Source organism: Lathyrus oleraceus, chromosome 5, assembly GCF_024323335.1.
Source record: "Lathyrus oleraceus cultivar Zhongwan6 chromosome 5, CAAS_Psat_ZW6_1.0, whole genome shotgun sequence".
NCBI classification, from domain to species: Eukaryota; Viridiplantae; Streptophyta; class Magnoliopsida; order Fabales; family Fabaceae; genus Lathyrus; species Lathyrus oleraceus.
In genome coordinates, this window is record NC_066583.1 from 141,929,863 (window position 1) to 142,001,951 (window position 72,089).

The following is a 72,089-nucleotide window of genomic DNA, read 5'->3' on the forward strand; positions in this document are numbered from 1 at the left end:
ATCTTCCTAATGTCAAAATCATAAGAGACACACACCCACATTTTCAATTCGAAAACTTCATCCATCCTCTTATCATTGAAGACCAACTTCGCAAGTGTGGTCTTCCCCAAACCACCAATTCCCACCATAGGAATCACAGACAGTCCTTTATCACCATCCTCACCGCCGCATTTCATCAAAAGCTCGATAATTTCTTCCTTTTCAGTACCCCTTCCTATAACATCTAAAGCATCAACATGAGAATAACTCATTTCTCTACTTTCCTCACTAACATTAACATCCATTCTCTCAAGTCCAAACAGATTCCGATCAGCAACTACCTTATTCAATCTATCTCTAACATCTTTGATTCGATGAGAAATTCTAAGACGAAAAAAAGGAGAAGAAAAGAAGTGTTTTACCTTCAACCTCTTGCTTCCAGAAGCTTGAACAAATTGGTTTCGCGACTCTTGACACTGAACTTCATCCAACACATCTTCGGCATCATAGAAGATGTTTTGAATTTGCTTCAACCATTCTTGTAGCCCGTGATTTTGGTCTTTCTTATTTTCAGCATCGAGTAGTACATATTTGACAATAGTCAAAGTGTCTTTGATCCCTTGTAGATCTCCAAACACGGCCCAAGCTTTTGAAACTTCTTCATGAGCATAAGAAGCAAGTTTTCCTAGGAGTGAATCTGCAACATCGAAGAGAAATGAGTCTGCCATGTTAACTAGGAAAGAGAAGAGATTGAATTGGGATGTCTGTTTGTTTGGGGTTGTTGACGAATAGGCCTTTTAACACATGTGTATAGGGAGGGGTAAAGAGGGAAATAAGGAGGAAAGAGGGAATAGTTTGTTTGTACTGATAGAAAAGAGGAAGAAAGTGTCTACTTATATTTTTAACACTTTTCTAACTTTCACTCTTATATTAGATGAAATATACCTGGTTCTTAACTTTATAAATGGTTCTTACTTAAAGTTATAAGACTCGTATGTTGTTTTTTTATTCAATAAAAAAGTGAGTATTAAAAGAGAGTGTTGGTAATATTTCTTAAGGCGAAGTGAGAGTGGAATTGAGAAGGAAAACAGTTAATTGTTTAGGTGATAGTGAGAGATTGGAGGAAGGGAGTGAGGAAACCAATGAGCACATCCAGGGGGAAATAAAGGGAAACCTCACGTGTGTTGTGAGGCATTCTAGTATTGAGATGGAAATTGGTGGCTAAGTAGTTAGAGTCATTCTTACTATCCATTCCATCTTAATACTATTTCCATAGTAAGAAGTCAGAATCATCTATATATATTTAGGTTATCTTTGGATTAATGAAACATAACGGAGCTCGGAGTAGAATAAAACGTGACGGAGCAGAACGGAGCGGAGTGGAGTGGAATATAGATCTCACTCTGTTGTTTTGTTATTTTATTAAAAATGCTTCATTCCATTTCATACATCCCAAATTGGATGAAACAAAAAATAGAGATTTGGATGGAATTGGATGGAATGGATTCCATCATGTTCCATTCCATTCCATCCATTATTTGCAAATCCAAACAATGAAATCTCATTAGTTACCACTCCACTCCATTTCATTTTATCTCATACCATCAATCCAAACATACCCTTACTCTATTACATCCCGCTATTACACTTATGTTATCTGTTATTAATGTTGTAGTCTATTAATTGGTATTCAGAGCACGATTTGGGTACGACTGATAGGGACGCGAATGGAACATATCAAAAGTTCAGAGAAGATGATGGAGAAGATTTGTCTGGAGAGTCAGCATTTGTTGGATGAGACAGTGGTGGAGTTGTGTGCATTGATTATGAAACAAAATAATATTCAGCGTAAGGATGATGATGGCGTTGTTCGTGAACGGCGACTAGATCGCAGAGAGAATGGGATGAGGCATTTGAAGGTTTTGTATTTTTCTGATGAAGATCCTTATGGGGGATTTATCGTATTGAGCGATATTTTGTGATTAACAACATTTTATAAAAGGAACATGTGCTTTCAACTTTGATTAGCTTTGAAGAAAAAGTACTTAATTAGAACAGAGTGTATTACATGGATGATATTGTGAAGAGTATTTTTGGGTCGTTTGCAAGATACAGGTGTAGATTTGTTTGAAACAAACTCATTTTGTTGTTGAATTCATTGAGTTTTTTGAACTGTTTTAGTTACTGATTGTTACCACAAGAAATCTATAAGGCATGTTGAAGGTGTAATCAATGAAAGTGCCTTATGAATGTAAGGTTTATACCACATCAAGGGGTGGAGATGTGCCTAAGATAAAGCAAGAGTTGAGAAAAACATAAGTCACTAAGAGACGAAACCGACATAAGAATCATGTTGGTCAAAAATCCATTATGTCGACTGAACTGAAGACTGGGACTTAAGGAACTTCTAGTTGTGTCAAACACATAGAAGACAGGGTCGACCTAAATCCCTGGGCGGGAAAAGTTTGAAATTGAAAATGACTAGCAGTTACAAGAAGATATAAGCGCCAGAATGGAGCAGTTTGCAGAACGTGTATAGAGCAGTTTGCAGATCGTGTGGTATGACGTCTGCTATTTTTTAGGAGTTTTTGGCTTGTAGGTAGTTTCTTTAGTTTAGTATAAATAGGATATCCCACGAGGGGCTCGGGGTGTTCACCTTGTACTAAAATCACTTGTAAAAAACTTCTCATTCCCAGCGCGAGGAAGCAAGAGTTTTTAAGAGTGCTATGTACGTGAATCACCACATTTATTTCAATGTAACTTCCTTACTTTTCAATTGTTTCCGTTGAACATTTTATTTTAATTTCATTTACTTTTGAGTTATCACTTTACGTTGTCGTCTACACTGTCGATACTGATTCTATTACGATAATAGAGTTCACCAAAAGCGTGTTCGTCGTGTACGTCTTTTGAATGTTGTAGTGTTGTCGGTCACGAGTCACCCATAGGCTATAGCATCATTTAAACCTTTCGTGTGGAAAAAACCTGCGCTTGTTCAATACTTTGTCAGGAGTCGTTCCTCACAAAGCTATTCTGTCGAATTGAATAAGCCACACTCGCACTAGCACATGTCTTAGGATCAACTGGTCGATTCTGCAAGTAACCCTTAGTTTTAAGGCCTAGGGAGGACCAGCGGTTGTTTACCAATTTCCACAGTAAACAAAATGGCACACCCGGTGGGACGGTGCTAGTGCAGTTACGAAATTGCATGAAACTTAGAAGTGGCAAACTATATAGTAAGCCACAAGAAACTACGAAAATGTCAAACTCCAATACAGATGAAGTGCCACAAGGGACTTTATCCACTACGAAAACAGTAATCTCACAGGTTGCAAATTTGCCGCCGATGACAAGTGCAACCTCAACGATGTCGACTACGGGTGCGGTTGGAGCATCAATTCCTTTACCTCCACCAGGAGGTTCAGGATCAACGATAACGACGTTCAGACCTTATGTGCCTCGCTTTGGCACCACAAACCCTCTTTATGGAATGCCGTATTCCTTAATGTCAGGATATCAGTCGACATCAAGTGCAGCATTGTTTTCAGACAACGCTCAAAATACTAATTCCTCCTTGCAAGGATCAGCGCAAGGGGAAAATGTTCAGAATAGGAATAATACTCAAAATAGAACCATGCCGCTGTCGAACACTTCAATAGCGGTGTTGAGGCAGCAAATGGATGATAGTAACCATGAGTTGGTTAATATGTTAACTAATCAAATGGGTACAGTTTTTAATCCTGTGATACAGGAATCTGCTAAAACAAATAGGCAGGTGGCGAATCAATTGACGCGCTTGTGTAATTTTCTGGGGGCACCGGCTCGACAGATGGCACAAGTGGTTAGACAAACCGTTCCTGTTCAGATGGAGATAGGGGCAGCAGAAGATGAGACAGTCCACGAGGAACAAATCCTTAGACCCCAGCAAAATCAAGGCGTTAAATCAAGAGTAGCAGGATGTAACCAAATGGTGTTGGTTAACCGACACCAAGACGCTGATCAAATTGTCGATCAACATCGACAAGAAGACTTAGCAGTAGAAAATAATTTGACAACTATTGTCGAAAGGATTATGGCTAGGAATGGTATGAGTGCCATATTGCAAAGGCCATTATATTCTTCCCCGTTGGCTGAGTTTATTCTCCAAACTGAGGCACCTAGAGGAATGAAAGTGCCTAAGTACACTAAGTTTGGGGGAGAATCTGGTGAGTCGACAATAGAGCATATCGCCAGATATCTAACAGAGTCAGGAGATTTAGCTCATAATGAGTGTTTGAGAGTAAAAAACTTTCCTTCCTCTTTGACTAAGGCTACCTTCACATGGTTCACTTCTTTGGCCCCAAGTTCGATTGATTCGTGGGCCAAGTTAGAAAAGAAGTTCCATGAACAATTTTACGAAGGACACTCCAAAATTAGTTTGGTAGAATTGTCTAGTATCAAGAGAAGGTTTGCTGAGAGCATCGACGATTATCTGAATCGATTCAGATCATTAAAGGCCAGGTGCTTTACCCAAGTACCAGAACATGAACTTGTTCAGATGGATGCTGGGGGGTTAGATTATTCCATTAGGAAGAAAATAGACCCAACTTTTGTGAAAAGTATGTCACAATTGGCTGATAGAGTTCGACATCTCGAACGGCTAAGGTTAGAAAAAGTTAGACACAATAAGGCTAAGAAAGAAAAAATAGCGGTTGTCGACTATGACACGACAGATCCAATATATGAGGCTGATTATACCTCATCGACCGAATTAGAAATTGACGTGTCTGAGTTAAAGCCAGGATCTGCCTATGAGTGTCGATCATTACTTCCTGCGCAAGGAAAAAATCCTGTCGAAAACAATCCAAAATTCCCTTCGAAAACTTATACTTTTGATGTGACAAAGTGTGAGGAAATTTTTTATTTGTTAGTTAAAGATGGCCAAATGGTGGTGCCACCTGGTACTAAAATACCACCATTAGAACAAAGATAGAAAAGAGGATTTTGTAAGTATCATAATTATCTTGGTCATAATACCTCTAATTGTTACCTTTTCAGGGATCTGGTTCAGAAAGCGATTCAAGAAGGCGGGCTAAAATTTGTTGGCCGCGGAATGAAGATCGACGCTGACCCTCTCCACCAGGAGGAAGCTCTATTCGTGGAGTCAGTCGAGATCAACATGGTCAAGATCACCGAATACGATGAGGCCGACATGTTGGAGCAAACTAGTGAAAGCCTAGATATCGACATAACTCAAGTTTACCCAAGGGCTGATGAAGACTTGGTAGATTTCTTGTATCACTGCAAGAATAAGGGTTCACAAGTTTGCCTGTCCCCTAGATGTGGTGTTGTCACCGACAAAATAGCTGTTGAAAATTTCCAGAAGCTACAATTGGGCAAAAGCAAAAGAAATGGGCTGAACAGAAAGTGCCAGAATGAAAGAGTCCCAAAGAAAGCTGTGGAAAGTGCTCAGGCGAGGCCTAGGAGCTTCGTACCGTCAGCAAGTGTTCCTAGAGGCACCTGGGTCAAGCCTCAGGGGAAACAAGAAACCCCACAAGGGGTTGCTGCTGCTAGAGGAGGTCTAGCAACTAACTATAGACGTGAGTTCAAATCTGAGAAAAGGACTCATGTCTCTGAAAATTATTTGGGGAAGAACCCCATGTCGAGGACTCAATGGCGACACTTTTAGAGGTGTAAGCAGGCCGAAAGAGAGGCTGCTAGAGGAATAGCTGGAAGAGGCATGGCCAGTGGGGCGAATGCTGGAAAGAAAGTTGTTGTGAAGGTCGACACAGCAGCAAAAGAAGGGATCATGGAGTATGTCCGCCGGCCAATTGAGAAATATTCTGATGAAGTTACTGATGACTTTAATTCAGAATCTGAAGCAAGTCTGGACATCTTAGTCAACGTGGTGTCAATTCTACCACAAGAATATAATTATGTGACTGAGGTGGATGAGTCGGTAGATGATGCCGACGCTGAAGAAATGGCTTTACATCAGCCAAGATGCTACTTTGTGTTGAATGATGGCTCTGCTAAGAGCCAAGAAGCAGTTTTTGAAAGGCCCACGATGACTATGAAAAATCATTTGAAACCATTGTTGATTAGGGACAAAGTGGAAGGTGTGATTATCAACAAAGTGTTGGTAGATTGTGGCGCCACGGTCAACATCATGCCACACCATATTCTGAGGAAGATTAGAAAGTATGATATTGACATTAGATCCAACAACGTGGTCTTGTCTGACTATGGGGGCAAGACAAAAAGCACCATGGGTGTGATCATGGTGAATATCACGGTTAGTTCAATAACTAGACCGACACTGTTTATGGTGATAGACGCCAAGCCAAGCTACAACTTACTATTCGGCAGAGAATGGCTCTATGGTGTCGGAGCCGTACCATCTTTAGCATATCAAAGATTGGTGATTTGGAGAGAAGATGGAGTGGTCGAAAATATCGAAGCTGACCAAGGGTACTTCATGGCTGACGTAAACAATGTCAGCAAGAAGGAATTCGAGAGAAAGCTGGCCAACATTTCTCCTCATTTTTCGGCTGAAGATGTGTACGCTAATCTGAGTGAAGCTTTTGTTTCTCTAACTATGCACGAGACCCATGGCTTCATTTGGAATGTGAAACGTTTAGATAATCCACCCTATACAGGTATCCGACCGACAGGCTGGGGGGATGTCACTGATGATGACTGAGCTAGAAGCTCTAAAAAGGATTTCGGCATACGTTGCCGAGAACAAAATAAAAGCGGCTCTAGAGGCTGAAGAGAACATGGTTGTCGAAGCCTATGTGTTAAAGAAAGAAGGTAATTTGGCTATTGAGCCAGAGCCTCCAGATAAGCCAGTGTTGGCTAAAGGAAACGTCAGCATGCAGCGTTTGGACTGTATTTATGATGATGAACCTTTAGGGTTTGAAAAAGACCCAAAGGCGCCAGAAAAGATGCGGCCAAAAGACCCCTTGGAAGAAGTCGACCTTGGCGAAAATGGCGACAAAAGGCCAACATACATTAGCGCTAACATCGACAAAGAGTTAAAATCTGAGGTAATATCTTTACTAAAAGAATTTAAAGATTGTTTTGCTTGGGATTATAATGAAATGCCTTGTTTAAGTAGGAATTTGGTCAAACTAAAACTGCCAATAAAAACTGGAAGAAAGCCAGTAAAGCAGACGCCTAGACGTTTCGCACCAGAGATCATGGCAAAGATAAAAGTTGAGGTAGAAAGGCTCCTCAAAAGCAGGTTTATACAAACTGCAAGGTATGTCGAATGGTTGGCCAATATTGTGCCAGTAATTAAGAAAAATGGGTCTTTAAGAGTATGTATTGACTTTAGAGATCTAAATGTTGCTACCCCCAAAGATGAGTATGCCATGCCCATAGCAGAAATGTTGGTCGATTCGGCCGCTGGCTTTGAATATTTAAGTATGTTAGATGATTATTCTGGATATAACCAAATTTTTATTGCAGAAGAAGATGTGTCAAAGACGGCGTTTCGATGCCCAGGAGCCTTGGGAACATATGAGTGGGTTGTCATGCCATTCGGCCTGAAAAATGCCGGAGTGACATATCAGAGGGTAATGAACTCAATGTTCCATGATTTTATTGAAGATTTCATGCAAGTATACATTGATGATATTGTGATAAAATCAAATGGTCGACTTACTCACGTCGAACATCTCCGAAAGGCCTTTTTAAGGATGAGGAAATATGGATTGAAAATGAATCCATTAAAGTGTGCTTTTTGTGTGCAGGCGGGTGATTTTCTTGGCTTTGTGGTGCATAAAAAAGGTATTGAAGTAAACCAAAGCAAAACAAAAGCCATTATGGACGTCAAGCCTTCGTCTGCAATGCTTGCTGGGTAAAATAAATTTTCTTAGAAGATTTATATCAAATTTAAGTGGCAAGACTAAAGCATTTTCACCACTCCTTTGACTGAAGAATGAGGACTTTAAGTGGCAGGAAGAGCACCAAGAGGCTTTCGACAAAATTAAAGAATATTTGACTAAGCCTCCAGTACTGGTCCCTCCTGTTAGGAATAGGCCAATGAGGTTGCATATTGCAGCCTTAGAATCGACTATAGGAAGTATGTTAGTCCAAGAGGATGAAAAATGTGTCGAAAGACCTGTGTATTACCTTAGTCGAATGCTGAATGATCCTGAAACTAGGTATAGTGATATAGAAAAACTATGTCTATGCCTGTATTTTTCTTGTATGAAACTAAAGCAATATATTAAGCCTGTTGATGTGTATGTGTCTTCTCACTTTGATATTATTAAGCACATGTTATCCAAACCAAATTTGCATAGTCGAATTGGTAAATGGGCTTTAGCGTTAAATGAGTATTCTCTGACGTACGTGCCTTTAAAAGCGATGAAAGGGCAAGTGGTGGCAGATTTCCTTGTCGACCATTCAATGGTCGAAATGGCTCAAAATTACGTAGACATAGTGCCATGGAGACTATACTTCGACGGTTCAAGGCATAAGAATGGATCTGGGATAGAGGGAGTCATAATTTCTCCAGATGGAATTCCAGCAGAGTTCAAATACAGAATTGAAGGAGTATGCACAAACAATGAAGCAGAATATGAATTGTTGGTTATAGGACTTGAACTTCTGCTAGAATTGGGGGAAAGGAATGTCGAAATTATGGGAGATTCTAAGTTAGTAATTAAGCAGGTATCAAAAGAATACAGGTGTGTTAAAGAAAATTTAATCATGTATTTTGTGGTTACCATCAGATTACTCAAGAGGTTTGAGTAAGTAAGCCTCCAGCACATACCAAGGAAAGAGAACCAGAGAGCAAAAAATTTGGCGCAGGAAGCCTCAGGGTACAAAGCGTCGAAAGACCAGGGTGAAGAAGAGGTCCAAGTGAGAGAGAAGGTACGAGCGACATTGTTATGACCATCAGATTTGTCGATTATAAAGTTGGGAGTTGTAGATAAATACCATTTTGAAATTCTAACCGTCGACAACGAGGGAGAAAGTGATTGGCGTAAACCGTTAGTCAATTATTTACGTAATCCTATAGGGTCGACAGATCGAAAGGTAAAATATAGGGCCCTCAGCTATGTCCTGGTGAATGATGAATTGTTCAAAAAGACGGTTGAAGGAGTCTTACTAAAATGCCTAGGAGAAAGTGAGGCATATGTGGTTGTGTCTAGTGTACATAGTGGAGCGTGTGGAGTGCATCAAGCAGGACTGAAGATGAAATGGCTTTTGATGCATGTCCTTTAATTCTTGTGAAAAAGAAGAATGGGAGTTGGAGGTTTTGCATAAACTATAGGCCTTTAAATAATGTAATGAATCCTAATAAGTTCCATATTCTAGTGATTTATGAGTTGTTAGATAAATTTTGGTGTGAAACTATATTTTTAAGTTGGATTTGAAATTTGGATATCACCAAATTAGGATGAATGAGTGTGACATTCATGAGACTGTATTTAGAACCCATGAGGGACATTATGAATACTCAATAATGCTTTTTGGGTTAACCAATGCCCAATCTACATTTCAAGCTCTTCTGAATCATATTTTCAAACCTTAGTTGAGGAAATTTGTCTTGGTTTTTTTATGACATATTGGTGTGTAGTAGCAATCGACAAAATCATCTTGATCACCTTAAGATTGTGTTGGAAGTACTCAGGGAACATGTTCTCAAGGTGAATTTCTAGAAATTTAGTTTCATTATGGCTCAATAAGAGTATTTGGGTCAGGTCATTTCTACAAAAGGAATAACACCAAATCTGGAAAAGGTCAAAGTTATGCAAGAGTGGCCCTTATCAAAAATTCTCAAAGGATTGTGGGGTTTCCTTGGTTGACTGATTATTATAAGAGATTTTCCAAAGATATGCAATTCTAGCTCGTCCCTTGGCACTAATGTTGAATAAAAAGTGTTTCCAATTGAGTGAGAAAGCACGTCAAGCCTTCGAAACATTGAAGAAGAAGATGTCGAAATTGCCCATGTTGAACATGCCTAATTTTCAAATTCCCTTTAAAATATAGTTTGATGGTTCCAAAACTAGTTTAAGAGAAGTCTTGATGCAATAGGGGAGGCCCTTAACGTTTCTAAGATAAGCATTATCTAATATAGGGAGGCTTAAATGTTTCTATGAACGTGAATTGGTGGAGATCATGTTGGTTGTGTAGAAATGGTGGCATTACTTTCTAGGAAGCCACTTCATAATAGAAACCTATCAATGAATTTTGAAATTCAATATAAGTGGGTGGATAAACTATTGGGGTATGACTTTGAGATTCAATATAAGGAAGGGAAAAAGAATAGAGTGATTGATACTCTTTCTCATGTTGTGGATATGATATTTATTTCCATGGTGAATAATGTAGATTGGAGTATTATTGTTGAGGGAATGACTCAAGATGAACAACTACATAAGTTGATCCAAGAATTGGCGGTAGATCCGAAATATCACCCTTCTTTTGAATTTAAAAATGATTGTTTTGGGTATAAGGGGATGGTGGTTTTGTCTCACAAGTCCACTAAAATACCCAGTGTTTTGGAAGAGTTTCATGCATCTTTGTGAGGAGTATATTTAGGGGGTCTGAGAACATTCAAGAGGATTGATAATGTATTTTTTGGAAGAATGAAATTTTGTTCTCAGAAGGACAGATGTTGGACCAGATGTTTAGGACAACGAGAATAACTGGTTTATGATAGATAACAGATTCTAGGGACAGATGTCATACGTGATGTCTGGGACATTGTATACCAGAATACTAACCAGATTAAAATACCAAGAGAAAATAGTTTAGCTTATACAAGATGATGAAGCAATAAAGCAATAAAGAACACAAGAGATTGGTAACCCAGTTCAGTGAAACCACACCTACATTTTGGGGGCACTCTATCCAAGAAAGGAAATTCACTACTTCAAATTATAACAGTTAGTCTTATAAGAACCCCAAACCCTATGAAGTGTTATGCCTCTCCCTAATCCTAGTGAACTTCTATTTAGCTCTCCCCCTAAATATGAGAATCCACTTACTTTTTTCAACCAGTAACCCCTAGTGATCAACCTCAATAACAAGTCTATTGATTGTTGAATTTACAACTCAACTAAGACAAACCAACAACTATGTCAATTTACTGAAACATAGAGAGGTGTACACAAACATGTTGAGTTTATAACTCAACTAATACAAACCAATAACTATGCCAATTTACTAAAGCATATTGCGGTGTACAACAAAGATTCAACATTAATCTTTATGGTGGCATTAATTTGGAATACAAGACTCAAAAAACCCTAGACACAAAGAACTTAATCTTGTGTACAAACCCCTTAGTAAAACATGAGAATTGAGTCTCCTTATTGTAACACCTCAAAATTTGCCCTCCTCTCTTGGGACTAGCTTAGCATATTGCATTTCATTTTTTAGGACATTAGTCATTGCATCTTTGCATATCATGTGGAAACAATGAGCAAGTCATCCTCCTAGGTCTTTATCAGAAGATGGAAAGGTTAAGAGATGCAAGCTTGAGGGTCTCATGAATTGATCACTGGCCATCTGAGGGTTTGTGCTTCAATAAGGGTTTCTTGGTTCCTCAAGGAGATTTATCATTATCTTGGTTGGAATGGTACATCATCATCATCATGATTCATTATGCCTGATCAGATTCCTTGGGATTAGGGTTTTGACCTCTGGTCAACCCTAATCAGTTGTATTATGCCAATCAGGGTCTTTCAAGGAGATGAGGTCTTCATGGGGATGGAGACCATCATATGATTTTATTGAGCTTGTAAAAGCTAGGGTTTCATTTTGGAGCCATTTCATCAAGAGATTGAGGTTCAAATTCATATGTGCATGACCAAGTCATCTGTCAACTGAAAAAGTCCACCAAAAGTCAACTGTTGGATTTGGAGGTGGGAAGTGGTTAGAAATACTTCATTCATGTTCAAACAAGCCTCATTTGACATTTCAAACATCAACATTGAAGAAAATAAAGTCAGGACAAAACTTTCCAAAAATAGAAAGTGACCTGTAATTTGAAACTGCCAAAAATGGAAAGGTTTTCAACTTAAGATTACATCATCAAGGAAGCTTCAAATGAAATTTTGTTGAACATGAAAGTTGTAGATCTTGTTCTCCCATTTCCAAAAAAGTCCAAGAGCATCACTTTCTCATGTGTGGTTGAAGAGATATGGATCAAAATTGGTCAAGTGAACATTGAACTTCAAAGGGACATAACTTTCAAACCATAAGTCCAAATCAAGTGGCTCTTTTTGCAACATTCTTGTTTTAACCTCTAGTTTCCAAAATTGGCATTACATGGTATGCATTCCATTCACATAAATATTTGAAAATTCAATTGATTTTTGGGGGGGAAAATGAAATTCAAAATGTGTGCATTATTTGAACATGGCATTACTTCCATTGGCTCTAAAACAGGTTTTTGAGTGAAAATAAGTGCAAATTCGTACTGTTCATCCATGAATTTTCATGCATAAGGGTGAAATTCCCAATTTTGCAAAACACCTCCAAACTTAATTAATTTTCATTAGCACTTGGTTTAACTTAATTAATCATGATTAGTGAAGCATATATAACACAAATCCTAACAGAATTCAACACATTTCCCAATTCTAGATCTAGAATTCTCAAAGTCTCTCAAAATTCTCTCTCATTTTTTCTTCAAATTTCTTCACATCTCATGCATTTTTCTTGATCAATTGATCATTTGGAATCATCATGGAGCAAGATTGAACTAAGATCCAAGTGAATTCGTGCAATTTGAAGCAGCTCAAGCTTAAAGTTCATCAATGGTGAAATCCGAATTCTGTTGAATCAAGACCAATTGGACCTCAAGCCTTCATCCAAACACTTGTACAAGCTTGCTAGGGGAAGATTAAAGCATTGCACAACCTGGAAAACGCGAAATTGCAAAGCTGCACTTCAAGAGGTCACTTTTTCGACCTCTTTAATTCATGAAATTGTTGATATATTCTTGTAGATCTCTTTGCTGTGATTAATCTGAGCTTTGAACCACTTAAATCCATGCATTATTCACTTAGATTCGATGATTTAAAGTTTGGATGATAAATCTTATTTTGCTCGATCCAATTGATTCATGATGTTAGATGCTTAACCATTGCTTGATTTGTGACCTACATTGAGAGATCTACATGTACATATGTTCAATTTTAAAAACTGGAAAAATTGTTATTGATGGATGATGATGATGCACTGTTCATACGCGTGTTGGTTGAGGAAGATGATTCAGGATTTTTGGCCACGGTTTGATTTCTGGAAAAAAAACTGTTGCCTTTGTTCACGTTAGGGTTTTAGCGCCGTTTGCATGGAACGCTCATGCATGCGTTCTGATTGGCTAGGCTTGGCGCGCCAATTCCACTTTTGAAAGCGCCCTGAGTTCGAATCCAGCCCAGGCCATATGCAAATGTTTCATTTCTTTTTTTTTCCTTTATCATATACATGCTTCTCTTACATGATTTTTAATTTTTCTTCAACTTCATAAATTCATAACAAATGGAAAATTGATCCAAAAAATGTGAGGATTTTTGCATTAGGTCACATTTTGTGTCTAGTATTTTATGGACATTTTTCCCTAAATTGTGCATGGCTGGAAAATATTTGGTGCTAGGGTTTGTGTACATGTATCATATCTTGACATTGCCTTGCTTCTTCATTTGTGAAATGCTCAATTTTAATCCAATGCTCATGAAATTTGACATGTTGAAACTAGACATCTTGCTGGACATTTTGGTGTTGAGTTTGAATTTTTATCAATTGCCATTTCTGTTTTATGATTTTTCTAAGTTAGGTGTGACAATGTGTGTCACACCTTGTGATGTTCAACTTGATTGATGGATTTACCATGCCAAATGAATTCCAAATGTCCTGATTTTTTGTATGATGCTTCTTATGGATGTTATGAATGCTCATGACTTTTTGTGGAATTTTTGGGTTGATTTCTGATTTGATTGAGATTTTTCTTTCTGGATGGTCATTTGTGCACTTTTGAATGGTCTTGAATTTCAATCATTTGTGAAATGCTTGTTCTTTATCCTATGAATGTGAAATTTTGCACATTGTTTCTAGACATGTTGAAGATTGTTTTGGCTTTGATTTGAGGTTTTTACCTTGTTCCAATTCTGTTTTAGGCTTGTGCTAAGTTGGTGTAACATTTGGTGTCATATTGGAGCTTGTTTTGATTGCCTTGCCTTATACAATTTAATTACCATGCCTAATCATGTCCAATTGCCCTAATTTTTTGTGTGATGATCATGTTGTATGTTCTGTTTATCCATGATTTTTCTTGAAATTAATTGAAGCATTTTTGAATTAATGTGCATTTGTTCATTCTGTTGTCACAATGTGGTTACAATGTGCATGCCTTGCCATATTTGGTTCATGAAATGAAATTGGTAATTGATATTGATGTGGGATCTTTTGGATGATGTTCTTGATGGATTGAAGTTGATTCATGTCAATTTTAATGTTCTGTTTTGAATTTTTTTCTCCCTCTTTGACCCTAGGCCTTGACCTAGTGGTTTGTCTCATGTTCGAGCTTTGATTTCAGGGTTACACATCCAAGTCCATAGTTGAGGATGCTTCTTCACTTGAGCATTGATGTTTGCTTGATTGGTTAACTTTGAGTTGTTTTGTAGGTTGATGCCAAGACATTTGTATTTGAGCTTGTGCCTTGCACATTGTGGCATTGCTTGCTTATTTGTCTGATTGATTGTGTGACTGTCTGTTTGACTTTTTGACTTGTATACTGACTGAGTTAGATTGTTTTCAGGTACATAAGTTGCTTAAGTTCTTTTGAACTTTCTTTTTCTGCTTGGTTGCTTAACCATTTGAGGTATAACTCACTGACTTCATGTAGTCTGGAAGACCTGTCCTGTTACTTGGGCAGGCACCTGTCTGAAGCCCTCCTTAAGAGGCAATGCTTGTGTTTGTTTATCTTTGTGCCAAGCAGGAAAAGTCATTTGATAAGGCAATTGGCATATAAAAGAGATGTGCAATCCATCTCCTGCTATTCAGTGTGTCATCCACTTTGCTCACACACCTTGTGTTGATGCATTGTGGATACTAACCCAAGATCTTTGTTGTGTAAGTCATATGTGGAGAAGAGTTCCAACTTTCTGAACTCCCGCACTTTCATTTGTCTGAAGCTCTCCCAGGCCAGGGATAAGAGCTGTGAGGTCTTACCCTCACTTCCCATTTCATCTGCTTCACCCTAACTCTCAATGTTAGGGTTAAGAGCTAACTACACCCGATTCCAGTTGGCTTGTGTTTCACAGCCTAACCTTGTGTGAGCCCACTTTGTTTGTATATAGTGTGTGCTAATTGTGTGTATGTTTGTTTGCTTTTCCTGTGCTGTTTAGGATAGCTTGCTGCCTGTGCAAGTTAGATAGAAACCTCAACCTAGGACCATTGTGGATTACATGATAACTATTAGGCTCGAGTTAGTCTCCCTTCTAGTTTGTCATTTCCCAGTCTCTGGTTAGGAGAAAGTTTCTCCCCTGTTAAGGGGAACTACGTCGCCCTGATCCTCATACCAGATGAGGTACGTAGGCAGGAGATCGTACGAGATCTCTCCGGGCACCCTTTTCCTTTTTTGCATGTGTTTGCTTGACAGCTTTCAGGTCCGAGTTCCAGACTCCCTGTTAGTTTGTTTGTTCAACTTCTTTGTTGCTTTTGACGACTCAGCGTCCTATTAACCCCTCTTGTGTGTTTGGAGACCGACATAAGTCCAGCGATTGGCAGTTGGTTTCCTGAGTGTGTTTGTTGGTTCGGAGTCTGATATAAGTCCAGCTATTGGCGTTCGGTCTCCATGTTTGCCTGTTTGTGTGGAGTCTGGCGTAAGCCCAGCAATTGGCAGTCGGTTTCCTGTGTGGGTTTTGTTTCGGCGTGCGTGAGCCGAACTACGGTAGCTCTGATTCTCATTCCAGATGAGATACGTAGGCATAGGATGCGATATCCTAGCGAGCCCTTTCCCCTCTTCTTTCATTTGTGTTTTATTCTAATGTGAGTGTGCATTCTTGTGAGCAGTGTTTAGCAACCTTTCTTCTTTCCTTTTGAGCGTGGATCCCGTCGAGTACGACGGATGCGTAGGGGTGCTAATACCTTCCCTTCGCATAACCGACTCCCAATCCCATCTCTCTCTGGTCGCGAGACCATGTCTTTTCCAGGTTTACTTCGAGCGTTTCCTTTCCCTCTTTTGGGATAAATAACGCACGGTGGCGGCTCTGTTTGTTTTGCTTTTTCCCGCCGGTTGTTTTTCGCGGATGCGACACTTATATAACAATATCTTTTGGGCTTTTTTTCCTTATGGATCTCTGACTTAAATTCATCCTGAATAATAGAGAATCTTGTTTGAATTGATTTCTCCATAAAAATTCCAAAAGATATGATTTGTTACATTCAAATTCAAATTTAAATCTCCATTTAAATTTGATTTGATCTTCAACAACCGCCAAACAAATCACACAAATATTGCTAAACAATCTACAACAAATCTGATTGAATCTCAATCAAAATTTTTGCTTCTAACAACATCCATCAAGGCCTGTTGACAAGGCCAGATGTCGTACTACACATATGTTGGAACATCTTGTTCCACATGTTGCACTAGATCATCCAAATTAAGTAATCTTGATTAAATAATCTTGATCCAAAATTGGAATAACATATGTCTGTGGTCAAATACTAGATGTTGCAGCACACATATTGGAACAGCGTGTTCCACATGTATCCTTTTTGCACTAGAAACAACTTGAACATACTCCATGTTGCTTTTCATAACGCAGTCAACCTAAAAGGAACATAATCTCCCTCTTTGGAAAATTTTGGCAAAACAAATCTTCAAGCCGAAATACAACTAAGTGTCAAGGGCATTCCATACTCATAACAAACATCAGCAACAACAGAAGAATATCCAACAGAGCATACATTTGCAGTAGCAGAAGTCAGTAGCATAGACAAAAAATTAAGAGATAGTTACACACACATGAGTTTGCAGGTTAGAGGTAGTTACACATACATGAGTCATGAGGTAGTTACAGACACATGAGAATACTACACATAAAGCTCCATAAACAATCAACATGCAATCATTCAAGATCGATTATTCATGCATGTAAACACAGTTAGTAGTCAGTAGTTTGAAGATCAAAAATTACTACTAACACACAGAGAAATCAACACACATTGTCACAATGTTGAGGGCCAAATGCCAAGCCAGTTGCTTTAGCATGTGTGCACATAGAAAGTAGATAATGTTCAGATCATACACTAATTAGTCCCAATCATGTCAGTTAGTACTAGATAGTAGTAAGTGTTGTATCCTAAATTTTGTCCATAAGTTTTTTCTTCAATTTGTTATTTTTAGTCCCTTGTGTCATCTCTCATTTTAAGTCAATAAAATCTTAGAATTGTGCCTAAAAGCTAAAGTGCAATTTCTATCCATTGCATTCCATAATCATGCCTCCACTATTCATTCATTTTAAGCATTCATTATCACATTATGCACCTATCATCACAAGTCAAGAGAAAAGTCAACAAAATGAAATCTTCCACTTAGGAAAAGTGCCAAAAATTGCATTTTTTAATTCCCATTCATTCATCCATGTATCATTCATACAAATTCAATATTAAGTCAACATTTAGTTCATTTAAAATCCAATTAATCTATTTTCATGCATTATATCCTTTTTATACAAAAGTCAAATCCAAATAAATAAAGTCAACAAATTCACAAAAGACAAAACTCCAATTCTCATCTATTTTTAATCACATTATTTCATTTATACATCATTTACTAATCATCGCCATGGCATACATCAAACAAAAGAACAAATAAAACAAAATTAGATCATAGGTTGAATTCATATTCATCATCATATATGTCCATTACACAAACACCATCATAGTGATCAAAGTACACCAAAAATGCAAAATTTAAATTACACTTGAAATAAATTTGAGTTCATTCCATTCACTCATGATCAAAATGGCCGTAGTATTACATCATTACATCACATGAGATTTACAGTTTTAATTACACGGTTTTTGCACATGGATGATGAAGCTAGCGGAAATATACCTGAGCGCATCGCACGCTCGAACATACAACAAAGTCGCCATCGAACTTTATTTATTCCAGAAGGAAAGGGAAAATATAGATAAAACTCGGGAGAAAGAGATATGTTGGGTAAGAAAGTCGGTTATGCAAGGGGAAGGTATTAGCACCCCAAACATCCATGGTACTCCATGGGAACCTTTTTGATTGTTCTCGCTCGAATAGGTATTATGTATAAAGATTACTCGCAAAAGAAGGGGAAAAGGAAAGAAATAGATAAAGTGTTCGGTGAGGATTGGGGCCCTCATGCCTATGTATCCTCATAGTGCAATGAGGAATTCAGAGCTCCGTAGTTCAAAGAACTAGTGACGGGATATGAAAAGAATTGTGATCAAAGTATGGTCTGAACCAAAGGATAGTGTTGTTTGAACTCCAACAAGGGGTGAGATACGAACCCAAAAGTAAAACTAGTATGAACCAATAAGTAAGGGCCTACAACATAGGATCATTGTATTGTAACAAACGGAAAAGAAAGAATTAAGTGTTTGGGTACAAGCCAGATGGGCCCCCTAATTTGAAAATTATCGACCCCTCACCTAAGGTCTTCAAACACGTGTTCCAGTGCTTCGTAAAGACTTTCCAAGATCAGTATGTTGAGGAAGACATTCACCCCTTCATGAAGGCGGATAGCCAGAGATATGTACATCTTGGTGATTTGAATCCCACGAGGGCAGAAGACGTAACGACACAACCAAAAGATCAAAAAGGTTATGTGTTCACGAGCATCGACAATATCACTAGAGCCCCAATGCTCTCCAATAAAGGTACTGTAAGCATGGTTTGAAAATTTAGAATCAATATCAGCAGAAAGCTCATAATCTTCCACACTGGGCCAAAGGCCAGCAATAGCAGCAAGGTCAAAAAAGGTAGGAGTAACCATCCCACAAGGTAGCTGGAAGGTGTTGGTAGAAATCTTCTAGAAACACATCGTTGCGAGCAACATGGAAGCGCTACATATGGGGCTTACCCTAGAGAGTTGAATAAGGTCATAGATCCCTTTTTCTTCCTACACGGGTCTCTTCTGCGACTCCACCCGGTCTAGCCAGGTAATATAAGCAGATTCAGCGGTTTCAGAAGGGGCAAAGAGCGGAATACTCGTCTTTGCAGAAATTAAAAGTCAAATAAGGAATCTTTGAAAGCCACGGGGCCCTAGTTTTCCTTCGGACAACTGGGAAAGAAGTCGTCAAAACACTTGAGCAATTTAGAGGCTTCAGTATAGGTCAAATGAAAGAAAAGATGGTACCTGCGGCTGAATATGGAACCAACAGATTTGCATACCAAGGACGTTTTTTAGTATCTTCCAGAAGTGGTTCCCGAACATACATCCAATCATTGTCTAGAATCAGCTCATCAAAAATAGAAGCAAATGGGGGGAGGTTGTGAATGAGATGTTTGGGTGCCATTTCTGGGGTCGAGTATGGTGATAAAGTTATAATGGAAGAATGATGGGTGGCAATGTATAGGGTTTCGTTTTCGTTGGCTTCAGAAATGAGAATAAGGAAAGAAAATGGATACTGGAAGAAGAAGAGGCTTAAATAGACAAAGAAATGGTGGTGAAAAGTTTCTCCTAGGAACGTGGACATATGGCATGTTCGGATCCAATGAGCAGCCTCGAAGCGGGGAAAATTATGATTAATAAAATTTAAAAATAAAATATTGAATCTCAATTTAGTGGCTAGTTAATAACCTTGGAATTCAGGGTAATGATGTACTAGCATTTGCACGTTTTAAATACATAAATTTTGGTAAGAAATTTAGTCATAATGACTGACAACAAGCATGATTGAGGTGACATGGCACATAATGTGAACAGTGATGCAGTAGTTACGAGTAATGCCATTTTTCCCCTCAGGTATGGGTCGACAATGACATATTTTTGGGAGCATCTGTTACACTTGGATTTTTAGCTACTAGAAAGTCAACAAAGAATGTCAATAAAAAGATGTTTGCTATGAGAAAACATGAATGAAGTGTCTTTAAAAGAGAATTAATGGTAAGTCGTCGACAGACCAGGGACGAAGGGTCGACCGAGTTGTCGACATAGAGAGACATGGTTGGGAGGACTCTCTAGGATAAATCCCTAAGACACAAATCGCTGGGAAATATGACGAAAATCTAGAAAAGAACATTCGACAGATACATGTTTAGAATCTTGATAAGGACAATCGACAGAAGCCCTCATTCCATCAAAAAGGACCAGTCGACTAAACAACACCGTATAAAAGACTTAGTAATTTTACAAGTCTTGGGTCCTTGATAGGCAGAATCAAAAACACGTTGGAGAAGTTATCATTGAAGGTTCGTGAAGAAGTGGAAGAAGTGGAAACTAGTTACAAAATGTGGGTTACGAGCAGATAGTGTCTTGGAAGACACATAAGCTCACTAGTGGGAACTTGAAGGGTTAAACGTGGAGCAAATGCAACAAATCTCCTAGTGGTCATAACTGTCGTCGATGATTACTTTGTAAATAGAATAAATAGCAGACTCATACATTGGATCATAGGTCACAAAATTTTATACATACTCTTCATACCACTGGAGTATCCGAGTCAAAGAGCAAAACAGTTGAGCGAGAAACATGTATGCGTCTGCGTTCACCCTTTTATCTTAGTCTTTTTTGTTTCCTTAAACAAAACATGTATTTTTTCCTTTGTTTTGTTTAATGTTTTTTAAGGTATTTTACCTTATCATTTATCACAACTTGGTTTCATTTAAAGTCTTTGCTACGCTACATTCAATTCATACGCACGTGTGTTCGCACAAATTATTTGCATAAATTTCTTTGCCAATTTTTCGAGTTAATCTCATAGACTTTCAAAATCGTGATTGTTTACCAAAAAAACTGGTAAACACAGACAAATTTGATAAAATATATAGCTAGGCAAAAATAATAACTCGTCGAATAATAATTTGAACGAGGCGAAAGTCGACGGATTACTCGTCGACGATAGGGGCAATGCGCTAGCGAAAGCAGGTGGTGCCCAATTTTATCTAATTTCTATAATTTATGCAAAGTTCTCGTAACAGGTGTAACAAGGATCATATGATTGTGTTAGAATACGAACTCTAACCTCGAGTCATGTTTGCCCCAATTTGAGATTTAAGTGATTTTTTCATTAGGTTGTTTTCATTTAATTGCTTTTTCTATTAAGTTGTTTTTCAAAATCTATACTTTTGATTTCTCTAGATATACATCGGGGTAGGACAATAATTCGGTACTTAAACCATTGGTATTTGTGGTTCAATATCTATTTTATTACATGCGACATCCATGCACTTGCGGCTACATCAGTAGATTTATCAAGTTAAACATGAGAGAAACTCTAAGTCTCCAAGGTATAAAGCCAGATTAGTGGTGAAAGATTTTCGTCAAAGAAAGGGTATTGATTTTAATGGTATTTTCTCACCTATTGTAAATATGTCATCAATCAGAATTGTGTTGAGTTTTGTTGCTACTCCTGATTTAGTGGTTGAGCAAATGGATGTGAAAATGAATTTTCCTTCATGGTAATTTGGAGGAAGAGATCTACATGAAACAACCCAATGGTTTTCACGTTAAAGGCAAAGAAGATCATGTGTGTAGATTGTGAAAGAGTTTACATGGGTTGAAGCAAGCTCCAAGGAAGTGGTACAAGAAGTTTTAGTATGTTATGTGTAATCAAAGATACCATAAGACTACTTCAGATCATTGTATATTTGTTATGAAATTGTACAACGATGACTTCATTTCCCTATTATTATATCTTGATGATATTCTTATTGTATGGGAAAATATTTCTAACATTAACATGTTAAAGAAGCAGTTGGGCGTGTCATTTGCCATGAAAGACATGGGAGCAGGTAAATAGATTATTGGTATTAGAATCATTTGTGACAGAAAGGAGAAGAAACTTTGAATATCAAAAGAATATTATATCGAAAGAGTGTTGCAAAGATTCCAAATGAAAAGTTCTAAGGCGGTAAGCAATCCTCTTGCTACTCATTTCAAGTTGAGTTCTAATCAAAGTTCTTCAAGTGAAGATGAAACGTTTGATATGAAACATGTTTTTATGTGTCTGTTGTAGGTAATTTGAAGTATGCAATGATGTGTACAATACTATATATAACACATGTTATTGGTACAGTCAATAGATTTTTGTCAAATCCAGGTAGAGAGCATTAGAATGCTGTAAAATAGATTTTAAGGTATCTTCACGGTACTACATGTGTGAGGCTTTTCTTTGGAGGAGATAAGCCTACTCTATAAGGGGGTACTCTGACTCTAATATGGTTGGAGATATTGATTTCATAAAGTCCATTTCGGGCTACATGATTAAATTTGCAGGGGGAGTTATGGCATGACAGTTCAAATTGCAAAAGTGTGGAATACTGTCAAATACAGAGGCATCGTTTATTGCCATTATTGAAGCATGCAAAGAGTTTCTATGGTTGAAGAATTTTTTGCATGAGTTTGGGTTTGTTCAAGATAAATATGTGTTATTTGATAAGAATCCGACTTTTTATAATAGGTCCAAACACATTGATGTGAGATATTATTGGATATGTGATATTTTGGATGCTAAGTTGTTTGAGTTAGCTAAAGTTCATACGAATGATAATTGCTTTGATATGATTTCCTCCACCTAGTTATGAGGGGAGATTAGTTGAGTTTGGACTCCCTTCTTATGTGGAGAAAGACTCAAATATATTAGTCCATTTGTGTCTTACTTATTTAAGTGGAGAGGTCAATTTAAGGTTGAGAGAGAGGGAGAGAAAAAAAGACACAAAAATCAGTTTCAAAAGAGAGAAAAGATTAGAGAAACTTATTCTTGTTTTTCTGCAACCATTTTAAGTAAATTTATGATTCCAAATTTGTTAACTGTTGGATCAAAATTTTATTTGGAGGGCAGGTTCGAAACAACTGCATATACGTTTTGACCGTTCGGATATGTAAAATGAAGTTTGAGCTGGTAGATATTGGCATCGTACTGAAGCTGCAAATTTAGATATTTTTCAAATTCTTTTTTTTTATTCGAAACTAGTTTGCTTTGTTATTTTTCTGTTGTTAGCATTAATTTATGAATCACTTTGAGACTCTCTTGTACACTTATTTGATTATAATTTAACTATTTCTTTAGTCTAGACGACACGTAGTTTTTTTACTCTCAAATTGAAGGTTTTTCACGTTAAAATATTGGTGTTCTCTAATTTCTTTATTCATTATATTTGATGTCATATATTTGTTGTTGACCCTCGTATATTTTTACAAATTTAAGGAATTTTATATCCACTGGCTAGTTATTAAATTTCCCCCATTTTATATTCATGTGAAAAAACTTCATAACTCTTAATAATATTGTTGTTAGATGTAGTGAAGAATTGAACAACCAATCTTATCACATTGACAAAGTTGTTAGAACTTGTATTGAAGAATTGAAAGCCAATAATGTCACATTGACAAAGTTGTTAGAACTTGTATTGAAGATTTGAAAGCCAATCATGTCACATTGACAAAGTTGTTAGAACTTGTTTTGGATTATGCAACACATGAACATGAAAAGGATGAAAATATCATCATAATAGTTACACAAATAAATTCTATAACGTTCATATCAATTATATGGATCTTGATTAGTGTGTAATAATAACCACTGAATATTTATAAATAGCACCCATATATCTTATAAGGCGCATGGTTCGGTTCCCATGTGATGTAAATAATATTATCAAGATTTGAGCCTAACAACACTAGGCCATTTCAGAAATAATTGTGAAGGATTTCTTCATTATGTGCTATCCTTTAATTCTGAAAAGAAATATTTAATAGATTATTAGATTCTGCAATTTATAGCAGACAAAGAACAAGGTCATCATGTAGTTGTAAAGTGATGCAGTAACTTACAGAACACCAATATATACTAATTTACCTAACAAACACATAATAAATGGATCTAATTGAATCTTCTCATGTCCTCTTTTTCATGTTCTTCATCTTGCACTGATCTCACCTGTTCATAATAAAAGGTGTTTGATTTCTCAATTCTCATCTTCTGTGTTGCCTTCTCCTTATTCATTCTCATGTGATAATTAAATTTAATCATGAATCCTGTATTGGAACTAGTTGAAGTTTCCCTCCATATATTTCTGGGAGCTGACTCTCATCAATCTCTTCTAACAACGTCGATTTCAGCTTCTTGTTCTCCACAAATACTATCTGCAAGATATTCATCACATGCACTATGCTCTTAGAACATACCAGTTTTCAGAAACATGTAGTGCTTAATTTACACATGAAATCACAATTTTGAAGTGTTACCTTCTTCTTGGTATTGTCATCAATGAAAGGGTAAACAAGTTTCCATACTTTCATAAACATGTAAGGAGCATGAACTATGAACAATTTTCCCAATCTCTCTGGATAATAATCCTGCAAAATGGTTAGAGCACTAAGGTATCCACGAAGGTCACTGTTGGCATATCCCCATCCCTTAATATCTGCAATAGAAAGAAACTTTTCTTCCCCTGCTGGAATCCTGTCACATTCATAATTCACCATGTTACAAACTCTACAATCATCATATTCAATTCAATCTTCTAAATGTAAACTAGGCATCACCATTACCTTGAACATAGTTTCTCAAGCGCAAAAACTACATACCCTACACAAACAAAAAGTAGCTGTCATTATTAAACGTAATCAAATGTGTCTGTCTGACACCAAACATAACCTTAGTCAGAGATGTCGGTGCTATAGATATTATTGTACATAATCCTAAGAGGATTTCAAATGAAAGCATTATACTATACATACTTTTGAATGCTTCCAAACCATTTTTGTTTTGAAAATGTTTAGCAGCAAATGCAACAGTTATAGGTCGACCCTTTTTATCCACTCCTTGAACATACATCTTCTCCTGTGCAAGATCATCACAGATCTCCGAAGGAGAAACAGACCCATTTGGAACAAATGAATGCTTCCATTTCAAGTACTTGAGAAACATAGCTGAAGCTTTCTCTACATCTAAATCACGAGCTCTCAAGAATCTTCTAATCATCAAATCATCTACTTCCTGCCCAACAACGCTCAAATCAATTCCAATCCAACTACTTCCCATCTAAGCCTAATCAGTAATAATAAACAACATGGGCATCATAAATTTTGAATTTTTATCACAACCCAAGAGTTTTAGTACAAAAAAAACATTTTTTAATAAAAAAAAGTCAAACTTAGGGACATGAACATCCATTGTTTGGTAGTAGTACCTTAGAAGAAGGGTCGCGGGCTTCAACAAGAGTTCTCATGAGACTGATTTTCTTGAGCTCTGCTTCTGAGCTGTCTTTCAAACCTCCATCATCTTGAAGAACAACAGCTTGAGCTTTTGCTTCATCTTTAGCCAACAAGTCTTGATTGGAATCCAGTTCTGATTTTGCAGGTTCAGTGCTAACAGTTTCCATTCCCTTGTTGAAAAATGAATTTACCAATTTTTATCTTTGGTCGTGTAAGGCATTTATATGTTTCGTGAGGTTCAAATAAATGTCGAATATGGTTTGGCGTGAGTATTATGTCCTCTCAACTACCCAATTGAGTTAGGTTTGTTCTTAAATTTTCATTTTTATGTTTGCCAAAATTTGGGGTCATATTAATATGAGTATTAATTATTGCCCTTTTGAACAAGCCAAGTAAGGACTTTGAGCATTTAAAAATTTGTTAAGCTTCGTTGTCTTTCTCCATAAACTCGTAGATCTGGCAAATAGATATTTCCGTCCAATTTTTGTTTATTCCAGAGAAAAATAGAGACATTGAATCTAAAACTTTGATGTAAAATTTCTTGTTAATGTAAGTATGATACTTAAAGTATCCACAAAAGACAAAATAAAAAACGGATTTAGAAAATTTTAGAATATGTTTGATGAAGTAATTGATAATTTTTAGGAAATTTAAAATTCTAATCAATTCAAATGATTTATTGTTAAGTTTTTTTTGGATGTTTTTATAAAATTTAAAACTTTGGATCAAATTGAAAATATGAAAATAGAGACTAATTTATAAATTTTAAAATTTTGAAGAGAAAAAATTGTAAAATTTAAAAGTTATTGGAGATTTAATTGCAATTTTTTGAAAATATTGAGGGTGGGTTTTTAATTTTTTATAAAATATGAGGATTATTTTGTAATTTTTGAAAAATTAATAATAAATAATTTAATATTAATATTAAATAGAGTAAATGAGCAATTTTAAATTATTTATTTTTTAATATTTAATTTTAAAAAATAATAATTTGAATAAAATATTTTAGAAATTTATATTATTTTAACAATTTTGTATTTTTTTTTATCTAAACAATAGATTTTAATAAAATTATTTAAATTTTTAAAAAAAAATCACTGTCTCACTAAAATACTTCATCTAAATCCAAATTCACTAAAATATTTCATCCAATTCCAAACACATTTTTAGTTTGTTTGATAAAAGTATTGGTAGTTTGCTGCCGGAGAAGTTTATTTCTTTTAAGAAATTAACTTTTGGCGAATTTTTGGATACTTAATTAGTTAGAGTAAGCTAAGTTAATTTCTACAATGCCGTTGGCCTTCATTAAAGTTATTATACTACTGTCATATACTAGTATTTATGGCTTTGGAGACATATGTCATGTGGAAATGTATTAAATGATCGTTTAAAATGACCTTGTAGCAAAGGAAATTTATGGCCCGTTGATTGTATGGTTGCACTTGCCATTTGCCATGTATGGTAGGAAATGAATTTGCATTATTAAGGCCACGTGCTCACCCATGAACAAATCATATTCATGTCGTATCATATTTGTGCACATATGTTAGATAACTTACAAATCTCTCAAAAATATTTGTTTTTATTCAACACTCTTTAGGAATAGTATATGGCATCCGGATAACACTCACGACAAGTGTCAAGTTGTTTAGATAAATATTCTAAATAATTGTTGTTTTCTTTATTTCGACACTCTTTGAATACATTTCAAACACATCTACAAATGTTAAAGATATGTGATGAAATATTATTGATCAATGAGGAGTTCGATACATTAAATTTGATTAGAAAATTTTAGGTTTTGTTAATAATAGATGAATAAAGTGCTAAACTAGAAAGCAGGGGAATCCTAAACTCGAAAACAACAAATTTAAAACTAGAAAACAAAAAATTCATCTCCCGCACTTAAATCCAACATTGTCCTCAATGTTAACAGAAATAAGTAAGAGAAATGAAAGATAGAACCTGGTGCGAGATCAGCCACTGTTTGTTGGAGACAGAAAATGAAATTGAGATTGGTGACGATCGATCTTGTTATTTTTCTGCAAAGACAAGCAAAAATAAAAGCAAAATCATTAAATTAAAAACATGTGGGTTGCCTCCCTCTCACACTTCGTTTAAAGTCGGTGTTGACTTGTTTGACCCTCTAAAATCAAGAGGGTGCCTCTTTCAACTCTGAATCCTCAATATTGTGCCCTATAACTTTATGGTTCCATTTGAATATCTCTAACCATTTCCCATGTATTTTACCCTTCTCTCTTTGTCTTTTGTTGGGAGGTTCATACTTGAGATCTCGTGGTAGAGGTTTCTTTTTCACCTTTCAGACTGTCATGTGTGCTAAAGTTAAACCTTCTTTCTTAAAGTTCTGGTCTTGAGTAGTAGGGCTTCCATCTATCATTTTCTCGTAAGCCTCAATCTCTTTGTCTTTTCTATCCTGGATGATGTCGTTCACTAGGTATGCTTTTGGTATGTCTAGGGGATTTATTCGAAGGGGTACTCATGAACATGTATATCAACTATGTCGAATATGCGGCAAGATTTCTTAAAAGTAGGGCTTTTTATAAGCTTGGACAATAGGAACTCGATATTTTCATCCCCTACTTCTAACGTGACCTTCCCATGTTTGACATCTATAATCGCTCCTGCTGTGGCGAGGAAGGGTCTTCCTAATAGGATTGGGATTTTAGTGTCTTCTCGTATATCCATCATAACAATGTTTGTAGGGATGATTAGTTACCTTATCCTTATCTACACATCTTTTGTAATTCCTATATGATACTTACCTGATGTATCTTCCAGTTACAGAGATATTCTAGTGGACATCATACCACCAAGGCCTGGTTTTTCATAGACGGGCAAAGGTATCAAACTCACACTCGCCCATAGATCCCATAAAGCTTTTTCAAAACTCATCATTGCTAAAACACAGGGAACTATAAAGCTCTCAATATCTTTTAATTTTAGAGGCAGTTCATTTTGGATAACAGTGTTGCACTCTTTTGTCAACACTACAGTATTGGTATCTTCAAGTTTCCGCTTGTTTGATATAATTTCCTTAAGGAATTTGGCATAAGATGGCATTTGTGACAACGCCTCGGTGAAAGGGATGTTGATATACAACTTTTTCAAAACCTCAACAAACTTCCTAAAATGGTATTCAATCTTGGTTTTCACTAATCTTTGCAAAAACGGGATATGAGGTTTATATGGCGGGAGAGGCACATATGATCCTTCCTTTTCTTCCTTAGCTACCTCATTCGCAGGTTGTATTAACTCTCCCTCCTTTTCAAATGGCACATACCCATTTTTATTATCATTTCCTTCATGGCCCTTATCAGTAGTGATTTCCATCTCTTTACCATTTAGGTTGGGTTCAAGCTGTCTTGGAAAAACTCTAGCAGGGTCAGTTGTAAATGCTTGTTGTTGGGCTACTTGTGAAATTTAGGTTCAAGCATCTTACTGTGAGTAGCCATGGCATCAACTTTAGACGCGAGTTGCCTTATCAATTCATTATTGTGGATGTTCTGGTTCTTGAAGTCCTTATTTTATCGGATTTGGGTTATGATAAAGTACTTCATCATTACCTTGAGGTTTGACTTTCTGAGAGCAGCAGAAGCTCTTATCTGACCTTGAAGTCTGAGTGGAACAGTAGATGTTGTGGGACTGAAAGCAAGTGTAGGATTGTTGTTCTTATAGGAGAATTGGGAATATTTCTCTAGCCAGGATTATAAGTTTTAGAGTATGGATTCCCGTGTTGGGCATAGTTTACATGGTTAGGAACTGGCTCAGCTAACAATTGGCACTAAGCACTAGTGTGACCAAACACTCCACAAATTTTGCAATCGAGGGTTACGACTGATGCAGTAGTAGCATGGGTGATGCTTTGTTTGTCGATATTCTAGGTCAGAGCACCCATTTTTGCAATCATGTGGTCGAAGTTACAAACTTCGTACATACCACCTCTCTGGATGTTTTTCTCTACGAGAGTGCATTTGCTCCCCCACTGGTAATGATTTTGAGCCATGTCCTCTATGAGCACATAGGCGTCATTGAATGGCTTATTCATGAGAGCCCATTCTGCGGAGGCATTTATGGTCATTCTCGTTTTGTAGAGCAGACCATTGTAGAAGGTGTGAATTATGAGCCACTTCTCTAATCCATGATGAGGGCATGATTTCATTAGCTCCTTAAATCATTATCATGCTTCGAAGAGAGATTTTTCTTATGTCTTCCTAAAACAGGTAATTTGGTTCCTAAGTTGTGTCGTCTTGCTCAGTAGAAAATATAAAGCGAGGAACACTTTCTTAAGCTCACTCCATGTTGTAATGGAATTAGACGGCATGGATCGTATATGTGATCTGGATCAATCCCTAAGGGAGAACGAGAATAAGCGAGGTCATATGGCTTCTAGATTGACGTCATTGCTCTTAGAGTATCGGCAAATTTCACAAAGATAGAAAGGTGCAATTTCGTCGAGATTTCGGAGAACTATTTATGTTGCATTATCTCTAGAATAAAGGGCTTTAATTCAAAATTATTCTCTGTTATGGTAGGGAAAACAATGCTTAAGTTTGGTTCCTCTTCTAAGGGCACGGAGAAATCCTTAAGGGGTGTTGGTCGTTCTCCGCCATCTCTCTTTGGATCTGTTGTAATCAACATCTTATATGGAGGTAGCGCTTGATTTCGTCAATCAGTTGAGAAAATTCTCATTGCTTCGGGTTCTTCACGTACAACTGAAAGTAGGAAAAAATTAATAAAAATAAAAAATTGACTTAGCCTATATCGTAAAACAATGAAATTACGATATTAAAAATTTTGGTCTCCGACAGCGGCGCCAAAAACTTGATAGGTCACAAGTATACAACTATATTAATATAATATAAAATATATCGTATCCACAGAAACCAAATAACAAGTATCGTTATCTATTGTTTATGTGTGTATTTATGGCTTATGCGACAAACTTGGCTTTTGTGCGAAAATGGAAATAATGAACTTAATTCTATAATAAAATAAAGAGACTCAAACAATGATTTTCATCTACCTATGTCGCTCGTACAAATCACAACATCTAATCATAACAATAATTGTATTTTTGTATAAAATATTGACTTAATGGTGACACCCAGTTTCGTCAGCGCGTCACTGGACTCTAAACCCATAAAGTATTGGCTTTCGTAATATAAATTTTAAGTGCAAAGTTTTTTTTACAAATTAGAAGTAACTTCTCGATTGACTTAGAGATATTTTCAAAATCTTTAAGTCAACAGTTTAAATTTCTAAGTCAGATACCATTTTCACCTTTTCAGCGCATAAATGGTATATCGGTGCTCTTACTTTCGTAGCGAGTCTTCTTTTCTTCTTTTAAAAACATAAATATCAAAATTGGAAGTTATGCACTATCTATATCAATTATGATTCACTTTTTCATGTATGTTAGAACCTATCGTTCGAATTCCTATGTCGGATACCATTTTCACCATTTCGACGCGCGAACGGTATCTCGGTGTTTCTACTTTTGTAGCAAACATCTTTTTCTTTTAAAAATAGAAATTACAAAACAAAAGATAAATTCTTGTTATAATTGACATTTATGTGATTCGTATGAGGTTCGTCTGTATAACGATCCTCATGCTTCGAACTCTAAATAAACTACTATGACATTGTAAACAGACAAGCAACACAAGCATATAATGAATTCATAATTAAACTAGCAAAATAGAACCTAAAAATGAAGTAATATACTAGAATAAATCTTGCTCCAAATAGATACTTTAATCCAAGAGATACAACAATGTATAAATCAATGAACATTAGCAAACCAACTTAAGAATTTGAAGGGAAAAAAACTAAGTTGCATAAAAACTCCAATATAGAACTTTTATGTTGAACTTAAATGTGAATATAGTGTGAATATGTTTGGATGCTTATTGTAGCACCTCAAATTTGCCCTCCTCATTCATGCATTCATTTTAGGTCATTTAACATTTCATATTACATTTCATCATGTCAATCAAAATTAGCTCCAAGAGTTTGTCTTCCAAGAAGCTTGGATATCATCCAAGTCACTTTGTGGGTTCTATCTGAATGATCAGTTAACACAAGGGAAATTGTGCATCAACTAGGGCTTTTCTCAACACTCAAGGAAGTTTGTATTCATCTGGGTATCAAGGTCAAAGTAGGGTTCCTCAAGGATTGAGATGCATTCTTGGTTTGAAGGTCTTATGGATGTTGTGTAGAGCTCTTGGGAGCTAGGGTTTCATTTTCAGAGGTTTTCTTTAAAGGATCAAGCTTAATAGGCTCAGTACAGTTCAAAATTCAACTGTGAAGTCAAAAGTCAACTGTTGATCAACTGAGGGTCAAATGGCTAGGGAATGACTTGAGATACTTCCAACATGTTCAAATAGGGTCTATTCATCATTCAAAACATTAATCTTGAAGGAACAAAGGTATAGTGCACAGGTTACTAAATTTGGAAAGATGTTCCTGAGCCGTCATGCTCGCTAGGCGAGCAGAATGGTTCGCCTAGCGAGCCCTAAGATAAGCCACCAGAGTCACCTGCGCCCAGAAGAAACTTCCTGAGCTGTCATGCTCGCTAGGCGAGCAATCCTTCGCTAGGCGAAGCCCACGCTTCCTCCTTCGCTCCAGCGAACCTTGATGATGTTGCTACTGGAATTGCTCACTAACCTGCTCGCTGGATGCTCGCCTAGCGAGTAATTGCTAGCTATGCTCTTATCCAAGTCTGGGAGTGTTCGCTGGAACCTCGCTGAGTGCTCGCCTGATGTACCAAGCAAATTATCAAAAGCAAGGGCGGTTTTGAACTCTTTCTCAGACATGACAGTTGTAGATCTTTGTCTCCCCTTTCCAAAAAGTCCTATTTCAAGGCCATATGATGAATGGTTGAAGAGTTATGGTTCTTGAATGATGAAGTGTGCATGAAGGCTTTAAAGAGGCATAACTTGAGGTTGACAAGTCCAATTGGTGTGGCTCTTTTTGCTATGGTTTTGTTTTGAGAAATACTTCAAAATGGCATGCAAAATGACCCATAATTTTGCATTATTCATCAATGGTGCAAGTCATTTTCAAGCTTTCTTGCATGAAAAGTCAAAAGGACACAAGTTGGCATCATGGAATATTCTCACATGCCAATCATTGGGAATTTATTCAGCATTGTTTTTTGGGTCAAATCCACCTTGGAATTTGAGCCCATGCATTCCCACATGTGTGGAAGAGTCATGCATGCACAAAAATTGCACCTTTGCAAAATTGACATAAAACATCATTTTGTGTTATTTCTTTCATATAACCATGATTAATCAAGTCTCAAGAGAAGATTAATGCATTAAACAAGGTTGTCCATGTGCAAATAGGGGGTATTTCCAAAAATAACCAAAAATGATCATGGACTTGAAACTCTTTCATATGAGCCCACCAAGCCACAAAAATGAGGGGATAAACTCTGAAAATATCATTAAGCAAAACCCTAATTCGTGCAACCTCCATACACTCCAAAAATCTGACTTTCCAAAAATCATATCATACTTTATTCTCATCAAATCTCTCCATACATCCCATGGAAAATGAAAACCAATAGCATATTCTTGATCTACACACTCTAAGGATCATAAACCACCCTTCATTTGAGCCATTCCAAGCAGTTTCTAAACAGAGCTTTAATGGAGGTTGTGTCGCAACCTGAAAAATACAGTGCGCGAAAAAAACAACCGGCGAAAGAAAATGACAGAAGAGTCGCCACCGTGCGTTATTCATCCCAAAGGAGGGAAAGGAAACGCTCGAAGTAAACCTGAAAAAGGAAAGGACAAGACGGGGTCTCGCAACCAAATCTTGGGTTCGGGAGTCGGTTATGCGAAGGGAAGGTATTAGCACCCCTACGCATCCGTAGTACTCTACGGGATCCACTTTTGTAGTTTTCGTCTAAAGGGTGTGGGTTTATCTTGTGCTGTTTGCCAAAAAAAAGGGTTAAATGAAAATGACTCGCGCGGATGTCGCATCCACTGCATACGTATCTCATCTGAATATGAGAATCAGAGTCTTCGTAGCTCGGCTGACCTATGGGTTGGGGGATGTGTGCTCGCTAAGACATCGCGTCTTATGCCTACATATCTCATCTGGCCTGAGAATCAGAGCAAAACGTAGTTCGGCTAACTACGGGGTTATGGATTGGGTTTTGGGCGAACGACGTCACTACGCAATCTACCGGATGCTCGACCTTTGGAGACTTACTCGCCTGTAGTAGAAGGAGTTAACGTGTTGCTTTGGGTTTTAGGGTTTGGGATGCTCGAGGGCAAAAAGGCAGTCCTTGATGAAGGAACCGCGCTACCTGCAGGGATATGAATACAAAACACAAAACATGTATCTCAAAGTAAAATGCCACCAAGGGGCTCAAACGTTGCCTCCTATCGAGGTCTTCCAGCTAGGAAAGCAGTAAAATGCGGGAAAAATGTAAAAGTATCACGCGGATAAAGATCCGAAGTAACAGCAATTAGAGGAATGGGAAACCCTGAGATCCTTCCAAGCTAATATCATCAAAGAAAGTGGGTCAGTACAGGTAATCGGAATGAACCTCCAGAGGTTATCCCACAAATAAAGTGGGAAACCACGCAAGTTATCCCTACAAAAGTCATGTGAGCCCTCACAAAAACTCAACAAAAGGGTTAGTGAAACACCATAAGCATTTTTTTCATGAATAACAGTATGGTTTCAGAAACCTCAAACCCTGTGGCATACACTCAAAAATTAAAAGGTTAAACATTCAAGGCATTGTTTATACATTCATATACATATTAAACCCATGGGCGAAAAAACCTAATGAAATTCATCCATCATACCTCATACATTCAGAGTATTCAACTTCAAAGCAAAAGGTAATGGGAATAAAGGCAAACCTGATTGGAGAGCTTGATTGAAATTGAGTTGCACCCATGAGGTTTACAAAACAATCTTCAGGGTTTATGTGAGGCAGAGGTGATTCTGTGTAGTTGAGTTCCCTTCGGGGTTTGGAGGCTGCTCTGAACTCCGTTAGGTCTTCTCTCACACTCTTTTTCCTCAGGGTTTTGTTCCAAGGAAACCTCAGAGTATTTTGCTTCTCCTCCTTCTTCTCCTCTTCTGTGTGTGGCCTTTTGTTTCAATGAAACTATAGTATTTATAGGCTAATATTGGTAGCTTAGTGGGCTTTTGAGAAAGGTCCAAGTCCAAAAAAATTTATTATATTTTATTTATTTAATTATTTATTTAATTAATTAATTAATTAATTAATTAATTAAAATTTTTTATTATTATATTTTTTTTTTATTTTTTTGTAAAAAATTATTTATTTTTTTCGTTTTTTTTTTTTTTTTTCGTTTTTTTTTTTTTCGTTTTTTTTTTTCGTTTTTTTTTTCGCTTTTTTTTTCTTTTTTTTTCGGATCTAATTCTGATTGACATGATGAAATGCAATATGAAATGCTAAATGAATGCATGAATGAGGAGGGCAAATTTTGGGGTGTTACAGCTGCCCCTATTCAATCATCAGCTAACCCGAGTAGGATGAAAGCGAACAACTTATCAGACAAACGGGGTGAGCTGTGATTGAATACCAAAGACAGACCGAAAATTTGTGCTCCGAGAACACCACAAAACGCGGAAATACACTGCGCTGTTTATTTTTCTTCCGATCCTCTAGCTTAATCTGGAGTTTCGATCCTCTGGCTGAACCTATACTCAATTTAGTCCTCTGGTTGGATATTAATTTTGATCCTCGGGCTGGATACGATTTTGATCTTCTGGCTAGATCTTCTGGCTAGATCTCCTCCGTTTCGATTCTCTGGCTGAATCTATTTCCTTTGAATCTCTGGCTGAATCTACTTCGATCTTCTGGCTAGATCTGAATTGTTTCGATTCTCTGGCTGAATCTACTTCGATCTTCTGGCTAGATCTGGATTGTTTTGATGATAAATTCCCGTCATTAGGATCCCGCATCTGAGGCATGCGCTGGTTGACCCTCTTTTGAAATCTACACCCAACCTTCATATTAAATATGCAGCTTCGAGCATATTCCACTTTTGGGCTTCGTACATATTCTTCGGGCTAGAACATGTTGTAACGACTCCTCAATTAGACTTGCTGGGGAAATAAAGCTTGTAGGCGACTTCACTGGGGAATCTTCAAATTGAGCCTCAGGCTGACTCTTGGGAAAACGATTCTCAGGCTAAATCTTCAAAAATGACCCTCATGCTGGATCACGGGAAAACGATTCTCAGGCTGAATCTTCGAAATGACCCTCAGGCTGGATCACTGGAACACGATTCTCAGGCTGAATCTTCGAAATGACCCTCAGGCTGGATCACTGGAACACGATTCTCAGGCTGAATCTTCAAAATGACCCTCAGGCTGGATCACTGGAAAACGATTCTCAGGCTGAATCTTCAAAATGACCCTCAGGCTGGATCACTGGAAAACGATTCTCAGGCTGAATCTTCAAAATGAACCTCAGGCCGGATCACTCACGCTTGATCCTCTGGCTGGATCTCATGACCTTGGTTGTAAAGTAATTCTTCAGTCTGTTTGGAAGAACCTGTTTATCAGCTTATGTGTATGCTTGATATGATATGCATGCAAATGCAAATGTTATGCATGGTGTAAAAAGAAATCTGCTTGGGGAAGCAAACTCCGGTAGGGAACAGATCGCTGTATCAATCCTTGAATGCTCTGTGGGGAATGATCCGTCTGCCGGGACCAATGAGCCGCCAAAAATAAATTGGCTGCTTGAAAAGTTGACCTTGTGGGGGGAGTATCAACTATGGAAACTTTGTTCGGCGAGGCTCTGTGAGGAGAGTCTGTGGGGAAAACACTTCCTGGGGAAATGTCATAGGAAACGACCTTTGCTGGGGATATGAACTTGCTAATCACCCTCAAGCTGGGGATTAACAAATCTGTTAAAAATAATCTGCTGGGGAATGAGATGAACACTGGGAACGCCACCCTCTCATTTGTTGGTTATGCAACCACTCCGCTGTTGCTAGGAAGATACAGTCTGACACTGTCAACTCTACTGGGGATAGACAGTCTGGATACTGTCAACTCTGTTGGGGAACATGCTCTGCTGAGGAACATGCTCTGCTGAGGATAGACAATCTGGATACTGTCAACTCTACTGGGGCTAGACAGTCTGGATACTGTCAACTCTGTTGGGGAACATGCTCTGCTGAGGAGAGACTTTGTCAACCGCTTGGGGATGAGGATTCATGACTTGGCATCCGGTTCCTGTGACCTGCAACCAAAAATACACGTATGCCTCGGGGGAATTACTCGGTTTGAATTCACCGTCCGGGATTAAGCACATTCAAAGCAATTTTAAATGTTTTCCTGTGCAAATCATCTGCAAAAGCCACCATTATGTTCATATGCAATATGTTTTATCAAAAATTCGGACATTTTTGCAAACAAACTGATAAATGAAAAATAAAGAGGCTCTTTAATTGAATTATTCGACTCTTACTGGGGAGAAAATTTGTGCCAGGAATAGGCGAGGGTATCAGGAAGCTGATCCCTGAAAAGAGGTGATCGCTATAAAAAAAAAGAACTATCCTAATGGCAATGTGGAAACGGGGTCCCACTGAGTTTCGACTCTGCTATGACTCGTATGTCCTCAAGACGCTCTGCTCATCTTGCTTTCTGAAGTGGATGATTAGTCGATCTTTAACCTTCGAAGATCGTCGGATTGAATGAAACGGTGATATAACACTGATGAACTCAGATCATAGTCATTCGCTTATTCCCTAACTTTTGCCTGGATCGCCCCCTTTTCGGGTTTTCAATCCACCGGGATACCCATTTTTGCCTGAGCCGCCCTTTTGGGTTTTCGACTCACCGGGTGTACTCTTTTTTTTTTATATATCCCTAATTTTTGCCCGAACCTCTTTATTCTTTTTTTGGTTCGTCGGGATGCCCCTTTTTTGCCTGAACTATTCTTTTTACTGTCCAGCGGGTCTATTTTATGCGAAGTATTTTTTAACTGCGTCTGAGTTGACAGGGACGGGAATCCTTCGCCATCCATGGTTGTTAGCGTCAAAGCTCCGTCAGATAAAACTCTTTTAACCACGTATGGACCCTCATAGTTCGGTGTCCATTTGCCCCTGTGATCTGTGTTGGGAGGAAGAAATATTTTGAGTACCAATTCACCGACTTGATACCCCCGAGGGCGCACTTTCTGACCAAATGCTTTCTTCATTCGTCTCTGACCGAGATACGTCAATTCTGGGTACGTAGTTCCAGCATAGCACCATTTCCCGTCGGTTTGATTGATGACCAAAGTTGAATCCCCGTATACATCCAGGGTTTTAATCTATATATTGATGGCTTCCTCAAGTCTTAGGATACAAGCTTCGTATTCGGCTTCATTGTTGGTGCAGGGAAAAGTTATTCTGGCACCAAATGGCATATGAACCCCCTTCCGGTGTGATCAATACTACACCAACTCCGCGACCATTGACGTGGATCGCCCCATCAAACATCATAACCCATTTGGATTCAGGGTCAGGCCCCTCCTCCGGGAGTGGTTCCTCTCAATCTTTCGATTTGAGAAACATGATGTCCTCATCAGGAAAGTCAAACCTCATAGGTTGGTAATCATCAATCGGTTGCTCTGCAAGATAGTCTGACAAGACACTTCCCTTGATGGCTTTTTGTGAAGTGTATTGGATGTCATACTCTGTCAGTATCATTTGTCACCTAGTAACCTTTCCGGTAAGTGATGGCTTTTCAAAAATATACTATACTGGATCCATTTTTGATATCAATAGAGTCGTGTGAGTCAACATATACTGTCTTAGTCGGCGAGTAGCCCATGCCAAAGCGCGGCAAGTTTTCTCGAGCAATGAGTATCTTTGTTCACAGTCGGTAAACTTTTGCTAAGGTAGTATATTGCATGCTCTTTTCGACCTGACTCGTCATGCTGACCGAGCACACAACCCATTGACCTTTCTAACATAGTCAAGTACATGATCAACGGTCTTTCCTCTCGGCCTGTAGACTTGCCCCGATCTTGATCTCTTTCTTGTCGTCTTCGGTACCAACGTTGATGGTCTCAACCACCTCCTGATAAGGTGTAATAGCTCGGTCCTCCTGTTTCAACAATCTGGCTAACCCTTCAGGCAATTCACAAACTTCCTCAGCCCCTTCTTCGGCTTGATAGATAGGATTGTCGAAGTCATACTTGGCCATAGCAGTGTCGTTAGCAGTGAGATCCGAGTGGTCGGCTATGCATGATGGAGGATCACGCTTTACCTTAGAATGAGAGATTTTTTTTTTGAAAGAAAGGAAAAACGAAAAAAGAAACATTGCCATTTTTTTTTTGTAAAAAGTAAAAAAAACTGAAAGAAAGAGAACACAAAATTGTTTGCAAAAGCCGTCCTTTATTGATGATAAAAATAATTGCGAAACGTAAGTAAATGGATGGCCCTACAAATGAGCCGTTACACCTTGGGCAAAGTGTAAGACTTTATTATGCATGTAATAAAGGAAAACAATAAAAATCACTCTTTCAGTAGAATAACCCGAACGGTTTTTTTAGACGACCAATTGTCGAGCTTTTCTCCCGAGACACACGGGCGAATCCAGCTATCTAAGTCACAGTCGCTGTCAGCCTTGTCTTCATCTGCAGCATTGACGACGTGGGGGGAAACCAAACCCCCGCTGGAGAAAGTACCGACTTCATTCTTCTGAGATCCCGGAGCATACCCCAATCCAAACTTGTCTTCTTTGATGACTGGCTCCACAAATTTGCCCCAGCCTTGGGCATTACCAGCTTCAACCACTTCGACAGCATTAATCCCCTGCCCGCCGTGAGCCGGCATCGGGTTCTGGATAACATTAGGCACCGAAGCAAAATTGATAGCCTGGGCATCTCTCAAATCTTGTACCTTTAACTGGAGAGCCTTGCAATTATCTGTAGTATGGCCAGGTGCGTTGGAGTGAAAAGCACATCTGGCGTTGACATCATAACCTCTGGGCAAATTATTGGGATCGATTGGTGGGGTCAGAGTTCTCAACGTAACCAGATTCATGTCAATCAGCTTGGGAAGTAATACTGAATAAGGCATTGGGATTGGCTCGATGACCCGGTCCGTCTGCCTTGGACGTTGTTGATAGTGTCTCTGCTGACCCGGATTACCTCCTTGATTGTTGTACCTGGGTTGTTGTTGCGGATGATATTGCGGTTGAGGAACAGGTGTTGGAATAGTGACTGCGGCCACTTGATCTTGGTAATAATTAGGGCGTCATCTACCCCTGCCTCTGCCGGCATACACAGCGCTTGTCTCGCCTTCTTTTCTTCGCTGACCGTTACCAGCAAACGGTCTCTTGGGACCTGATGAGTTGGAAGCACTATTGTCTTGAATTCGGCCCATCTTCAACAGACTCTCGATTCTTTCTCCAGCAATTACTATCTCTGCAAAGCTGATTGACGGGCAAGCAGCCAATCTCTCAATATAATTGCCTTGAAGAGTGTTCATGAACATGTCCGCCATCTCCCTTTCAGACATAGGGGGTTGGACGGACGCAGCAATCTGTCTCCAACGCTGAGCATACTCTCTAAAGGTTTCCTTGGCAGTCTGAGACATACCTTGCAACAAGGTCCGATTTGGAGCCATGTCCAAGTTGTATTGATATTGCTTGACAAAAGCCTCTGCCAAGTCTTTCCAGCTCTTGATGGTAGTACGAGACAAATGAGAATACCATTCACGAGAAGCTCCAGTTAGACTGTCTTCAAAATAGTACATCCACAGCTTTTCATCTTCCGTGTGAGCTCCCAACCTTCCCAGATAAGATTAGAGATGAGTACGTGGGCAAGAAGCCCCGTTGTATTTCTCAAAAGTAGGGGGTTTGAACTTGTGAGGAATCCTTACTCCCTGAACCAGACCAAGATTTGTGACATCAAAACCTAAGGAATTTTGAGACTCCAAAGATTTGAGCTTCTCAGCAAGCTCATCCATACGGCGAGTGGTCTCGAGGGCTTCGTCGTGCAAAGAAAATTGATCATACTGACAATCTTCAGTAACGGGGTGCCCGTTAATCCGAATTCCTTGATTCACATTGTATCTTCCACCAATACCATTCCCAACATTCCCCGTGTTGCCAACATTACCCGGGTTTCCATCAGCATTTGCGTTACCCGCGTTACCAGTGTTCACAGGGTCATCAGCGTTCCCAGGGTTACCAGGGTTTCCCTCAGCATTTGGTATCTCCAAATCTGGATTGGGCCTCGGTTGCTCAACCAATTCCCTCAGCTTTTCTTGGCCTTCTGCCATACCAGTCATCAATGTCATGAACTGATCCATCCTTTCACGCATATCAGCCAGCTCTTTCTGTACTTGGTCCATCGCTAGTTGTGGACGATTTTCCTTTGTCGGGTACCTGTGGACTTGCTTGGGACCAATAACTGCCTGATACAGGGAACAAACATTAGACACTGCGGTGACACCTGCAAAACAGACAAGGGTTAATATGCATGGTATGCGATGCACTGCTTGTTCAGTTTTAAGGCACCCCCGTTTTGAAAGGGAATACCCTGCAAATGAATAAGCATGAGATGTTGGATGCAAATATGCAGATGATGTTATGCAATGCAAAGGCATGTCAATCAGAATTGATGGACCCGCTTGAACATCTGTCAGGTTGCACTGTCTGGAGAGAAATTAAGAGCACACCAAACAAAGGTCATGGGATGGATCATGTTATCCTTAATATCAACCACCCATTTTGGTGGATTATGGTTTACACCTTATCAACACCCGAGTTTCATTGATATTAAGGATACCTGATCGGATTAACCATGAATCAAGGGTTTGTTGCAAGTCACGAGCATGGAGTTTAGGTTAAGAACCACCCAAAAGGAGTGTACTAAGGTTTAAACCTGCCAAACATGTTCTACAAAAGGTTCCCATAGTCATAATCCCATCTTTCGGATATTATCAGAGGAACGACTACTCGTATTCCAACAATATTCTCAAGAGAGACTCTTATGAGTGTAGTATCGCGTAACAATCGTATCAAATCTTACACTTGAACGACTTTCGCACTACGTCCTACGAATAGGCCAAGATGGGTTTGGTAAACTAAGGTCCTCGGCTTCTTAGGTCTATATTGGAACAAGTAATGTCTAACCACAACTTACTTATGTAACATTATTGATCTCAACATGACCTCCACCAAGTGAATGGGCTTGCAAGTCAACTCGCTAAGGAATACTCCACACAAGTTGACAGGACTATGCCATTCTCCTATCCTAAGTGCACTCGAGCTCGGGTATAGAACTCATCTCACAAAGATCACCAAGCAGCCAGCCAACAGAAACAGCAATGATATATACACAATGCAATAAGGTAAAGCAGGTAAATAAATAACTGTACAAAAGCATGAACACCCAACAAACAAACAAACTACAAAAGCTAGGAGGGACTCGCTTAGGGAAGATGGACCAGCAAGAGGTCAACTTCTATTGGTCCCCAGTGGAGTCGCCAGCTGTCGCAACCTGAAAAATACAGTGCGCGAAAAAAACAACCGGCGAAAGAAAATGACAGAAGAGTCGCCACCGTGCGTTATTCATCCCAAAGGAGGGAAAGGAAACGCTCGAAGTAAACCTGAAAAAGGAAAGGACAAGACGGGGTCTCGCAACCAAATCTTGGGTTCGGGAGTCGGTTATGCGAAGGGAAGGTATTAGCACCCCTACGCATCCGTAGTACTCTACGGGATCCACTTTTGTAGTTTTCGTCTAAAGGGTGTGGGTTTATCTTGTGTTGTTTGCCAAAAAAAAGGGTTAAATGAAAATGACTCGCGCGGATGTCGCATCCACTGCATACGTATCTCATCTGAATATGAGAATCAGAGTCTTCGTAGCTCGGCTGACCTATGGGTTGGGGGATGTGTGCTCGCTAAGACATCGCGTCTTATGCCTACGTATCTCATCTGGCCTGAGAATCAGAGCAAAACGTAGTTCGGCTAACTACGGGGTTATGGATTGGGTTTTGGGCGAACGACGTCACTACGCAATCTACCGGATGCTCGACCTTTGGAGACTTACTCGCCTGTAGTAGAAGGAGTTAACGTGTTGCTTTGGGTTTTAGGGTTTGGGATGCTCGAGGGCAAAAAGGCAGTCCTTGATGAAGGAACCGCGCTACCTGCAGGGATATGAATACAAAACACAAAACATGTATCTCAAAGTAAAATGCCACCAAGGGGCTCAAACGTTGCCTCCTATCGAGGTCTTCCAGCTAGGAAAGCAGTAAAATGCGGGAAAAATGTAAAAGTATCACGCGGATAAAGATCCGAAGTAACAGCAATTAGAGGAATGGGAAACCCTGAGATCCTTCCAAGCTAATATCATCAAAGAAAGTGGGTCAGTACAGGTAATCGGAATGAACCTCCAGAGGTTATCCCACAAATAAAGTGGGAAACCACGCAAGTTATCCCTGCAAAAGTCATGTGAGCCCTCACAAAAACTCAACAAAAGGGTTAGTGAAACACCATAAGCATTTTTTTCATGAATAACAGTATGGTTTCAGAAACCTCAAACCCTGTGGCATACACTCAAAAATTAAAAGGTTAAACATTCAAGGCATTGTTTATACATTCATATACATATTAAACCCATGGGCGAAAAAACCTAATGAAATTCATCCATCATACCTCATACATTCAGAGTATTCAACTTCAAAGCAAAAGGTAATGGGAATAAAGGCAAACCTAATTGGAGAGCTTGATTGAAATTGAGTTGCACCCGTGAGGTTTACAAAACAATCTTCAGGGTTTATGTGAGGCAGAGGTGATTCTGTGTAGTTGAGTTCCCTTCGGGGTTTGGAGGCTGCTCTGAACTCCGTTAGGTCTTCTCTCACACTCTTTTTCCTCAGGGTTTTGTTCCAAGGAAACCTCAGAGTATTTTGCTTCTCCTCCTTCTTCTCCTCTTCTGTGTGTGGCCTTTTGTTTCAATGAAACTATAGTATTTATAGGCTAATATTGGTAGCTTAGTGGGCTTTTGAGAAAGGTCCAAGTCCAAAAAAATTTATTTATTTAATTATTTATTTAATTAATTAATTAATTAATTAATTAATTAATTAAAATTTTTTATTATTATATTTTTTTATTTTTATTTTTTGTAAAAAAATATTTTTTTTTTTCATTTTTTTTTCGTTTTTTTTTTTTCGTTTTTTTTTTTTTTTTCGCTTTTTTTTTTTTTTTTTCGGATCTAATTCTGATTGACATGATGAAATGCAATATGAAATGCTAAATGAATGCATGAATGAGGAGGGCAAATTTTGGGGTGTTACAAGTTGCTTCTTGAATCTCAAGATCTGGACCGTTTCAAGCACAATCAAAGGTAGCAAACATTCATAGAAGTTCAAGGGAGGTATTTTGGAGCTTATCTCATCACCATACTGAAGTTTCGGAAGGCGCCATTTCCGGTAACTCAAATTTCGACTCTCTTATTTCGCTCATTTCTTATGCCTAAATGAAGCTACATGCTATGGTGATGATGTAGATATGTTTACTTTTTAAAATGATGCAATATTGAGTAAGAAATATTGATTTAAAATTTTGATGTTCGAACTGTTTGTTTATGATTTGAGAGATTGGTGAGGATTCATGAAAAACTAATATGATTTTTGAGTTCCTAGCATATGGTTTAGGGGGGGTAACCCCATTTTCGTGAAGTTCTGGGCCGCGCGTGGAGGAGGCCGCCGCCGCTGGTGGCCGGAATCCTACCGGCGTTACTGTTCATGGCCGGAGTGTCTTGAGGAAGAAGACGATCACATGGCCGTTAGATCTTGTTGACTTTTCTTTTGATCCAAAGGCCCACATTTTTTCTGATTTTCGTTTTTATTTATTTTATTTAGTCACTTAAGTGACTTGTGTGACCAATTGACATTGTTGCATATGTGTCACATGCCATGTACATATTTTGTCCCGTTTTATTTTATTTTTTAAAAATAGCAAAAATACTTAAACAAATCTGAACTTTTTTGTGAGTGATCCCTGGTGAGTCCTTGATTTTTTGGTACCATTTCCCAATTATTTCATGACACATGGAATTTAATATGAATTTCTGATTCATTTATGTGCATTTTTGACCATTTGCATTCAAACCTTCATGAAATCCCATATTTTAACCATTCTGACCCAAGCCTTTGCGCACACCATCCTCATACATGATACTAAGATGTGGTAACTGGTTTGGTTATTTTCTATGTCATTTTGCTAGGGTTTGACACATGAATTTAAATGTTGCATTTTTGGACATGTTTTTGCATTCTCAATTTCTCAATTTTTGTTTTCATATCAAATGAATCTGGATGCTCCTGATTTTTTGCATGACGTTTAAATATGCTTAGGGGAACCTTGTGTTAAATTCCCATAAATTTAGGATGCATTTTCAATTTTATTTGGATTTTTGAAGTTGATGTTTTCATTTTAGTCCCTAATTTGATGCTTGCTTAGCATGAGGCGCTTGTGCCACTTCCTTTGAGTGTTGAAACCAATCCTTTTGCACATGTTTTAGTATGTATGTCATATCTTGATGTGTGGATCTTTGCCCCCTGACTTTGAGTTTTGATACCCTTTTGATGTATTTGTTTGACAAGAGGTTTAGGCCTCCTATCCTTGGTTGTTTTTGTGAACCTTTGTGAACTTTAATAGCATGATTCATGTGGATACACTTTGATTCTGGTTTGGTGCCTTTGCACATGTGTTCTCCCCTGTTCTATGATGCTTCTATCAAGTTTTTGTGCATTTATTCATAATGAGCTCCTTTTTGCATTCATTTGAGCATGAAAGACGCATTAGGGCTTCATGATACACTTTGTTTGATTTTGATCCAAAAGTGATTCTATGCTTATGATATGAACTTGGAGGTTTGCATATTGATTACATAGCTCATTTGACATGCTTATGATGTGCATACCTTGCTGCCATGTTCATTTCATCTTGACACATAATTGCATGAGCTTGTCTATAATGCTTTTGTCGCATTTTGAGGTGCTTTGGACATGATTGACTTCCACTTTGCTAAGTTGGATTTAAATGACTTTTGATTGATATTTTAGGAGTCATTTGGTTCTGCTTGTGTGCTTAATTGTCTAGTCCTTGACCCTTGCCTCATGCCTTTACTTTTTATGACTCATTGTTGAAGTTGAAGCACTTTGAACTTGTATGTTGACTTGTTTGACTTTGATGCATCTTTGGATGTTTAGTGCTTTTGCTTTGATCTTGTTGAGTTGAGTTCTTGAGACACTTATTGAATTGATGTCACTTCTGACTTGGTGCTATTGTATCCTCCTTTCATCATTCATGCTTTGTTGTGACATGCTTTCTATTGCATTCGTGCACTATTTACCTGACACCGTTGTTGCTATGGTTCTTTTGTTTGGTGCAACTCTTGATTGCACCCCATCTTGTTATTCTAACTTGTTTGTTGAGTTTTTGTGAGGGCTCACATGACTCTTGAAGAGATAGCTTGTTTGGTATTCCACTTTATTTGTGGGATACCATTTGGAGATTTATTCTGATTGCTTTGTTGACTTGTTTTCTTTGATGGTGCTAGCTTGAGAGATCTCTGGGTTTCTTGTTTCTTTAGTTGTTGTTACTTTGGATCTTTATCCGTGTGGTAAATCTCTTGATCCCTTTTACATCTTTCCAACATTTTACCGCTTTCTTAGCTGGAATAACTCGATAGGAGGCAATGTTTTGTGTGTTTACTTTTGTGCCCAAAGACCTCCAAGAGGAGGCACCAGTGCTAAAGACCTCCATGAAGAGGCAATTGACGGATAAAAGGGATTAGTAGTCAATCCCCCGTTATTCAGTGTGTCGTTCTTTATGCTCGCACTACGTGTCGATGCTTCAGAACAAAAGCCCAAGATCTTTTGTCCGGTTAGTCAGTGGAAAGGGTTCCATCTTTCTAAACCCCCACGCTTTGTCATGAGCTCACCCTGTCCAGGGTTAAGAGCTATGAGGTCTTATCCTCATTACCCTTTTAATCTGCTCACCCTAACGTTCAATGTCATTGGTTAAGAGCCCATTTGATTACCTTTCCATGGCTTATTTGTCGAGGTTGATATGACCCCTCTTGACTAAAGCCCTACCCATGTATGTTTGAGCCCCCTTGTTGGTGCGTTTACTTTATGCTATATGTTTTGTGTGGTGTGATCGTCTCCCCATAGGACTGCTAGGCTTCGTATAGTCTCTCGTTTGTATGTCAATTAAGGTAGCACGGTTCCTTCGTCTAGGACTTCCTTTTTGCATGAGCATTCCTAAAACACAAACAAACTCTTTGATTTTCTTTTCTTAAGAATACGTTAACTCCTTCTACTACAGGTGAGTAAGTCTCCAAAGGTCGAGCATCCGGTAGATTACGTAATAACGTCGTTCATCTAAAAAACACAAAACAAACAAAAATAGGTTAGCCGAGCTACGGTGCTCTGATTCTCAATCCTTCTTGAGATACGTATGCAGCAGGGTAGGGCCTGTGCGAGCAATAACTCTTTCTTTTCCCTACTTTGATTTTCTCTCTTTCGCATCGCATATAGGACTTTTTATACACACACTTTAGACATAAATAGCAAGCGTGGATCCTATGGAGTACCACAGACGTGAAGGGGTGCGATAACCTTCCCTTCACGTAACCGGCCCCCTTACTCGGTTTTCTTTGGTTCGAGACTTTGTTTTATCCGTTCCCTCTTGGTTATGCAGTACTACCTTTCCCTCCTCTTGGGATAAAAGTACATAGCTGGCGACTCTACTCTTTTTCCGCGCCACTCCTTTTTTGCGTTTGTACTTGGATTCGGGAAATCCGGGGAGCGACAGCTGGCGACTCTGCTGGGGACTTATTTTCCCTAGTGGGCCTTTCCTAGCGTTTGTTTGTTTATTGTCTATTATGTGTTATTTATTTATTGCTTTGCATACTTATCTGCTTGCACTGCATCCTATGTGCGCTTTTCTGTTTCATGCATACTGTGCTGGTTGTGTATCTGTTTCGCTGTTGGGTGGGAGTCACAAGAGGTAAAAAGCCAAATACACAGGCTATAAGTAAACTTTAGGACACCTAGGAATAGAGTGATTCATGGGAAGCGGGTGGTATGGCGCCACTTAGCGGAACATGGTATCACGAGCAGTTCAGATTCTGATAGGGTATTATCGTTTCATACACCTGGTGTGCATATGATGATATTCTTGAAAGGATTGTTTATCCTGCGTTTCTCTTGACCTTACCCTGGCTTAGATTACACCCGTGAGTGGGGCGGGAATGAATCATTTACAGGTATTGATGGTGACTTGTTCTGATGGTGACTTGTTCTGATGGTGACTTGTTCTGTTGGTGACTATGTCCTGTTGGTGACTTTTGTTTGGTTCTTGTTGGTGACCGTTGGTTCTGAAGTATGGGTTCTAAGTTGATGACTGTGTTCTATGGTTCCCGATTCCAAATTCATGCTGAAGTTCTGATCCTGCGCCTTGTGATACACAGCCAACCAGCCATTGTTTCATCATTTTGCATCATAGCATGTTTATTTCCAAAAAAAATAATGCATAAAAAAGAAGAAAAAAAAAGTTAACCCGCATATGCATATCATTTTTCAGGTTTATTCAGGAGTCTGTTCACACCGAGAGATGGCTGCCATTCCAGAGTTGAAGAGGAAGACTTGCACCTACAGCTTTTATCGTGAGCCGTTGACATCTTTGGAAGAATTGGGTAATCTCGTGACCGACCGTAATCAGAAAGTTTTTGATGATCAGTATGGGGATATCTTGGCATTGTTGAAGATGGTGGTTGATCCGGTACCTCTGCAGACTCTCTTACAGTTCTATGATCCGGAGCTTCGTTGCTTTACTTTTCAGGACTACCAGCTAGCTCCCACTCTTAAAGAGTATTCCATCCTTATGAATGTCCGAATCAAAAATCGAGTACCTTTCCTGTATGTGCCAAAGGAGGTGGATTTCAAAGTTGTCGCTAAGGCTCTTTACTTGAGCATCAAGGAAGTGAGCGATAATTGGAAACCAAGCGGTGATGTTGTGGGCTTATCCTTGAAGTTCTTAGTAAGGATGGCTAAGGAAGAAGCAAAGAAAGGAAATTGGGTAGCTTTCAATGCTCAGTTGGCTGTCATGATTTATGGAGTTATTCTGTTCCCTAGTATGCCTAGTTTCGTGGACTTGGCAGCAATCACTATTTTCATTGGAGGAAACCCGGTGCCTACCTTGTTAGCTGACACCTATTATGCGATACACAGCAGGCATGGTAAGTGTGGAGCTATCAGGTGTTGTCTCCCGTTGCTACTCAAGTGGTTCTTGTCTTTTCTACCAACCAATGGACCGTTTGTGGATACTCAGAATACTCACAAATGGACTCAGAGGATCATGTCGCTCACATCTTATGATATCAAGTGGCAAGCTTATAGGATTAATGTGCGCAACGTCATTATGAGTTGTGGAGAGTTTCGCAATGTTCCACTCATAGGAACTAGGGGTTGCATCAACTACAACCCGGTTCTTTCTCTCTGTCAGTTGGGTTTTGTCATGAATGAAAGGCCGCAAGATGTCGAGATAGCTGAAAATGTGTACTTTGAGAAGCGGAGCGATCCAGCAAGATTGGAGCAAGTGGGAAAAGCTTGGGAGAATATTGGTATAAAAGATGGATCTTTTTTAGGGAAGAAGTTTGCAATTGCTATGCCTGCTTACACTGAGTGGGTCAAAGAAAGAGTTGGGACTTTGTTGCTACCATATGACCGGATGGAACCATTACAGGAGCAACCGCCTTTGATCCTTTCTGAGAGTGTGCCTGCTGAGTATTACAAACAAGCCTTAATGGAGAATCGCCAGTTGAAAGAAAATGAACAAGAGATCCGAATGGAGATTTACAAAGCAAAAGCTGATAGGCTGAATTTGGCTCATAAACTCAAAGGAGTGCAAGGTGAAAGTGCTAGTAGATCAAGAAACAAAAAGAGGTCCTATGATGAGGTAGAAACAATGTTGGATGAAGAACACCATGAACGCTTGAGATTACAAAAAGCGGAAGCCAATTACAAAAAGAAGATACGAGACTTGGAAAGACGGCTTAAGGACAAAGATACTCAGTTGAAGAAAGAGGTAGATCTGAGGCATGCAGCAGAGAGCCAGCTCAGAGGAAGTGACATCCGTGCATCTCGTTTCCGAGAGGAAGTTGTTGAACTCAGGGTGCAACTGAAAGAGAAGCTCACCCCTCTACCTGAGTGTTCAGAGTGTGACCGATTGATAGATCAGTGCCAGTATTTGAAGACTCTCATTCCTGAAGGACGACTTCCCTAGTTTGTCTTGTTGTTTATTTTGAGAATCACCTCCAGGATTGTTGGATGGGATTCCTTGTTCTACATTGATGAACTAAATCTTTGCTTGAACCATGTTTGTATGAACCTTAGTTCTTATGTCTATGGATGAGATTATTGATGTTTCACTTTTGCTTGTCGTCCAGTGTATGTTGCTTCTTTGTTGTTTATGTTCCGCTTACGGGTGCAGGTTGCCATTTTTCAAAGATGGACGAGACTCTTGAATACCTGAGAAATGATAAAACATAGCATACGCATCATACACATATCATTCTTGCATCATTACAGGTGTTCTTGAGGAGGATTTCTCATTCTTGTTCCCGTTTCAGGCAGGATTGCTGAGTATCATCCGCACCGTTACGCAACAAGGCAGAATCAACAGAAGATCATGGATCAATTTCAAGCAGAGCTAGCAGAGATGAGGACCAACATAGCCCAGTTCATGAGTATGATGCAAGGGGTAGTGCAAGGGCAAGAGGAACTCCGAGCCTTGGTCCAGAGACAAGAAACTGTGATTCCCCCTGTCGGTCAGAATCCGCCAGAAGGAACCCCTGTCAATGACACCACTGCTGCTACCAGCCCTGTCAACAACTATGCTACTGGTGACGAATTGCATGGTATTAGAATCAATGGACAATCCATCGTTACAGAGGCTGCTAATGCTCGAGCGGCACGTGCTCTAGTTCACCATCCTTCTCATTTGGTTGACAAGCAAGAAGATATGTTCACTATTCTCAGTGATGATGATGAATTTGGAAAGGCGGAAGAGAGAGATAGAAAGGTTGACACCCTTGCTGAAAAGATTCGCGCCATGGAGTGCCAGAATTCTTTGGGCTTTGATGTTACTAACATGGGTTTAGTTGATGGGTTGAGGATCCCGTACAAGTTCAAAGCGCCATCTTTCGACAAGTACAATGGCACTTCTTGTCCCCGAAATCATGTGCAAGCTTACTACCGGAAGATATCCGCTTATACTGATGATGAAAAAATGTGGATGTACTTTTTCCAAGACAGCTTGTCTGGAGCCTCTTTGGATTGGTACATGGACTTGAAAAAAGAATCTGTCAGAAGCTGGAGAGAGTTAGGTGAAGCTTTTCTGAGGCAGTACAAGCATAACATGGACATGGCTCCAAGCAGAACCCAGTTGCAGAGTTTGTTTCAAAAGACCGGTGAGAGTTTCAAGGAATACGCCCAGAGGTGGCGTGAACTAGCCGCGAGAGTACAACCTCCAATGTTTGGGAGAGAATTGACAGATATGTTCATTGGAACCCTGCAAGGTGTACTCATGGATCGTATGGGAAGTTGCCCATTTGGTAGTTTTTCGGATGTTGTGATTTGCGGAGAAAGAACTAAAGTCTTATCAAAGCGGGAAAAATCCAAGACTCTGGTTCTTCAAGTTCTTCAAGTGCTAAGAAACCATTTTCAGGGGCACCCAAAAGGAGAGAGGGTGAGACAAATGCTATACATAATCAGAGAAATGGAAACAGAGGACAACAATACCGTCAAGTTGCTGCTGTGACTATTCCAGCAACCCAACCTCAACAACAACAAAGAGGACAGCCACAACAACAAAAGCAACGCCAATTCCAACCAAGACAAAGAATGCCAGATCATCATTTTGATCCGTTGCCAATGACTTATGCTGAATTACTCCCTGAACTGCTCAGGTTAAAGTTTGTCGAACTTCGCACTATGGCTCCATTAACAAGGATTCCCGTTGGTTATGATGTTAATGTCCGTTGTGATTTTCACTCTGGTGCGCCAGGGCACCACATCGAGAATTGTCGGGCTTTCCACCATAAAGTTCAAGATTTGATTGATGCCAAGACGATTAACTTTGCTCCTACTCCGAATGTGGTGAATAATCCTATGCCTCAGCATGGAGGGCCCAGAGTAAATGGTGTGGAAGATGGGGAAAATTTGAACTTGGTAGTCGATATTAATGATGTTCAGACTTCGTTGTTTGTAGTGAAGGAACGTCTGCTTAAAGGGGGAGTATTCCCGGGATGTGACAAGAATTGTTCAGATTGTGGTAATCATGAAAACGGCTGTGTGAAATTGAAAGAAGGTATCCAGGAATTTATGAATGAAGGTTGTTTACAGTTTGATCGAGTAGTGAAAGACCGTGAAGAGGTATCGACTGTTACCATTTACTTTACGCCGTCAGAAGGTCCTGAACGTGCTCCAAGAACTATTAGTGCGCCTGTGACTATTAGTACTCCTGTGACCGTAGCTGCACCCGTGACCATATCTGCTCCGGTGACTGTTGGTGTTCCCGTGATTATTAATGCTCCAGTAACTATCAGTACTCCTACCACCATTGCTGCTTCTAGTGAGAATAGTAGAGCAATTCCGTGGCAATATGACAATGCTTTTTGCAGAAATAGAAGACCAGAGAATCAGACCAAATCAGTAAATCATACTCCAATGACGATTGGTTCGTCAAATAAGACTCCAGTAACAGTTGGTTCGGCTGTGGGTAATGTGGGAGGACCCGGAGGATTTACGAGAAGTGGTCGTTTGTTTGCACCACAGGTTCCAAAGGATAACAATGCTGAGGCTCTTGCTAGAACAAAAGGAAAACAAGTTGCAATTGAAGAAGAACTAGTGCGAAAGGAAGTGCCCGAGAGTTCTTTTGAGGAGGATGTGGAGGAATTTATGAGAATTATCAAGAAAAGTGATTACAAGATCGTGGATCAGTTGAACCAGACACCGTCAAAAATCTCTATTCTCTCTCTGTTGATGTGTTCCGAGGCACATCGTAATGCCATGTTGAAAATGTTGAATATGGCTTATGTGCCTCAAGAGATTTCTGTTAACCAGCTTGAAGGTGTTATTGCAAATGTTAACACGAGACATGGTTTGGGATTCACGGATCTAGACTTGACACTTGAGGGTCGCAATCACAATAGAGCTCTGCATATCACGATGGAATGCAAATGCGTGGTTTTGTCGCATGTTTTGGTTGATACCGGTTCTTCTTTGAATGTGCTGCCCAAAAAGGCTCTGAGTAAGCTTGATGTCGAAGGGGTTGTTCTCACACCAAGTGATCTTGTTGTCCGTGCTTTTGATGGATCCAAGCGATCAGTTTTTGGTGAAGTCACGTTGCCTGTGAAGTTCGGCCCGGAAGTGTTTAATATTGTCTTCTATGTGATGGATATTCGACCAGCATATAGTTGTCTGTTGGGGCGTCCCTGGATACATGGAGCCGGAGCAGTTTCTTCGACTCTCCACCAAAAGCTAAAATATGTGTGGGATGGTCAAGTTGTTACCGTGTGTGGCGAAGAGGACATCTTTGTGAGCCATTTATCCTCCTTCAAATATGTGGAGATGGATGGCGAAATTCATGAAACTCTATGTCAAGCTTTTGAGACTGTCAGTATTGAGAAGGTGGCTTTTGTTGAACAGAAGAAACCAGGTACCTCGATTGCGTCCTATAAACAAGCTCTGGAGGTCATTCATTCAGGTAATGCGGAAGGCTGGGGCAAGGTGATTGATGTGCCCGTAAAAGAAGACATGTTTGGCATTGGTTATCAGCCTTTTCAATCATCAGAGCAGGGTGTCCAGAATCAGAAAGGGCCGTGTACTTTCACTAGTGCTGGATTGATGAATCACGGGGATGTCTTTGCAACAGACAATGAAGATGGTGACAGTGATTGTGATATGGATAATTGGGTGCACCTGTGTACTCCAGAGGAGAAGATCAACAACTGGACTGTTGAAGAAATAGTCCAAGTTACTCTTCAGACAGAGTAATTTTCTTCTGTTTTTTCATTTTTGCATGAAAGCCCTACACTCTGCCCAAGGCGTAGTGGTTCATTGTAGGGCCACATCATGTTTTAAATTTTCAATGATTATCATCAATAAAGGACGTTTTGCAATCAAATTTGTGTTCACTGTCTTTCTGTTTTATTACTTTCGTTTTCAAAACAATAAAAATGGCAATGTTTTTTTGTGACTTTCTTGAACTCTTTTCTAAAATAAAGCATGAAACATCGTTCATGCAGAATTGATCTTGCGGATTCCATTAAAAACAGTTCTGTTATGGCTCAGTATGACTTTGATAATCCCATTTACCAAGCCGAAGAGGAGAGTGAAGAAGATTGTGAACTCCCCAAAGAATTGGCCAGACTATTGAAATAGGAGGAAATGGTCATTCAACCTCATCAGGGAGAGTTGGAAGTCATTAACCTTGGTACTGAGGACACAAAGAAAGAGATCAAGATAGGGGCTGCTTTAGAGGAAAAGGTCAAGAGAGGGCTGATTGAAATGCTGCAAGAATATGTGGACATATTCGCATGGTCGTATCAAGATATGCCTGGTTTGGATACAGATATTGTGGTGCACAGGCCACCTCTCAGAGAAGATTGTCCTTCGGTAAAGCAGAAGCTTCGCAGAACTAGTCCTGATATGGCTGTCAAGATCAAAGAAGAGGTTTAGAAACAGTTGGATGCAGGTTTCCTAGCAGTTACCAGTTATCCCCCTTGGGTGGCCAACATCGTACCCGTGCCGAAGAAGGATGGTAAAGTCAGGATGTGTGTCGATTACCGAGATTTAAGCAGAGCCAGTCCGAAAGATGACTTCCCATTACCTCACATTGATGTATTGGTCGATAACACTGCTCAGTCCTCGGTTTTCTCTTTCATGGATGGATTTTCTGGCTATAATCAGATCAAGATGGCGCCAGAAGACATGGAGAAGACGACATTCATTACACCTTGGGGCATGTTCTGTTATAAGGTAATGTCATTTGGGTTGAAGAACGCCGGTGCTACCTATCAAAGAGCTATGACGACTCTCTTTCATGACATGATGCAGAAAGAAATTGAAGTGTACGTGGATGATATGATTGCGAAGTCTCAGACAGAAGAGGAACACTTGGTAAACTTGCAAAAGTTGTTTGAAAGATTGAGAAAGTTCAAACTGAGGCTGAATCCAAACAAGTGTACATTTGGAGTGAGATCTGGAAAGCTGTTAGGTTTCATTGTCAGTGAGAAAAGGATTGAGGTTGATCCAGCGAAAGTAAAAGCTATTCAAGAAATGCCTGAACCAAGAACGGAAAAGCAGGTTTGTGGGTTTTTAGGGAGGCTGAACTACATTGCGCGGTTCATATCTCACCTAACAGCTACGTGTGAACCGATATTTAAATTGCTAAGAAAAGATCAAGCAATCAGGTGGAACAATGATTGTCAAAAAGCTTTTGATAAGATAAAAGAATATTTGCAGAAACCTCCAATTCTTATACCTCCAGTTCCTGGGAGGCCTCTGATAATGTACCTTTCAGTAACAGAGAATTCGATGGGGTGTGTATTGGGACAGCATGATGAGTCTGGTCGAAAAGAGCATGCAATATACTACCTTAGCAAAAAGTTTACCGACCGTGAAACAAGATATTCGCTGCTCGAGAAAACTTGCTGCGCTTTGGCATGGGCTGCTCGCCGACTAAGACAGTATATGTTGAACCATACTACCTTGTTGATTTCTAAGATGAACCTAGTAAAGTATATCTTTGAAAAGCCGGCTCTTACCGGACGAGTGGCTCGTTGGCAGATGATTTGACAGAGTATGATATCCAGTACACATCGCAAAAGGCCATCAAGGGCAGTATTCTGTCTGATTACCTTGCCGAGCAACCAATTGATGACTATCAGCCGATGATGTTTGAATTCCCCGATGAAGATATCATGTACTTAAAGATGAAAGATTGTGAAGAGCCTCTTGTCGAGGAAGGACCGAATCCCGATGACAAGTGGACACTGATGTTTGATGGGGCGGTAAATGTGAATGGAAATGGTGTTGGGGAAGTACTCATTAATCCTAAAGGTGCACACATACCTTTTTCCGCCAGATTGACTTTTGAAGTAACCAACAACGAAGCTGAGTACGAGGCCTGTATCATGGGGATTGAGGAAGCCATCGATCTAAGAATCAAAACTATGGACATTTATGGAGATTCTGCTCTAGTTATTAACCAAGTCAATGGAGACTGGAACACTCATCAGCCGCATTTGATTCCTTATAGAGATTACACCAGAAGGATCCTGACTTTCTTCAAGACAGTAAAGTTGTATCATATACCCCGAGATGAAAATCAAATGGCTGATGCCTTAGCCACACTGTCTTCCATGATTAAAGTTCATTGGCAGAATCATGTGCCACACGTTGCTGTGAATCGACTCGAGAGGCCTGCATATGTGTTTGCAGCCGAGTCTGTTATTGATGAGAAGTCGTGGTTTTATGATATTAAGAATTTCCTCAAAAGCCAAGAGTATCCTGAAGGAGCGTCAAAGAATGACAAGAAGACACTGAGAAGGCTAGCTGGAAGCTTTTACTTGAACAAGGATGATGTGTTGTACAAGAGGAACTTTGATATGGTTCTGCTCAGATGCGTAGTTAGACACGAAGCAGACATGTTAATGCAGGAAGTACACGAGGGATCTTTCGGTACCCATGCTGGTGGTCATGCAATGGCCAAGAAGTTGTTAAGAGCGGTTATTACTGGATAACCATGGAATCTGATTGTTTCAAATACACTCGGAAGTGCCACAAATGTCAGATCTATGCAGATAAAGTGCATGTACCACCAAATCCTCTGAATATTATGAATTCTCCTTGGCCATTCGCGATGTGGGGCATCGATATAATTGGAAAGATTGAACCTACTGCTTTTAATGGACATCGCTTCATCCTAGTCGCGATTGATTACTTTACCAAGTGGGTGGAAGCAGCTTCATATGCCAATGTTACCAAACAAGTGGTTGCTCGATTCATTAAGAAAGAAATTATCTGTCGTTATGGGGTTCCTGAGAGAATCATCATTGATAATGGTTCGAATCTCAATAACAAGATGATGAAAGAGCTTTGCAAAGACTTTAAGATCGAACACCACAATTCTTCTCCTTACAGACCAAAGATGAATGGTGTTGTAGAGGCGGCAAACAAGAACATTAAGAAGATTGTGCAAAAGATGGTTGTGACGTACAAGGATTGACATGAGATGTTGCCTTTCGCTTTGCATGGGTATCGTACCTCAGTGCGTACGTCAACCGGGGCAACTCCGTTTTCACTTGTGTATGGCATGGAGGCAGTCTTGCCAGTAGAAGTTGAAATCCCTTCTTTGAAGGTGATGATGGATGTAAAACTTGACGAGGCTGAGTGGGTTCAAACCAGGTTTGATGAGTTAAATTTAATTGAGGAAAAGCGATTAGCGGCTGTGTGCCATGGACAACTATATCAGAGAAGGATGAAGAAGGCTTTTGATTAGAAAGTGCATCCTCTACGCTATCAGATAGGTAACTTAGTTTTGAAGAGGATCCTTCCTCCCGGTACAGATAACAGGGGCAAGTGGACTCCGAATTATGAAGGTCCATATGTTGTTAAAAAGTTCTTTTCTGGTGGAGCCTTGATGCTTACAACTATGGATGGTGAAGATTTTCCGTCTCCTGTGAATTCAGATGTAGTCAAAAAATACTTCGCATAAACTGACCCGCTGGACAAAGAAAGAAAGTCCAGGCAAAAAAGGGCATCCCGGCGAACCAAGAGAAAAAGAAAAGAAAAAGGTTCGGGCAAAAGTTAGGGATAAAGAATAAAAATAATATGTACACCCGGTAAGTCGAAAACCTGCAAAGGCGGCTTAGGCAAAAATGGGTATCCCGGTGGATTGAAAACCTAAAAGGGCGGTCCAGGCAAAAGAGGGATTAAAGCGAAGACTACAGTCTGAGTTATATGTACTTCATCGCGTTTCAGTGTCTACCATCTTGAAGGATATGATCGGTCCAATCACTCTTCTCAGAAAGCAAAGAATTTGGGGGAAATTGAAGATCTATGAGTCATAACAGAATTGGAAAATAGTGGAATGCCGTGTTCACATTGCCAATAGGATAGTTTATTTTCTCTTTTGGCGCAATTACCTCTTCCTAGGAATTGCTTCCTGATGTATTTGCCTTTATAGGCCATTTTCAATCAATAAAAGTCGTTATTCAGTCAAATTGCTCTCTTGTTTTTTTTATTTCTACTGTTTTGTTTGCAAAAAACGTCCGATCATCCAGTTGCGTAAGAAGTTGGGTCGTCTAAGTCGAGTTCAGAATTTGTTTCCCCAGCATGGTCGAGAGGTTGGTGTTTTCCCAACAAGTGACTCCCCAGTTGAGTTGGTTTCTTTACCGTTCCGAGAATGTCAGATCAGTAAGCATCCTCAGCAGAATTGTTGTTGTCCCCACAGAGTTGGAAGATCGAATCAGAAATTGTGTGCTCAGTAAAGTGATCATTTGCTTTCCCAGCAGGAGTTTTCCTCCCTTTGCATCTCGCATGTAGTAATCATCATTTGCATTCGCATTCTCAAATCGCGTAGCATTTCCATTCAGTATGGAGCATTACGCCATGGAAAACTCAAACATATGCATACATGTATTAAACCAGATTGGATCATATCTCCGGAAGAGACAAATCATTTTTCAACATCAGTGTAGCACATTTGCAGTAGTTGCTCTTGGCAACATTCAGAATCGATAATCCCAGTGAGATTTATTTTCCCACCAATCCGTGAAAGGAAAGCTTGATTCTCTTCCGAGTTAGTCACCAGTAAGTGTCTGCCTTATTTTTGACATATGTAAATATCATCCTTGCGATACCGGTAAGTGTTGTGTTGATCCCCGTAAATGTCTGTGCTTTTCTTTGATGTCGGCGAACATCATCTTTCGATGTCGATAAACGTCGAATTCCAATCGTTGGCCATCAATAAATGGCATGTCTCTCATGGTGTCTACAAAAAAATCGTTCTGTCAACACCCGTGTGTGTCCTTTCCCTTCTTGGTGTCGGTAAACATCATTGTTCGATGTCAGTAAACATCAGTTGCTTGTTAACCATCGATAAATGGTTTTGTCGTTTAAACAACTGTGTGTTTTTGCTATCCGTAAATATCGAGTATTTCATTTTTGCAATCGGTAAATGGTTTCGTTTCATAAATGTATTCCTTTTTTGGTGTCGGTAAACATCATCGTTCGATGTCGGTAAACATCAGCCGCTTGTTAACCATCGGTAAATGGTTTTGTCGTTTAAATAACTGTGTGTTTTCGCTATCCGTAAATATCGAGTATTTCATTTTCGCCATTGGTAAATCGTTTCGTTTCATAAATGTATTCTTTCCTTGGTGTCTGTAAACATCTTTGTTCGATGTCGGTAAACATCGAGTTCCTTCCCAGTCATCGGTAAATGTCTGGTCTTGTTTCACTTATAAACATTTTTGTTCGATGTCGGTAAACATCGAGTTCCTTCCCAGTCATCGGTAAATGTATGGTCTTGTTTCACTTATAAACATTTTTGTTCGATGTCGGTAAACATCGAGTTCCTTCCCAGTCATCGGTAAATGTTTGGTCTTGTTTCACTTATAAACATTTTTGTTCGATGTCGGTAAACATCGAGTTCCTTCCCAGTCATCGGTAAATGTCTGGTCTTGTTTCACTTATAAACATCATTGTTCGATGTCGGTAAACATCGAGTTCCTTCCCATTCATCGGTAAATGTCTGGTCTTGTAGCGCTTTCCTTGATATCGGTAAATATCAAATTTGTTTTGAAGCCGCCATCGATAAATGGCCTCGCTTTCTTTGATATCGGTAAATATCAATTTTGTTTTGAAGCCGCCATCGGTAAATGGCCTCGCTTTCTTTGATATCTGTAAATATCAATTTTGTTTTGAAGCCGCCATCGGTAAATGGCCTTGCTTTCTTTGATATCGGTAAATATCAATTTTGTTTTGAAGCCGCCATCGGTAAATGGCCTCACTTTCTTTGATATCGGTAAATATCAATTTTGTTTTGAAACCGCCATCGGTAAATGGCCTCGCTTTCTTTGATTTCGGTAAATATCAATTTTGTTTTGAAGCCGCCATCGGTAAATGGCCTCGCTTTCTTTGATATCGATAAATATCAAATTTGTTTTGAAGCTGCCATCGGTAAATGGCCTCGCTTTCTTTGATATCGGTAAATGTAAAATTTGTTTTGAAGCCGCCATCGGTAAATGGCCTCGCTTTCCTTGATATCGGTAAATATCAAATTTATTTTGAAGCCGCCATCGGTAAATGGCCTCGCTTTCCTTGATATCGGTAAATATCAAATTTTGTTTTGAAGCCGCCATCGGTAAATGGCCCTGCTTTCCTTGATTCGTCACCTACATAGTGCAAATTCTCCGGTTCTTTTGGTATTCAATCGCTATTTACCTTGAAAGTTTGATAGCCGCTGCTTTCATCCGTTCAGGTTCACAGTTGATTGAATAAGGGCAGCTGTAGCACCTCAAATTTGCCCTCCTCATTCATGCATTCATTTTAGGTCATTTAACATTTCATATTGCATTTCATCATGTCAATCTGAATTAGCTCCAAGAGTTTGTCTTCCAAGAAGCTTGGATATCATCCAAGTCACTTTGTGGGTTCTATCTGAATGATCAGTCAACTCAAGGGAAATTGTGCATCAACTAGGACTTTTCTCAACACTCAAGGAAGTTTGTATTCATCTGGGTATCAAGGTCAAAGTAGGGTTCCTCAAGGATTGAGATGCATTCTTGGTTTGAAGGTGTTATGGATGTTGTGTAGAGCTCTTGGGAGCTAGGTTTCATTTTCAGAGGTTTTCTTTAAAGGATCAAGCTTAATGGGCTCAGTACAGTTCAAAATTCAACTATGAAGTCAAAAGTCAACTGTTGGTCAACTGAGGGTCAAATGGCTAGGGAATAACTTGAGATACTTCCAACATGTTCAAATGGGGTCTATTCATCATTCAAAACATTAATGTTGAAGGAACAAAGGTCAAGTGCACAGGTTACCAAATTTGGAAAGATGTTCCTGAGCTATCATGCTCGCTAGGCGAGCAGAATGGTTCGCCTAGCGAGCCCTAAGATAAGCCACCAGAGTCACCTGCCCCCAGAAGAAACTTCCTGAGCTGTCATGCTCGCTAGGCGAGAAATCCTTCGCTAGGCGAAGCCCACGCTTCCTCCTTCGCTCCAGCGAACCTTGATGATGTTGCTACTGAAATTGCTCGCTAACCTGCTCGCTGGATGCTCGCCTAGCGAGTAATTTCTAGCTATGCTTTTATCCAAGTCTGAGAGTGTTCGCTGGAACCTCGCTGAGTGCTCGCATGATGTACCAAGCAAATTATCAAAAGCAAGGGCGGTTTTGAACTCTTTCTCAGACATGACAGTTGTAGATCTTTGTCTCCCCTTTCCAAAAAGTCCTATTTCAAGGCCATATGATGAATGGTTGAAGAGTTATGGTTCTTGAATGATGAAGTGTGCATGAAGGCTTTAAAGAGGCATAACTTGAGGTTGACAAGTCCAATTGGTGTGGCTCTTTTTGCTATGGTTTTGTTTTAAGAAATACTTCAAAATGGCATGCAAAATGACCCATAATTTTGCCTGATTCATCAATGGTGCAAGTCATTTTTCAAGCTTTCTTGCATGAAAAGTCAAAAGGACACAAGTTGGCATCATGGAATATTCTCACATGCCAATCATTGGGAATTTATTCAGCATTGTTCTTTGGGCCAAATCCACCTTGGAATTTGAGCCCATGCATTCCCACATGCGTGGAAGAGTCATGCATGCACAAAAATTGCACCTTTGCAAAATTGACATAAAACATCATTTTGTGTTATTTCTTTCATATAACCATGATTAATCAAGTCTCAAGAGAAGATTAATGCATTAAACAAGGTTGTCCATGTGCAAATAGGGGGTATTTCCAAAAATAACCAAAAATGATCATGGACTTGAAACTCTTTCATATGAGCCCACCAAGCCACAAAAATGAGGGGATAAACTCTGAAAATATCATTAAGCAAAACCCTAATTCGTGCAACCTCCATACACTCCAAAAATCTGACTTTCCAAAAATCATATCATACTTTATTCTCATCAAATCTCTCCATACATCCATGGAAAATGAAAACCAATAGCATATTCTTGATCTACACACTCTAAAGATCACAAACCACCCTTCATTTGAGCCACTCCAAGCAGTTTCTAAACAGAGCTTTAATGGAGGTTGCTTCTTGAATCTCAAGATCTGGACCGTTTCAAGCACAATCAAAGGTAGCAAACATTCATATAAGTTCAAGGGAGGTATTCTGGAGCTTATCTCATCACTATACTGAAGTTTCGAAAGGCGCCATTTCCGGTAACTCAAATTTCGACTCTCTTATTTCGCTCATTTCTTATGCCTAAATGAAACTACATGCTATGGTGATGATGTAGATATGTTTACTTTTTAAAATGATGCAATATTGAGTAAGAAATCTTGATTTAAAGTTTTGATGTTCGAACTTTTTGTTTATGATTTGAGAGATTGGTGAGGATTCATGAAAAACTAATATGATTTTTGAGTTCCTAGCATATGGTTTAGGGGGGTAGCCTCATTTTCGTGAAGTTTTAGGCCGCGCGTGGAGGAGGCCGCCGCCGGCGGTGGCCGGAATCCTACCGGCGTTACTGTTCATGGCCGGAGTGTCTTGAGGAAGAAGACGATCCCATGGCCGTTAGATCTTGTTGACTTTTCTTTTGATCCAAAGGCCCACATTTTTTCTAATTTTCGTTTTTATTTACTTTATTTAGTCACTTAAGTGACTTGTGTGACCAGTTGACATTGTTGCATATGTGTCACATGCCATGTACATATTTTGCCCCGTTTTATTTTATTTTTTAAAAATAGAAAAAATACTTAAAAAAATCTGAAATTTTGTGAGTGATCCCTGATGAGTCCTTGATTTTTTGGTACCATTTCCCAATTATTTCATGACACGTGGAATTTAATATGAATTTCTGATTCATTTATGTGCATTTTTGACCATTTGCATTCAAACCTTCATGAAATCCCATATTTTAACCATTCTGACCCAAGCCTTTACACACACCATCCTCATACATGATACTAAGATATGGTAACTGGTTTGGTTATTTTCTATGTCATTTTGCTAGGGTTTGACACATGAATTTAAATGTTGCGTTTTTGGACATGTTTTTGCATTCTCAATTTCTCAATTTTTGTTTTCATATCAAATGAATCTGGATGCTCCTGATTTTTTGCATGATGTTTTTATATGCTTAGTGCAACCTTGTGTTAAATTATCATGAATTTAGGATGCATTTTCAATTTGATTTGGATTTTTGAAGTTGATGTTTGCATTTTAGTCCCTATTTTGATGCTTGCTTAGCATGAGGCGCTTGTGCCACTTCCTTTGAGTGTTGAAACCAATCCTTTTGCACATGTTTTAGTATGTATGTCATGTCTTGATGTGTGGATCCTTGCCCCCTGACTTTGAGTTTTGATACCCTTTTGATGTATTTGTTTGACAAGAGGTTTAGGCGTTCTATCCTTGGTTGTTTTTGTGAACTTTTATGAACTTTAATAGCATGATTCATGTGGATACACTTTGATTCTGGTTTGGTGCCTTTGCACATATGATCTCCCCTGTTCTATGATGCTTCTATCAAGTTTTTGTGCATTTATTCATAATGAGCTCCTTTTTGCATTCATTTGAGCATGAAAGACGCATTAGGGCTTCATGATACACTTTGTTTGATTTTGATCCAAAAGTGATTCTATGCTTATGATATGAACTTGGAGGTTTGCATATTGATTACATAGCTCATTTGACATGCTTATGATGTGCATACCTTGCTGCCATGTTCATTTCATCTTGACACATAATTGCATGAGCTTGTCTATAATGCTTTTGTCGCATTTTGAGGTGCTTTGGACATGATTGACTTCCACTTTGCTAAGTTGGATTTAAATGACTTTTGATTGATATTTTAGGAGTCATTTGGTTCTGTTTGTGTGCTTAATTGTCTAGTCCTTGACCCTTGCCTCATGCCTTTACTTTTTATGACTCATTGTTAAAGTTGAAGCACTTTGAACTTGTATGTTGACTTGTTTGACTTTGATGCATCTTTGGATGTTTAGTGCTTTTGCTTTGATCTTGTTGAGTTGAGTTCTTGAGACACTTATTGAATTGATGTCACTTCTGACTTGGTGCTATTGTATCCTCCTTTCATCATTCATGCTTTGTTGTGACATGCTTTCTATTGCATCCGTGCACTATTTACCTGACACCGTTGTTGCTATGGTTCTTTTGTTTGGTGCAACTCTTGATTGCACCCCATCTTGTTATTCTAACTTGTTTGTTGAGTTTTTGTGAGGGCTCACATGACTCTTGAAGAGATAGCTTGTTTGGTATTCCACTTTATTTGTGGGATACCATTTGGAGATTTATTCTGATTGCTTTGCTGACTTGTTTTCTTTGATGGTGCTAGCTTGAGAGATCTCTGGGTTTCTTGTTTCTTTAGTTGTTGTTACTTTGGATCTTTATCCGTGTTGTAAATCTCTTGATCCCTTTTACATCTTTCCAGCATTTTACCGCTTTCTTAGCTGGAAGACCTCGATAGGAGGCAATGTTTTATGTGTTTACTTTTGTGCCCAAAGACCTCCAAGAGGAGGCACCAGTGCTAAAGACCTCCATGAAGAGGCAATTGACGGATAAAAGGGATTAGTAGTCAATCCCCCGTTATTCAGTGTGTCGTTCTTTATGCTCGCACTACATGTCGATGCTTCAGAACAAAAGCCCAAGATCTTTTGTCCGGTCAGTCAGTGGAGAGGGTTCCATCTTTCTGAAGCCCCACGCTTTGTCATGAGCTCACCCTGTCCAGGGTTAAGAGCTATGAGGTCTTATCCTCATTACCCTTTTGATCTGCTCACCCTGACGTTCAATGTCATTGGTTAAAAGCCCATTTGATTACCTTTCCATGGCTTGTTTGTCGAGGTTGATATGACCCCTCTTGACTAAAGCCCTACCCATGTATGTTTGATCCCCCTTGTTGGTGCGTTTACTTTATGCTATATGTTTTGTGTGGTGTGATCGTCTCCCCATAGGACTGCTAGGCTTCATATAGTCTCTCGTTTGCATGTCAATTAAGGTAGCACGGTTCCTTCGTTTAGGACTTCCTTTTTGCATGAGCATTCCTAAAACACAAACAAACTCTTTGATTTTCTTTTCTTAAGAATACGTTAACTCCTTCTACTACAGGTGAGTAAGTCTCCAAAGGTCGAGCATCCGTTAGATTGCGTAGTAACGTCGTTCATCTTAAAAACACAAAACAAACAAAAATAGGTTAGCCGAGCTACGGTGCTCTGATTCTCAATCCTTCTTGAGATACGTATGCAGCAGGGTAGGGCCTGTGCGAGCAATAACTCTTTCTTTTCCCTACTTTGATTTTCTCTCTTTCGCATCGGATATAGGACTTTTTATACACACACTTTAGACATAAATAGCAAGCGTGGATCCTGTGGAGTCCACAGACGTGAAGGGGTGCGATAACCTTCCCTTCACGTAACCGGCCCCCTTACTCGGTTTTCTTTGGTTCGAGACTTTGTTTTTATCCGTTCCCTCTTGGTTATGCAGTACTACCTTTCCCTCCTCTTGGGATAAAAGTACATATCTGGCGACTCTACTCTTTTTCTGTGCCACTCCTTTTTCGCGTTTTTACTTGGATTCGGGAAATCCGGGGAGCGACACTTATTATATTGGATTACAAGCCCATTTAGAGAGAAATTTTCACCTCTAAAGTGGCATAAATTGTGTGAAATTATGGCCTAAAAGGTGGAGAAAATGGGGTTGATTGCAACTGAAAATGCATAAATCTCGGTCTAGACATCATGACGGGCGTCATGGTGCATAACGGTCTGACCGTTATTGTAACACCCCAAAATACTTTAAGGATTACCGATTGACCCTACAAACCAACACATATCTTTTCAGGATGTTTTTTACTCACTCGAACGCTTTCCGAGACATTTCCCAGAAGGTCACCCATCCAAATACTACTCCAAGTCAAACACACTTAACTATGGAGTTCTTATTTGTTAGGCTACCGAAAACAAGATACATCTTGTTTTTGGTAGCCTAACAAATAATAACTCTGTAGTTAAATGTTCTTGACTTGGAGTAGTATTTGGATGGGTGGCCTTCTGGGAAGTTTTCTGGAAAGCGTGTGAGAAAGGACAAAACATACTAAAAAGACTCATGTTGGTTTATGGGGTCAATCGGTAATCCTAAAAGCAGTCTAAGGCATTACATAATGGTATCACAATAGACCTTTCCCATTACGATGTGGTTCGGGGACGAACCAAGCGGAAGCTGGTGGGCATATAACACCTGAGACCGAAAAGGGCAGTGAGTGGGTACATGTAACACCCAAGGGCGATAGAGTGGTTATCGGTGCATGAGGCAAGACAATGAGACACTCCTAGCCACTTCTAGGGAAAAACCAAATTCACATCAGAATGAGAGGGATCCTAAGGTTATGCAGGTATGGGACTTCATGGTTGAAGGAAAACTTATAAGGATTGATTGGTACTACTTATATCAAGAAGATGCATCTTATTTTCGGTAGCCTAACAAATAAGAACTTCATAGTTAAGTATGCTTTGTGAGTGCATTCTTTTGTTTAGATGTTTTGCATGATGTCAAAACTAGGAAGTAACCACTACGCCAAAAACTGGAATAGACAGCGCACCTTAGAGGGCGCTTTATTACAAAAGCGCACTCTAAAGTGAAGCGAAAAAATAAGGAGCGAACAACTAGAATAGACAGCGCACTTTAGAGGGCGCTTTTGTAATAAAGCGCCCTCTAAGGTGAAGCGAAAAAATAAGGAGGAGATAGAGGGACAACAATACAGGGCGCTTTTTAGAAAGCGCCCTCTAAGGTTACCCTTAGAGGGCGCTTTTAAAAAAGCGCTCTATAAGTCCATGTGCATTTCCAGTTTATAAAGCGCTTTTGGAAAGCCTTAGAGAGCGCTTTCATAAGCGCCCTCTTAGGCCCCCTTTAGAGGGCGCTTTTTTTCCACAAGCGCCCTCTAAGGTCCCCTTTAGTAAACATTAAAATTATAACATACTGCGCGTTTTGTTATTTCACTCTCTGTTATTTTCGTTCTTTTTCACGTTAGGGTTCTCACTGCTACGATTTTCGCTACTTCTAAGGCGTTCTCCTTCCACCTCTGTTAGATCTACGACGTTTCCTCCTTCTATTAATTCGTTGTTAGCTGTTCGATTTTGACACCATAGGTATTTTTCTAATCTTCATATTACTTGGTTTCTCTTCTGACGTTCGCTATTGTTCATTTTTGGTTTCATTTTTCTTGGTTCATACATTTATTGAGTATTCTCAACAATAATTATTGTGTTGCAATGCTAGCAATGGAGACTAGGCATTATGGGTTAAATTTCACCAACTGTTCCATTTGTTTCTCGATGTAGAAAAAGGAGGCAGCAATATCTAAAACACCTTCTACCAATCAAAGGTACACTATGCAGCTTATGAGTGTAGTTATTCTAGCATACATAGCGTAGCTAGTAACTTAAGAAGTTTAGGTATGGATGTTATTTGATAGAGTAAATTAGAGTCGACTATTCTTCTGTTAGCTTTCAGTTAGACCATTATACAATTCTACATATATATTTTCTAGTCAATGTTTATCTTTTGTAAAAACTATATGATGATATATAACTATGCTACAAATTAGTGCATACCACTAATGCTTAATGCATGGTTCATACATTCTCATGCTATTGAAGTCAGAGATATCTGAAAATGTTGAGAAACTAACTCAATAAACCAAAATTATTTTGGTTTTGGGTTGTTGTTGGAGACATGAATGCCTTGCACAGAGACTAACTCAATAAAGCGAAATTGTTTTGTCTCATCCCATTTTTGGTTTCTCTTCTGAAATTGTTTTTTGTTTATTCTAATTAGTAATGGATAATACATGGATGTCTTCCAATCGATTGTCGAGAGAGTACGAGAATGGGGTATCAGAGGTTCTCCGAGGTTTAAATCCCAATAGAAATGAAAATTGGATAGTACGAGAGCACAATCGATGTTTTATACCTTGGTTTAAGGATCATATTTATTCAAAGTATTATTCAGATCCCGCTTCAATAACAGAAAGGTTGAGATGCTTAGCATATGGTCCAAGTTTCCATGTTTTTTCTTATAGCGCATACGCGATTAATGGATACACATTTTATACCAAAGAACAAGATGATAAAAGTATTATGCAGAATAGTGGTGTCACCGTGGTAGCTGAAGCAATGCACATATCAAGTGTGAAGGACTTAAACCCCAAATTTGCAAATCTGTCGTATTTTGGTGTTATCGAGCGCATTTGGGTGTTTGATTATGAGAAGTTTCAGATTCCTATTGTAATACCCCAAAATTTACCCTTCATTTTTCCTGGAAAAAAAAAATTAAAAAAAAAATGAAAAAAAAAAAATAAAATAAAAAAAAATAAAAAAAATTAATTAATTAATTAATTAAATAAATAAAATAAATAAATAAAATATAACAAATTATTTTGGACTTGGGTCTCCCTCATTTGAGCCCACTACCCACGAAAATCAGTCTATAAATACTGAAGTTTCAGTAGAGGAGTTACACTTGGAGTTACACTGGGAGATTCACTGGAAAAAGATAGTGAGAGAAAGAAGACAGAACAAAGGGGGATTTTGAGGAGAAACAAAACACTCTGAGGTTTCCTTGGAACAAAACCCCGAGGAAAAAGATAGTGAGAGAAGAACTAACAGAGTTCAGAGCAGCCTCCAAACCCTGAAGGGAAATCAACTTGTAAACCTCACGGGTGCAACTCAATTTCAATCAAGCTCTCCAATCAGGTTTGCCCTATATCCATCATCTTTATGCCTTTAATTTGAATGCTCTAAATGTATGAGGTATTATGGGTGAATTTGATACCTTTTTTGTGAGCCTTTTGTGAATTTTGATGGAATTATTCATGTGGTTACATTTTGATTTATGGGCAACTCTGGGTTACCCTATTTTGTTTCTCTAACCTGTCTTTGTGTTTCCATGGCATTGTTTTCTCTTGATTTCATCCTGCTGCTCTAACCCTTTGTCGAGTTTTGTGAGGGCTCACATGGCTTTCGCAGAGACACTCGCGTGGTTTCCCACTTTATTTGTGGGATACCCCCTGGAGTTTTATTCTGATTATTCGTGTTGACTGATTTCCTTTGACGGTCCAGCTGGAGACATTTCAGGGTTTCTTGCCCCTTTAACTGCTATAGCTTCGGATCTTTATCCGTGTGGTAATTTTTTCCCTTTCTCATACTTTATCGCTTTCTTAGCTGGAAGACCTCGATAGGAGGCAATGTTTGAGCCCCTTGGTGGCATTTTATTTTGAGATACATGTTTTGTGTTTTGTATTCGTATCCCCACATGTAGCGCGATTCCTTCGTCAAGGACTGCCCGTTTGCCCTCGAGCATCCCAAACCCTAAAACCCAAAGCAACACGTTTACTCCTTCTACTACAGGCGAGTAAGTCTCCAAAGGTCGAGCATCCGGTAGATTGTGTAGTGACGTCGTTCGTCCAAAACCCAATCCATAACCCCGTAGTTAGCCGAACTATGGCTTGCTCTGATTCTCATTCCAGATGAGATACGTAGGCATAAGACGCGATGTCTTAGCGAGCACACATCCCCCCAACCCATAGGTCAGCCGAGCTACAAAGACTCTGATTCTCATATTCAGATGAGATACGTATGCAATGGATGCGACATCCACGCGAGTCATTTCTCTTAACCTTTTAGTAAATAGTACATTAGGCAAACCCACACCCTTTAGACAAAAAGCCACAAAAGTGGATCCCGTAGAGTACTACGGATGCGTAGGGGTGCTAATACCTTCCCTTCGCATAACCGACTCCCGAACCCAAGATTTGGTTGCGAGACCCCGTCTTGTCCTTTCCTTTTTCAGGTTTACTTCGAGCGTTTCCTTTCCCTCCCTTGGGATAAATAACTCACGGTGGCGACTCTTCTGTCTTTTTCTTTCGCCGGTTGTTTTTTTTCGCACACTGTATTTTTCAGGTTGCGACAGCTGGCGACTCCACTGGGGAATTTAAGAAGTTGACCTCTTGCTGGTCCATCTTCCCTAAGCGAGTCCCTCCTAGCTTTTGTAGTTTGTTTGTTTATTGGGTGTTCATGCTTTTATACAATTATTTATTTACCTGCTTTACCTTATTACATTGTGTACATATCATTGTTGTATCTGTTGGCTGGCTATGGCTGCTTGGTGATCTTTGTGAGATGAGTTCTATACCCGAACTCGAGTGCACTTAAGATAGGAGAATGGCATAGTCCTGTCAACTTGTGTGGAGTATTCCTTAGCGAGTTGACTTGCAAGCCCATTCACTTGGTGGAGGTCATGTTGAGATCAATAATGTCACATAAGTAAGTTGTGGTTAGACATTACTTGTTCCAATATAGACCTAAGAAGCCGAGGACCTTAGTTTACCAAACCCATCTTGGCCTATTCGTAGGACGTAGTGCGAAAGTCGTTCAAGTGTAAGATTTGATACGATTGTTACGCGATACTACACTCATAAGAGTCTCTCTTGAGAATATTGTTGGAATACGAGTAGTCGTTCCTCTGATAATATCCGAAAGATGGGATTATGACTATGGGAACCTTTTGTAGAACATGTTTGGCAGGTTTAAACCTTAGTACACTCCTTTTGGGTGGTTCTTAACCTAAACTCCATGCTCGTGGCTTGCAACAAACCCTTGATTCATGGTTGATCCAATCAGGTATCCTTAATATCAATGAAACTCGGGTGTTGATAAGGTGTAAACCATAATCCGCCAAAATGGGTGGTTGATATTAAGGATAACATGATCCATCCCATGACCTTTGTTTGGTGTACTCTTAATTTCTCTCCAGACAGTGCAACCTGACAGATGTTCAAGCAGATACAGCAATCCTGATTGACATGCCACTGCATTGCATTCACATCATCACATCATTTGCATTCATAATCATTCACACATGTTTATCCATTTCTGTGGGGTTTATATCTTCCACTTGATTCTAGTCGGAATTTTCTTGGTTCTCATCAACGGCTTAGTCTTTTTCTTACACTGTTTATCAAATGTGAGACTGGAATCAAGGGGGTAGAATACTTTTGGAATTGATAAACATGTCATTGCATTTGCATAGTCATCCGCATGTCTTGCATAACAGGTACCGCCACAGTGTTCTCAGTTTGTTTGGTGTCCCACTAGCAGGATAGCTGACTCAGGCATTCACCGATACGGTACCCGAAGGAACCACAAGAGAGTAATGGAAATCCTACAGGCAGAGCTCGCCGAGATGAAGATTCGCATGAATCAATTCATGGATTTGGTTCAAGGGGTGGCTCAAGGACAGCAGGAGCTTAGATTATTGGTGCAGAGGGATCCCCCTACTACTCAACCGGAGACGTTGGTTGATCCTCCAGCTGGAGAGGCTAATGGTCCCAATGGACCGGGGCCTATCCCAATCCTACATGTCACCTCCGGTCAACAACCCATTCAGGATGGTCAGGATGATCAGTTCCCCTTGCTTCAGGAAGACTTTGGCATGGACCCCATGTTTAGAAGATTGGAAGAAAGGTTGAAGGCAGTGGAAGGACAGAATCCTCTAGGAGTAGATGTTGCTGACTTGGGGCTGGTCCCAGGTGTGAGAGTGCCACCGAAATTCAAGGTCCCGATATTTGACAAATACAATGGCAGCTCTTGCCCCAAAACTCACGTGCAAGCCTATTTCCGTAAAATGGTTGCATACTCTGATGACGAGAAGCTACTTATGTACTTCTTCCAGGATAGCCTAGCTGGGGCATCCTTGGAATGGTATATGAGGCTGGACAGAGCCCACATCCGTTGCTGGAGGGATTTGGCAGAAGCTTTCGTGAAGCAGTATCAGTATAATGCAGACATGGCTCCGGACAGAACTCAACTTCAGAATCTGTCTCTTAAAAGCAATGAGTGCTTCAGGGAATACGCTCAACGCTGGAGGGATACAGCTTCCCGTGTTCAGCCTCCTATGTTGGAAAAGGAAATGGCCAACATGTTCATGAATACGCTGCCTGAACCTTACTTGGAGCGTCTGGTAGGTTGCAATGCTTCCAACTTTGCTGATGTGGTCTCTACTGGAGAAAGGGTGGAGAATTACCTAAAGACATACAAGATCCAGAGTGGAGGTGGATCCTCATCAGGGGTGAAGAAGCCGTTCATTCAGGGACAGAAGAGGAGAGAAGGGGATGCGAATGCCATATCTTCTTATCATAACAGGGATAACCGGAGGAATAATTTTCAGAATTATCATCAGCAACCGTATGTTGCGGCTGTGACCATTCCAGCTGCAGCGCCACTACAACAACAACAATCACAACGTCAACCAGCTCAGTATCAACAGCAGCAACAACCGGGTAACAGACCCGCTTATCAACAGAGGCAAAGGATGATGGACCGGCGTTTCGACACCCTTCCAATGTCGTACGCCCAGTTGCTTTCTAGTCTTCAACAACTACAACTTGTG

General features: G+C 39.3%; 3 protein-coding genes and 1 non-coding gene across 7 annotated transcripts in view; 1 reads left to right on the top strand and 3 right to left on the bottom strand.

Moving 5' to 3' along the window:
- The window catches only part of LOC127078702 (disease resistance protein RGA2), a 4,244-nt gene extending 3,338 nt beyond the window's left edge, over positions 1-906 (bottom strand). For all 3 annotated transcript variants that reach the window (XM_051019136.1, XM_051019134.1, XM_051019135.1), the window contains exon 1: positions 1-906. This exon is cut by the window's left edge and continues 1,896 nt beyond it. In XM_051019136.1, coding sequence (XP_050875093.1) covers positions 1-707 — 707 coding nt within the window. In that variant the 5' untranslated portion in view covers positions 708-906.
- Positions 907-23,821: 22,915 nt separating this feature from the next.
- Positions 23,822-25,693, bottom strand: LOC127078703 (uncharacterized). 2 transcript variants are annotated; one of them, XM_051019138.1, is made up of 5 exons: positions 25,331-25,693; positions 24,879-25,137; positions 24,690-24,726; positions 24,384-24,600; positions 23,822-24,281 (listed from the first exon to the last, which is right to left on the bottom strand). In XM_051019138.1, exons 1-5 carry the CDS (start codon positions 25,520-25,522, stop codon positions 24,165-24,167), a joined length of 822 nt encoding a protein of 273 aa, XP_050875095.1. In that variant the 5' UTR covers positions 25,523-25,693; the 3' UTR covers positions 23,822-24,164. The 2 variants fall into 2 exon arrangements, with proteins under 2 accessions (XP_050875095.1, XP_050875096.1); XM_051019139.1 differs by having other exon boundaries at positions 24,879-25,188; positions 25,331-25,463.
- A 2,461-nt stretch (positions 25,694-28,154) lies between these two features.
- Positions 28,155-28,706, bottom strand: LOC127079297 (uncharacterized). The gene has a single exon (XM_051019701.1). It carries the CDS (start codon positions 28,704-28,706, stop codon positions 28,155-28,157), a length of 552 nt encoding a protein of 183 aa, XP_050875658.1.
- An 803-nt stretch (positions 28,707-29,509) lies between these two features.
- LOC127088368 (small nucleolar RNA R71) lies at positions 29,510-29,616 on the top strand. Its single transcript, XR_007790206.1, has one exon. It is a non-coding gene; the product is annotated as a small nucleolar RNA R71 (small nucleolar RNA).
- Positions 29,617-72,089: the final 42,473 nt, after the last annotated feature.

What these genes read in the sequence shown, in the direction of transcription:
- LOC127078703 (XM_051019138.1), bottom strand. Translation starts at nt 25,522, where the DNA reads ATGGAAACTGTTAGCACTGAACCTGCAAAATCAGAACTGGATTCCAAT. An exon ending in CCCGCGACCCTTCTTCTAAG is followed by an intron (nt 25,138 to 25,330) that starts GTACTACTACCA and finishes GTTGTTGGGCAG; the next exon opens with GAAGTAGATGATTTGATGAT. An exon ending in ATGACAATACCAAGAAGAAG is followed by an intron (nt 24,282 to 24,383) that starts GTAACACTTCAA and finishes AATATCTTGCAG; the next exon opens with ATAGTATTTGTGGAGAACAA.
- LOC127079297 (XM_051019701.1), bottom strand. Translation starts at nt 28,706, where the DNA reads ATGGAAATCACTACTGATAAGGGCCATGAAGGAAATGATAATAAAAAT.